The 60948-nt window shown below is 43.6% G+C and overlaps 1 protein-coding gene across 1 annotated transcript; it reads right to left on the bottom strand.

Moving 5' to 3' along the window:
• Positions 1 to 13801: 13801 nt before the first annotated feature.
• On the bottom strand, positions 13802 to 60676 carry TMEM233 (transmembrane protein 233). The gene is made up of 3 exons (XM_012097821.5): positions 60431 to 60676; positions 25663 to 25799; positions 13802 to 15807 (listed from the first exon to the last, which is right to left on the bottom strand). Exons 1-3 carry the CDS (start codon positions 60614 to 60616, stop codon positions 15801 to 15803), a joined length of 330 nt encoding a protein of 109 aa, XP_011953211.1. The 5' UTR covers positions 60617 to 60676; the 3' UTR covers positions 13802 to 15800.
• Between the last annotated feature and the right edge of the window lie 272 nt (positions 60677 to 60948).

Raw genomic sequence — 60948 nt, forward strand, 5'->3', positions numbered from 1 at the left:
AACCATGTGCTGCTGCTGCTGCTGCTGCTAAGTCGCTTCAGTCGTGTCCGACTCTGTGCGACCCCATAGACGGCAGCCCACCAGGCTCCTCCGTCCCTGGGATTCTCCAGGCAAGAACACTGGAGTGGGTTGCCATTCCCTTCGCCATTAAGCCATTTAAGTGGCATTAAATGCATTCACACTGTTGTGCAATCATCACAACCATCCATCTCCAGAACTCACAAACTCTGTACCTGTAAACTCCCTGTTCCCTCTTTCTTGAAGCCCCTGGCAACTACTATTCTACTTTCTGTCTGTATGAATTTGACTACTTAAGTACCTCCATGTGAGTGGAATCACAGTAGTTATCCTTTGTGACTGGCTTATTTCACTTAAACATAATGTCTTCAAGGTTCATCCATGTTGTAGCATGGGCCAGAATTTCCTTTCTTTTTGAGGCTGAATAGCATTCCATTAGGTGTATACTACATTTTGATTATCTGTTCATCCAGTGATGGATACTTGGGTTATTTCTATCTTTCGGCTATTATAAATAATGCTACAATGAACACTGGTTTACAAATACCTTTTTGGGACCCTGATTTCAACTCTTTTTGGCATATACCTGGAAGTGGGATTGCTGGGCCATACGGTAATCCCATTTTTACTTATTTCAGAGGGACTGCCGTACTGCTTTCTTAAGGGCTGCACCAGTTTCTGTTGCTATCACACTGCACTATAGTTCTGATTTCTCCACATTCTCCTATATTTTCTTCAAAACTTTTATTGTTTTAGGTTTTACATCTAGATTTAATCCATTTTTAGTAACCTTATATGTATGGTATGAGGCATGGGTTGAGGTTCATTCTTTGGCACAAGGGTATCTAATTGTTTTAACATTTTTGTTTTTCATCTTGGGCTTTCACAAATAAAATTGCTATCGTATTACAACTTGGGCTTTCCCAGTGGCTCATTGGTAAAGAATCCACCTGCAATTCAGGAGATGCAGGTTCGATCTCTGAGTCGGGAAGAGCCCCTGGAGGAGGGCATGGCAACCCACTCAAGTATTATTCTTGCCTGGATAATCCCATGGACAGAGGAGCCTGGTGGGCTACAGTCCATAGGGTCTCAAAGAGTTGGACACAACTGAAGCAATTATGTTTGGGATTACTTTATTGCAACCTCTTCAAAACTGAATATTATCAAGGCCTCCCTGGTGGCTCAGTGGCAAAGAATCCACCTGCAAATGTAGGAGACATGAGTTCGATTTCTGGGCCAGGAAGATCCCATATGCTGTGACAACTAAGCCTGTGCACCATAACTACGGAGCCTGTATTCAAGAGCTGGTGAGTGGCAACTACTGAGCCCGCGTGTCTTAGAGCCTGTGTTCCGCAACAAGAGAAGCCACCACAATGAGAGGGCTTCCCTTGTGGCTCAGCTGGTAAAGAATCCGGCTGCAATGCAGGAGACCTGGGTTCAATCCCTGAGTTGGGAAGATCTCTGGAGAAGGGAAAGACTACCCACTCCAGTATTCTAGCCTGGAGAATTCCATGGACTTATAGTCCATGGGGTCGCAAAGAGCTGGACATGACTGAGCGAACTTCACTTTCACCACAAGAAGAAGCATGCACACCACAGGTAGAGAGTAGCCCCTGCTCTCCACAACTGGAGAGAAGCCCGCACAGCAACCAAGACCCAGCACATCCAAAAATTAAAAGCAAACAAGCAAAAAACCCAAACTGAACATTATCACATTAAATTTTTTTCACGGTCTCATCAGTAAACATGGTATCTCATTGTTTTACTATATATTGTTGATCTGTGAATTAGGTAGAACAAGTTTTCATTAATGGTCACTCATACCTTGGGGCCTCCCTGGTGGCTCAGCTGTAAAGACTCCACCTGCCAATGCAGGAGATGTGGGTTCGATCCCTGGGTTGGGAAGATCCCCTGGAGAAGGGAATGGCAACCCACTCCAGTATTCTTGCCTGGGAAATCCCATGGACAGAGGAGCCTGGGAGGCTCTGGTCCATGGGGTGCAAAAGGTTGGACATGATTTAGTGACAACAACCACCTATACTTTACCTAGGTTAAAAAAACAACTCATTTATTAAAATAATAAAATTAATAAAAGCTAATGTTTACTGAACAACTCCAGAGGCAAGTCCTATAGATAATCCCTCCCCTCTTGCTAAAACATTTACCTCAGGGATGTGCTTGTAAGCCAGACCTGTGGTAACCGGATTCTCACATGACCCTATGACATGTTACTGTGAGAAAGAAGAGTCGGATATTTGTCTGCTGGTTTGGGTAGAGAGGCCTTCCTTCTCTCAGGACATTGATGAGGGACTTCTTAGTTCAAGATGCTCCTCTCATAACGGAAGTTTGAGGACAATGAATTATACACAAAAGAGAACAGAACTGAGAGAATCAAAGAGAATCAGAGCCTCAGTCTGCTGACTTCATTGATATTCTGAATCAGATTAACCTTGAAGTTTGTCGTCTGTCTGAACTTCTCCATTATGAGAACCAGTAACTTCTGCTGTTTAAGTCATTTGGATTTTCTGCTGCTTACAACCAAAAGGCATTCTAAAACATACACTCAAATTAGCTCCTGTTCTTTTTTCTGGGCCATGTCATGCAGGATCTTAGTTTCCCAACCAGGGATCAAAGCCGTGCTCCCTGTAGTGGAAAAGCAGAGTCTTAACCACTGGACCTAGTGGAGGTGATGGAATTCCAGTTGAGCTGTTTCAAATCCTGAAAGATGATGCTGTGAAAGTGCTGCACTCAATATGCCAGCAAATTTGGAAAACTCAGCAGTGGCCACAGGACTGGAAAAGGTCAGTTTTCATTCCAATACCAAAGAAATACAGTGCAAAAGAATGCTCAAACTACCACACAATTGCACTCATCTCATATGCTAGTAAAGTAATGCTCAAAATTCTCCAAGCCAGGCTTCAGCAATACGTGAACCGTGAACTCCCTGATGTTCAAGTTGGTTTTAGAAAAGGCAGAGGAACCAGAGATCAAATTGCCAACATCCTCTGGATCATGGAAAAAGCAAGAGAGTTCCAGAAAAAACATCTGTTTCTGCTTTCTTGACTATGCCAAAGCCTTTGACTGTGTGGATCACAATAAACTGTGGAAAATTCTGAAAGAGATGGGAATACCAGACCACCTGACCTGCCTCTTGAGAAATCTGTATGCAGGTCAGGAAGCAACAGTTAGAACTGGATATGGAACAACAGACTGGTTCCAAATAGGAAAAGGAGTACGTCAAGGTTGTATATTGTCACCCTGCTTATTTAACTTATATGCAGAACATCATGAGAAACGCTGGACTGGAAGAAACACAAGTTGGAATCAAGATTGCTGGGAGAAATATCAATCACCTCAGATATGCAGATGACACCACCCTTATGGCAGAAAGTGAAGAGGAGCTAAAAAGCCTCTTGATGAAAGTGAAAGAGGAGAGTAAAAAAGTTGGCTTAAAGCTCAACATTCAGAAAATGAAGATCATGGCATCCGGTCCCATCACTTCATGGGAAATAGATGGGGAAACAGTGGAAACAGTGTCAGACTTTATTTTGGGGGGCTCCAAAATCACTGCAGATGGTGACTGCAGCCAGGAAATTAAAAGACGCTTATTCCTTGGAAGAAAAGTTATGACCAACCTAGATAGTACATTGAAAAGTAGAGACATTACTTTGCCAACTAAGGTCCGTCTAGTCAAGGCTATGGTTTCTCCAGTGGTCATGTATGGATGTGAGAGTTGGACTGTGAAGAAGGCTAATCGCCGAAGAATTGATGCTTGTGAACTGTGGTGTTGGAGAAGACTCTTGAGAGTCCCTTGGACTGCAAGGAGATCCAACCAGTCCATTCAGAAGGAGATCAACCCTGGGATTTCTTTGGAAGGAATGATGCTAAAGCTGAAACTCCAGTACTTTGGCCACCTCACGTGAAGAGTTGACTCATTGGAAAAGACTCTGATGCTGGGACGGATTGAGGGCAGGAGGAGAAGGGGACGACCAAGGATGAGATGGGCTGGATAGCATCATGGACTCGATGGACATGAGTCTGAGTGAACTCTGGGAGATGGTGACGAACAGGGAGGCCTGGTGTGCTGCGATTCATGAGGTTGCAAAGAGTCAGACACGACTGAGCGACTGAACTGAACTGAACTGAACTGAACCACTGGACTGCCAGGGAAGTCCGTGTTCTTAATTGCAGCATGCACAATTTTCAGTCTTCACTGTAGCAGGCAGGATCTTTAGCTGCGGCACGTGGGATTTAATTCCCTGACCAGGGATCAAACCTGGGCCTTCTGCATTGGGAGCATGGAGTCTTAGATCATTAGGGAAGACCCTATTTTTAAACATTAGGAATGTAGTAGATTTTTCTTCTATGGATATCAATTTTTGAACACAGAAAATAAATTTTAGACATGAAAGTGAGACCTCAGAGCTTTCTAAATATTTTATAAGATCCCAGAGGAAAAAAACGTGTTGTAGTTACCACAAATCTGTTCTAAAAGTTCAGCCCACACAAATTTATGTCAAACTTGCAACTAATTAGAGAAAATGGGAAAGAGGTAATTAAGTCATTTCATTCTGTTATGTGTAATAAGTCACGTTGTTATTTTTTCTTAGTTATGAACTAAAAGATGAGAGTCGATGTATGATTTATGGGAGTTAGTTTAATGACACGATTAAGAACATGCATATCAGAATCAAACTGGCTGGGCTCAAATCCTAACACTTTGAAGTTGTGTGATCTTGAACAAGTTACTTAACTTCTCTGAGCCTCAGTTCCCACAAAGACAAAGAAGAATTGATAATAGTACTTATATTTACGGTTGTCAGTGGCATCTGAGTGAAAGTACATTTTAAGGGTTTAGCGCAATACTTGGCAGATCAGTTCAGTTCAGTCACTCAGTCGTGTCCGACTCTTTGCAACCCCATGGATGGCAGCACACCAGGCTTCCCTGTCCATCACCAACTCCCAGAGCTTGCTTAAACTCATGTCCGTTGAGTCTGTGATGCCATCCAACCATCTCATCCTCTGTTGTCCCCTTCTCCTCCAGCCTTCAATCCTTCCCAGCATCAGAGTCTTTTCCAATGAGTCAGTTCTTCGCATCAGGTGGCCAAAGTACTGGAGTTTCAGCTTCAGCATCAGTCCTTCCAGTGAATATTTAGGGTTGATTTCCTTTAGGATGGACTTGTTGGATCTCCTTGCAGCCCAAGGGACTCTCAAGAGTCTTCTCCAACACCACAGTTCAAAAGTATCAATTCTTCAGCACTCAGCTTTCTTTATAGTCCAACTCTCACATTCATACCTGACCACAGGAAAAATCACAGATTGACTAGACAGATCTTTGTTGGCAAAGTAATGTCTCTGCTTTTTAATATGCTGTCCAGGTTGGTCATAGCTTTTCTTCCAAGGAGTAAGCGTCTTTTAACTTTATGGCTGTGGTCACCATCTGCAGTGACTGTGGAGCCCAAGAAAATAAAGTCTGTCACTGTTTCCATTGTTTCCCCATCTACTTGCCATGAAGTGATGGGACCAGATGCCACGATCTTAGTTTTCTGAATGTTGAGCTTGAAGCCAGCTTTTTCACTCTCCTCTTTGACTTTCATCAAGAGGCTCTTTAGTTCTTCTTCACTTTCTGCCATAAAGGTGGTGTCATCTGCATAACTGAGGTGATTGATATTTCTCCCAGCAATCTTGATTCCAGCTTCATCCAGCCCAGCATTTTACATGATGTATTCTGCATATATGATAAATAAACAGGGTGACAGTATACAGCCTTGATGTACTCCTTTCCCAATTTGGAACCAGTCCATGTTCCATGTTCGGTTCTAACTGTTGCTTCTTGACTTGCATACAGATTTCTCAAGAGGCAGGGAAGCTGGTCTGGTATTCCCATCTCTTTCAGAATTTTCCAGTTTGTTGTGATCCACACAGTCAAAGGCTTTGATGTAGTCAATAAAGCAGAAGTAGATATTTTTCTGGAATTCTCTTGCTTTTTCTGTGATCCAGTGGATGTTGGCAATTTGATGTCTGGTTCCTCTGCCTTTCTAAATCCAGCTTGAATACCTAGAAGTTCTCAGTACACATACTGTTGAAGCCTCGCCTGGAGAATTTTGAGCATTACTTTGCTAGCATGTGAGATGAGGGCAATTGTGTGGTAGTTTGAACATTCTTTGGCATTGCTTTTCTTTGGGATTAGAATGAAAACTGACCTTTTCTAGTCCTATGGCCACTGCTGAGTTTTCCAAACTTGCTGGCATATTGAATGCAGCACTTTAACAGCATCATCTTTTCGGATTTGAAATAGCTCAACTGGAAGTCCATCACCTCCACTAGGTTTGTTCGAAGTGATGCTTCTTAAGGCCCACTTGACTTTGGACTCCAGGATGTCTGGCTCTAGGCATCTGACTTGGCAGAGAGTGAGCCATAATACTATTATTATTATACTATTATATTATTATTATATTATATTAATAATATATTATATTATTATACTCTATTTTTTCTTTTAATGGTTAAAGAACTTCTTTGGTGGCAAAAGAGCTGTTTTGAGAATTGAAGAATATGGAGAGACTGAAGAATAAATCCTATTTAGTCAGATGCTGTCTTTCTCAGTCACTGAGGTTTTAGTGTCTTCTCTGGGGGCTTCCCTGGTGGCTCAGAGGGTAAAGCATCTGCCTGCAATCTGGTGGCTCAGAGGGTAAAGCGTCTGCCTGCAATGCAGGAAACCCAGGTTCGATTCCTGGGTTGGGAAGATCCCCTGGAGAAGGAAATAGCAACCCATTCCAGTACTCTTGCCTGGAAAATCCCATGGATGGAGAAGCCTGGTAGGCTACAGTCCATGGGGTCACAAAGAGTTGGACACGACTAAGCATGCGTGCATACACACACACACACACACACACACACACACACACACACACACTTTTGCAGTCTCCAAGGAAAAGAGATGCTACACTGCTTTCGAGAACTTTGAGGCCAGAACTGAGTCCTGGTGTGAGTTATCTTGAAAATAACCCTGGAAATCAGCCAATAAGTCTGTTTAAAGGCAAGAGACTATAATTTAGTGCTTTGGACTAGTGGCAAGTAGTCATGTTGGGAGCTGGAGCTTTGGAACCAGACTAAAAGTGTGAAAAGTGGTAGTTGCTCAGTTGTGTCCAACTCTTTGCAGCTCCATGGACCATAGCCTACCAGGCTCCTCTGTCCATGGGATTCTTCAGGCAAGAATACTGGAGTGGGTTGCCATTCCCTTCTCCAGGGGAATCTTCCCAACCCAAGGATCAAACCTGTGTCTCCTGCATTAGCAGGCAGATTCTTCCTTACCACCTGAGGTACCAGGGAAGCCCCAACCATGCGAGTTCGAATCCTACCTCTACCACTTTCTCCTTATGGGTCCTTAGGCAAGTTACTTAACCTTCCCACACCTCAGTTTCCTTGTTGGTGGACAATAAATTCCTCAGTTGGCTCTTGTGACGAATATATGGCAAAGAGTGCTTAGAACAGTGTCTGGCATAATGTAAGCCCTTAAAAAGCACCCGCTCCATTTCTGTTTGGTTGAAAGGCAGTTATTCGAGAACCTGATGCTTCTTTTCTGTTGGAGCTGTGCAGTTTCCCTCCAACTTGTTTCTGGAGCCCATTACAGAGACACGTAGGGTTATAAAAGGCAATAGAAACATGCCACTCATTAAAGGTGAACAATAGAACCAGCCTTGTCCACTGTTTCCACGAGGGGGCAGTCGAGACTCAAAGGAAGCCTCAGGAGCCGCCCACACAAGGCGGGCTTCACTGGGTTCACAGCTTGGTGAAGAAACTTCTGGGTGTACATGGATTTCCATAACTTCTGTTTTCTAAACCAGCACAGGAAGTGATCAAGGAATTAGGGAGAATGTTTGAGGACAGGACTTTGAACCAATTCCGTGGTGAACCACATCTTCCTTCTGAAATCAGGTTTATGGGACTTCCCTCCTGGGCCAGTGGCTGAGACTCCGTGGTCCCAATGGAGGGGGTCTGGGGTTGATCCTTGGTCAGGGAACTAGACAGACCATATGCTACAACTAAGAGTTCGCATGCTGCAACGAAAGATCCCGTGTGCCACAACCAAGACCCCGCACAGCCAAATAAACATATAAACTTTTAAGAAACGCAACCCAAACCAAAGTTAAATCTTACAACAAAGTGAAAGACGATGGGGTAGCTTTTGGTTCTTTTCTCTTTCTCCCTTTCTCCCTCATTCATTATTTATTTATTCATTCTTGAAGTGAAGTGAAGTCGCTCAGTCATGTCCGACTCTTTGTGACCCCATGGACTGTAGCCTACTACACTCCTCCGTCCATGGGATTTTCCAGGCAAGAGTACTGGAGTGGGTTGCCATTTCCTTCTCCATTACAGACAACAAATAATTACAAAAAACCTTCCAAATGCCAGGCACCAAAAAGGCAGAGGTGAAAAAGATTAACACGGTTCCTGCTCTCTTAGGGGCAGACAGTCTGCTGGAAAAGACAATTAAAAAAAAAAAGATCACTACACAATTGATTATTGTATCTACCACCGTGATAAGACCTCAAAGTAAAATTGCAGCCTGCGTGAGCAGGCAAAGGGAGGCCCCAATGTTCTTGAAAAACTGGCATACGCGAGGCTTCCTTGAATACAAGAATCTACCCTGAGGCAAAGGAGTGGACATTAGTTAGAGGAAGGGGACATGGGAAGAAGAATGGTTTACTCATTCAACAATATTTGTAGGTTATCTGTTGTGGACTTCGTCTTTTTCTAGGTGTGGAGCAAATAAAAGAGTGGTATGCTAATGAGGGACTAGAAGTAGGTGGCTGCCTTTGACAGGGGTTAGCTCATCTGTTTCTGAGAAGCTGAGACCTGGAGGAAGAGGAAGAGCCAGTCTTATGAAAAGCTTGGAAACAGTATTATGGGCAGGCGAAATGGCACATATAAAGGCCCTGTAGCGGGAATGATCTTGGCACGTTTGGGGAATAGCCAGTTGGCCAGTGAGTGGCTATAGCAGAGGGAGGTAAGGGCAGTGGTAGGCGATGACATCTTCATGGATCACAGCCTTGTTTTAACTCAATGAAACTGGAGCTATGCCGTGTAGGGCCACCCAAGACAGATGGGTCATGGTTGAGAGTTCTGACAAAATGTGGTCCACTGGAGAAGGGAATGGCAAACCACTTCAGCATTCTTGCCTTGAGAACCCCTTAGAACTGTGGCATTGGAGAAGACTCTTGAGAGTCCCTTGGACAGCAAGGAGATCAAACCAGTCTATCCTAAAGGAGATCAACCTGGAATATTCATTGGAAGGACTGATGCTGAAGCTCCAATACTTTGGCCATCTGAAGTGAAGAGCTGACTCACTGAAAAAGACCCTGATACCGGGAAAAACCGAAGGCAGGAGGAGAAGGGGGATGACAGAGGCTGAGATGGTTGGATGGCATCACTCACTGGATGGATATGAGTTTGAGCAAACTCCAGGAGATGGTGAAGGACAGGGAAACCTGGTATGCTGCAGCCTGTGGGGTTGCAAAGAGTCGGACATGACTGAGCGACTGAACAACAAGGAGATGACATCTAAGCAGCAGCAGAGGTCTGATTTTGGAGGCCTTGGTAAAAGTTTGGGTTTTAATTGCACGGAAGGCCGTTGGGTGGATGGGTTGGGTTTCAGCAGAGGAATGTGGTCCCATTTAGGTTTTGAGATTGCTCTGATCTGAAGTGAGGTGCTGATGCTGGAGGAGGACGAAGGTGAAAGCAGGGCGTGGCAGGCAGAATAACGAACCCCCAAAGACATCCCAGTAACCCGTGTTAGGTTACACAGCAGAAAAGAAAGAAAGATTGCTAAATTGTGTCCAACTCTTGCGACCTATGGACTGTAGCCTGCCAGGCTCCTCTGTCCATGGGATTTTCCAAGCAAGAATACTGGAGTGGGTTGCCATTTCCTTCTCCAGGGGATCTTCCCGACCCAGGAATTGAACCGAGGTCTCCAGCATTGCAGGCAGGCTCTTGACCAACTGAGCTAAGCAGGAACACAACAAAGGAATTTAAGTGGCAGATGGGGTTAAAGTTGCTAACCAGCTGCCTTTAAGTTACAGAGATTATCCAGGATTATCTGGGTGGGTTCAATGTTATCATAAGGGTCCTTAGATGGGGAAGAGGAGGGCAAAGGAGTCAGAACCAGAGAGATGACTTGAGAAACATTCTAGTGACCTTTGCTGATTTTGAAAATGGGAGGCCAGGAAGCAAGAAATGAGGGTGGCCTACAGTGGGTGGAAAAGTCAAGCAAAGGGATTTTCCCTGAGAGCCTGCAGGAAGGAATGCCAGCCTGCCAGCAGCTTGATTTTCGCCCAGTGAGATCTGCTGCAGATGTTTAACCTCCAAAACAGTAAGATAAGAAACGTGGACTGTGGGACTTCCCTGGTGGCCCAAGACTCCACGCTCCCAATGCAGGGGGCCTGGGTTCCAGCCCTGGTCAGGGAACTAGATCTGACACGCTGCCACTAAGAGCCCACACGCTAGGACTTTCCTTGTGGTCCAGTGGTTAAGGATTCGCCCGCCAATGCAGGATTCGGTTAAGGTCTAATGCCAAAGGGCAACCAAGCTTGTGCACCACACACACTGAAGCCTGAGTGCCCTAGAGCCCAAGCTCGGCAACAAGAGAAGTCACTGCAGTGAGAAGACCGTGCACTGCGGCAGCGTAGCCGCTGCTCACCGCAGCCAGAGAAAGCCAGCAACGAAGCCTCGACGCAGCCGAAAATAAATAAGTCATCAATTAAATTAAGAAAGGGCCTGCGGGCTGCAACTGAAGATTCCATACGCCACAACTAAGACCCAGTGAACCAATGTGCGTGTGTGCTTAGTTGCTCAGTCGTGTCTGACTCTTTGCAACCCTATGGACTGGAGCCCACCAGGCTCCTCTGTCTGTGGAATTCTCCAGGCAAGAATACTGGAGTAGGTTGCCATTCCCTTCTCCAGGGAATCTTCCCAACCCAGGGACTGAACCTGGGTCTCCTGCATTACAGGCAGGTTCTTTAGCATCTGAGCCACCAGGGAAGCCAAATAAATAAAAATACATAAATAAGAAATAAATGTGGATTGTTTTTAGGTCACCAAGTTTGTATAGTCTTTGTTACAGCATCAATCAGAGATAAACACACAGGAAGACCTCTAAGAAGACCACTGTCATTGTTCAGACGAGCTTTGGTAATGGCTTAAGAAATATTTACCTTACCTACTAAATGCTGGGATCTGTCTTAGGTCCTCTTTCATGCTGGCCGTTAGGCCACCTATCACCTTTACAGAAGCAGGACTTGGCCACTCCTGAGTTCCTGTCAATATCCTCGCTCCAGAGCACAAGCAGTCCCCATACATGGGATTCCATGTCACCCAGTGGAATCAACACTTGGCGGTGGTGCCAGGAGCGGATGGCCTGGGAAAACTAAAGGGCAGGGCGCCTTGGTGAACCAGCGCACGGCTGTGACACTTTGGCTGGACCATCACAGATCTGACGTGACCACTCATCTGAGGTCTAGAACAGGTACACCAGATGAAACTCAGGTTTACCTGACACACACACAAAAGCACCGAGTCAACTTTGTACTTCCCTCTCCTGACCTTCAATAAATTAACCTCTGTCGGAATAAATAATCAATAAATCTGTTGGAAAGGGAATTCCTTCTTTCTGTGGCCTTCTCTAGGGATGGATGGGTGATACCTGGGTATCAAGCATCTTTGTATCTGTCAAATTGGAATTCAAAGTGTCTTGATCCAGGGACCTATTTTTAATAGGGTAACTCTCCAGGCTCAAACATTCAACATCCATGAATATTTTTTTTAAGGACTGGCAGCAACCAATGAATGTGGACACTATCTTAGAATGCTCTTTTTCTTTTTTAAATCAGCAACCCAAGACAGTCCCTTATATTTAGAAGCCTGGATCTAGGGTTACATATCAAGATACACGCACAACGCTCTTTTGCTGAACGCAGCTGTCATGCTGTGGGCCAGAGATAATTTGCTGATCCAGGAGCTGAGGCCAGCGATTTTACGTCTGCATCTGCTTCTGCTCGTAACTTGCGGGTAAAGACAGGGCCACTTCAAAGGCTGTAGCCATATCACGCTTGGCAAAGCACAGAGCAGCGGGTCAGGGACATTCCCTCCCTGAGGCTTCACCCGCGGAGCCAGTCACTGCTCCCTCCTGCAAAGGGGCTGCATGACACTGCTCCTTGCCTCTGCCTTGGCACCCTCACAGGTGCTTCTGTTTCTCTATGTGCCTGTTCCCCACTAGCCCGATAACTGTACTCAAGGGTCTCAGTCCTGTTGGAATCTCCAAGGTCTAGCACAGTTTCTATGGTTGAACAGGTGCTCTGTCAATAAAGAGCTGATGAGGAAATGGAGGCGAGGGACAGCACAATGGGGAAATCGTCCAGAAAGCTAGCAGATGACTTTCCCCCTGCTTGTGACAGGCATAGTAAGAAGCAGCCTACTTAAAGCAGACAGTGGTTGCTATTGGTTTTTTTCTGTTCAGCATCTGTCTCTCCTTTCTTCTGGTAAAAAGCACTTTGGTTTTCCTTTGGGAAACCACCCTTCCCACACTCTCAATCCGTAAAGTTTGGGTGGAGCTGACTTCACCCTCCATTTCGCCGGCTGAATCCTGACTCATTTCCTGCCAGAGAGGGCACCACACAGCCTTGGACACTGCGTCACTCTGCGTCGGAAAGGGTGGCCACACCTGTGCGTTAATGGCTAGTATTCATTCTAATGGGTTGGTTCCTGCTCTAAATCAATCCTGCATTACTTCAAATTGAAACTTTTTCTCCTTGTAGCTATTATGGCAGAGTTACTTTATTTCCATAGTTTTGTTCCTGCTCCAAATCAATCCTGCATTACCTCAAATTGAAACTTTTTCTCCTTGTAGCTATTATGGCAGAGTTACTTTATTTCCATAGACATTGCTTAGCTGGTAGGAAGAAATCTGAAGATGCTGGCAGACACTGTGCCTCTGTGAAACCAAAATGTGCTCAGGAAGTTGAGAAGTAGATAAGGGAGATGTTCTTAACAATACTGAACACCAAGATCCAGCCATACCTGAAGTTATCTCTGAAATTTTCATTTTCAGCTATATGAACAAGTAAACTCTTTGCTGCACACCTTTTTTTTTTGGTCCACTGGCTGCTGAAACAGTCCCCTGGCTCTTGGCCAATCCATTTTCTAACTGTGCTTTCTGGAGTGAAGCAGGCGTGATCTGAGCCCTGCAGGAGAAGACCATCACCTCACTCTGTCAATATCAAAACTCTCTGCCAGGACTTGGGGGCCTGGAAAAAAAAAATCAGTCCCTCATCTTGAGCCCAGAGCTCTCTGACTTTAGTGGGGCCAACACTTTCAGTGCCACCTAGAAGGGCACTTCAGGCCATAAGCTAGATATGAATTGATACCTTGCTAGCACAACCCTCGGACTTCCCTCGTGGCTCAGATAGTAAAGCGTCTGCCTACAATGCAGGAGACCTGAGTTCAATCCCTGGGTTGGGAAGATCTGGAGAAGGAAATGGCATCCCACTCCAGTATTCTTGCCTGGAAAATCCCATGGACGGAGGAACCTGGTAGGCTACAGTCCATGGGGTCACAAAGAGTCGGACACGACTGAGCAACTTCACTTTCACTTCTTTCTTTAGTCCAACCCTCAGCCTCTCTGTGGTCTTCGCTGAGGCTGGGATGAATGAGCCCGTTATGGTTATGGGAGTCTCAAGAAGGTTGGGAACCCCAAGGAAACACAATGTACGCACCATGGCAAACCAGCTTTCTTAAAACCATTTTTATTCTGCCTCTCAGCAACACATCATTTGATTTGGATAAAAGATCAGGAACTTGAATACAAACAAACAGAAAACAAGGTGTGTGGAACAGAAATCAAGATCCATATACTGGAATGATGCTGGGATCTCTGTGTGCTGAGAACTGGTATTCCTGGTTCATGTCCTCCTGGGACAAGTGCTGGCTCATGACGGACGTCTGGGTGAAATGACAAGTAGAATCTGGTGTCCACCCGTGTTTATTTTTTGTGAGGGTCCAGGGTTTTAAACAAATGCCTGGGATCCACAATAATCTAAGAACGATGCTTTGTATTTGTGTAACACTTAGAATTTTCCCTCTGGGGCAATCGTATCTATCATGGTGATTAATTATCATACTGACCATTCCGAGATAAGTAGGCAGGTGTTCTTATCTCCATTTTCCAGATGAAGAAATCTGAGGCACAGAAGGCTAAGAAACTTGCCTAAAACTGGCTTGCATAGATAAGATAGTGGCAAAGAAGGCATTGAAACTCAGGTGTTTTGATTTAGACACTTGTTCATTCACTTAGAATAAGCTGCCTTTTCTTTTGCTTAGGAAGGTTATTTTCATGATTTCTAGTACTAGTTTTTGAAGTTATTTTTAACATATACCCCCTTATCACCTTTTGTATTAATCACTTAATATTTTCGTTGAGTCTACTTCTTTTTGTAAGTAAATGCATTTGACAAGAAAATTATATTCCTAAGTGGAGACTCATAAATGGAAAGCAATAAAATACATAGACTGAAAATAAAACCCACTAAGTTATTAAATTTTGTCTAAACAGAAGACTTTGAACCTGAGGTCTGCTCTTTATTAAGAAGGGAAACAAACCAAAGAATCAGAAAGGTGTTGAGGACCCATGAGCACTAAACAGAGACTTTCTCTAAAATGTAATCAGGATTGAAAAAGAAAAATGCAAATGTTCTTTGTGATTTAGTGACACTTAATCTTGTGGCTGCAAATGACTTAAAAGTTATCGTTGTGTACCACCAGTGGTATATCTTGCACACGGGGTTAGCGTGTTCTGGCAGGCAGAATAATGGTGGCATTGTTAAACCAGTAGTCACACCTACAGGGTTTACATTTGACAGAAAAATAAATACAGTGGGTGGCATTTCCAGGTTGCATCCAGGAAAATCAAAGATCTTGCCTGAGACTTGCTAAAAAGAGAGAGAGATTGAAGTAAGTTCATTAAACACAGGCAGTATATTCTCAAAACTGGGATGGGAAGGATCCCCATGTACCTGTGACTGACCACTAAGTACATTCTCAGAGTCTGAGTCTCTCTGAGGTGACAAATGAGGGTGTGGTCAAGTTGAGCCATGGGGGATGCAAGCAAGGGGTTGGTGGGAGGGAGTCAGGCGAGACTAAGGCGAAAGACCAGAAAGCTCCTTCATCCCCATCTTTGATGATGGAATGCAGCTGATGGAGGAGGAGCTACTAAAGGCCAAAATGAAGCTACAACATGTAAAAATGAAAGCAAACAAGGCACAGAGTCAGCTCTATTCGATGACTTTAAACATGCTACAGATGCGCTCCACACTGCAAACCAGCATCCTTTACTCTCCCCAAAACTTCCCTCTCCTCCCGGATCTGGACTTCTTCCCTCATTAAAAGCAGTGAGATTTTCTGAGGCTCATCTCTAAAAAAGAGGAATGCACACATGGACACAACGGCTTTTGATATACTGAAACAGTGAGGCTTGATTTTCTTAAGAAAAAAAAAAATCAATGGCTTCAGCTCATCTGGCTTTGCTGCCTGGGTTTCCTAAATTTTGGACTTTTTTTGTTGTTGCCTGCTGTTCTTTCTGGTTTTAGTTCATTTGCCAGGGACCTGCCTCTGGAGAGTCCTGGAGGAAAAGATCCTCACAGTCTGAAGTCAAGGATCCATTCCTCAAAAACTCCTCTGGGGTGTGTGTGGATGAGGTCCATCCTCCATGCTCGTAGACGACTGCTGGGTGTTCAGGCTCTGTGTGTACAAGAGACAGAGTGAGTGAGAGAGACAGACAAACAGAAGGGGGGCGGGGACGGCGGGGGAGAGAGAGAAAGAAGAGAAAGAGAGAGAGAAGAGAGCGTAGAGCTTCTTCAGCAAGGGTTTCCCTCTTCAACGGCTAGTACTCCAATTCACCCAGTGCTGACATGGCCTAGCAGCTCTGCACACTTTTGAGTCTAAGCACTGGCTTCTTTTTGAAAAATGTATCTTATTTGGAAACATGTTTTACATGTTGCACATGCAAAACTCCAAATGATACAGATGTAGGCACAATCATGGCCCCTGAGGCTTTCTGAACCTTACTCTCCTCCTCAAGGGTTAGCAGCACTGTTAACATTTGGGGTGCACCCTCCAGGCATTTTCCTCTACATTTAAATCACAGCTGTAGTTAGATAGGAGCATCTCAAGGAGAGATGGGAACAAGCCATGCAAATATCAGGAGGAATACAATTCCAGGAAGAGGGACCAGCAAGTGCAAAGGCCCCGTGGCATGCTTGTGTTGCTCAAAGAGGAGGAATTCAGTGCAGCGGAGGAGGGAGGGAGCAAGGGCTGGGAGATGTGGATGGAGAAGCAACAACCAGATCCTTTGGGGCCTTATAAAGCCATAGTAAGGGAGGTATTTTTACATTTAAATTGCAGTATCGTATTCCATCCTATGAATGAACCAGTATGTATTTAACTGTTCTCCCACTCTTGGACATTTAGGCTGTTTCAAGGTTTCCCCTATTTTAAGTGGAGCTGCCTTGAGCATCATCTCACATCCTTGCTTCTCATCCCTGGGCTTCACATTTGAATCATCTGGAGGGCCCTAAAACCTACTGATGCTCTGCCCTATCACTGGAGATTCTATTTTAGCTGGTCCAGGGTGGGCCCTGGGCACTGGGGACTTTCATGTGTAGGGAGGAGAATTACTGTTTTAAATGCCTTTTTGTGACACTGAGAAGTAGATGCTGGGCAAGTGGGCACACAGATTTTAGAAAATGACCTTGTGAAAGACAGTCCCAGTGTACTGTTCCACACCAACAGCACGGTATCCCAGTTTTCACACGCTCACCAACCTTGATATTATCGTGTGTGTGTGTGTGTGTGTGTGTGTGTGTGTGTGTGTGTGTGTGTGTATGGACATCTAGTATTTCATTGTTACTTTGAGTTATCCGGCTACTGGAGAGATTGAACATCTTTTTTTTGTTTACTTTTTAAAAAACTTCTTTAGTCTTCCATCAAATTTTTTCTTTCTTTTTTTTGAACATTTGTTTCATGTTTATTCTTCATCAATATCCTTCTTCATTAATATCCCACCATCTTACATCCTTTTCAAAGCAAAATTCTTTCCATTGTTGATGACTTAGGTCGGACTTATCTTTATCGCAACTTATCTGAACCAACAAAGAAAGGCATTTTTGATCTGGAAACAGGTAATGTTTCCCATTTTTCATCATGGAATCACAAAAATTCTCTGAAGACCCATCTGTGCAAAACAACTGCCAGGAAGGAAACCTTACATCAGCCAATAATACAAAGAATAAGAGAGATTTGCTCTTATGCTTTTGTAAGAGCAGCTTCTTACTTCTTAGCCCTCATGATATTTATTCTTACTTCCCTTCTAATGCAAAGGGAGGATATGCTGAGGTCAGGAGAACTCTTTTCAGTCTCCTTATAATGTAGAAGCTTTAACAGTATAGAATGGATTCATATCTGCTAACTCTGAACCTGCTAATAGGAGACAGTCATGGGATCCTTAACCTTAGAAGTGAAGCTCTTCCTTAATGGAACTTTGGAACATGATGTCTCTTATTGCTAAGAATGACAAGCAAGCATTTTTAATACGTGGTGGGAGTGTGCTTGGCTGTTTAGGTACCTACAAGGCTACCTAGGGATGTAAAGTCAGTGAAAGTACAATGTATGTGTATTTAACTTACAGAAATAAGCTATTCATATTTTTCAAAGAGAAAAAAAGCAACTGTTGAAATGGAGATACTGGCCACTAGGCTGCTCGATGCTTATGAGTATGAATAGGTATAGGATTCCTGTTGAGCTCAGAATGTGGTTCCAGTGTTTGAACATACGACACGAGGCCTAAACAGCCAACAACCTCAGCTGGTGTTCGACCCAAGGGACACCATCCGTCCCCACACTGGAGGGAACACGGGCTATATTGGGCTGATCAGGAGATGCTGTGTGACTCTCAAGTAGGGCACCCTCCTATAGATACGTCCAAGATTAATTTTGATTATTCAAGGCTCACTTTATGCCCCGACATTATAACTTCACCTCTGAGTAAGAAGCAGCTCCACTGGCTGTCATTTATTGTATTTGTGGCAGACAACACTGGTCTCCCTCACACCCAGGTTTGGTCAACTGATTTTGTGCTAAAGGAGTTTCACTGAATTCAACCAAGCATCAGACATGTGACCACGAGCATGATCACAGGAGAGAAGAAAGAGGAGACTTGGGAGATGTGTAAGCTTCCTAGGAGGTAGGGCAGGGGAAGCAGCAATCACCGAAGCTTCTTTCAGGTGGCTCAGGAATGTGAAAAAGTCTTACTTTGCAGCCTACATCTACCTATTAATACATAAGACTGCTCTCCATTAGGGACTTTCCTGGTGGTCCAGTGGTTAAGACTCCATACTCCCAAGGCAGGGGGGTTTGATCCCTGGTCAGCGAACTAGATCCCACATGCTACAACTAAGAATTCGCATGCCACAACTAAAGGGCCCTGTTGCTGCAAAGAAGAAAAGATCCTAAGTGCCAGAACTAAGATCTGGCACAGTCAAATTAAAAAAAAAAAGAATGTTCTCCATTAGAGGCAAAGCTTTAGTATAGTGTTTGTACAACATTAGAATACTTAGAACTAGGTTTTGGGGGTTAGCAATGCTGTGACCTGCCTCTTGGGAAACCTGTATGCAGGTCAAGAAGCAACAGTTGGAACTGGACATGGAACAACAGACTGCTTCCAAATAGGAAAAGGAGCACGTCAAGGTTGTATATTGTCACCCTGCTTATTTAACTTCTATGCAGAGTACATCATGAGAAACGCTAGGCTGGAAAAAGCACAAGCTGGATTCAAGATTGCCGGGAGAAATATCAATAACCTCAGATATGCAGATGACACCACCCTTATGGCAGAAAGTGAAGAGGAGCTAAAAAGCCTCTTGATGAAAGTGAAAGAGGACAGTGAAAAAGTTGGCTTAAAGCTCAACATTCAGAAAACTAAGATCATGGCATCTGGTCCCACCAATTCATGGGAAATAGATGGGGAAACAGTGGAAACAGTGTCAGACTTTATCTTTTTGGGCTCCAAGATCACTGCAGATGGTGACTGCAGCCATGAAATTAAAAGACGCTTACTCCTTGGAAGAAAAGTTATGACCAACCTAGATAGCATATTCAAAAGCAGAGACATTACTTTGCCAACCAAGGTCCGTCTAGTCAAGGCTATGGTTTTTCCTGTGGTCCTGTATGGATGCAAGAGTTGGACTGTGAAGAAAGCTGAGTACCAAAGAATTGATGCTTTTGAACTGTGGTGTTGGAGAAGACTCTTAAGAGTCCCTTGGACTGCAAGGAGATCCAACCAGTCCATTCTGAAGGAGATCAGCCCTGGGATTTCTTTGGAAGGAATGATGCTAAAGCTGAAACTCCAGTACTTCGGCCACCTCATGCGAAGAGTTGACTCATTGGAAAAGACTCTGATGCTGGGAGGGATTGGGGGCAGGAGAAAAAGGGGACAACAGAGGATGAGATGGCTGGATGGCATCACCGACTTGATGGACGTGAGTTTGAGTGAACTCCAGGAGATGGTGATGGACAGGGAGGCCTGCTGTGCTACAAATCATGGGGTTGCAAAGAGTCGGACACAACTGAGCGACTGAACTGAACTGAATGCTGTGATAATGCATGTTTCAGGGCCATTCGGAGTTTTGATCACGGGTCTGGGAATCTGTATTTTCACAAGCATCCCCGCTGGATCTGTCACAGGTGAGACCTGTGCTTTGTGGAACATGACAAGAATAACCTAACCTTGCTTGAATCTTCAGACGCCAGCAGAAAGTAAAAGTCTGCAGACTTGTTGTTTTTGGCTGAGGATGTGAAAACTCAGGATCAATAAACAGATGGCTGCAGTATTTAAACATTTCACCTCTGTGATTCATTTCTCTACTTTCCCTAGCAACCTGTGAACAGGGAATTTGATAAATCCAAGAGACTGCAAGTTTCTGATTCCATATGAACAGAGCACTTCTCTCCTGCCAGCTCAGCATTCTATCCCAAACTGTTGAATAAATTTGAGCTCAGTAATTCCCAGTTCTAACAGATCTGATGTCATCAAACTCTTAGCTTTCTTTGCTCCAACCACTACATGACTTACAGAGATATCCTGTAAAATTAGGATAGGTGATACAAAAAGAGATCATATTTGTGGTTACTGGAGGCAGGTTCTGAGGGAAGGGATAACTGGACGGTGGGGGTCAAAAGCTACAAACTTTAGTTATAAGATAAGTACTAGGGATGTAATATATAATGCGATAAATATAATAAACGCTGTTGTGTGTTATATATGAAAGTGGTCTAAAAGAGCAAATTCTGAGAGTTGTCATCACAAGGAAAAAATTTCTGCTTCTTTCTGTGTCTATACGAGCTGACAGGTGTTCACTAAACTTCCTGTGATAATCACTTCATGGTGTATGTAAGCCAACTCATCGTGCTGCACACCTTAAACTTGTAAGTGCCGAATGTCAGTTAAATCTCGATACGGCTGGAAGGAAAAAAACTAGGATGAATGAGCCTTTCATACGAGCTTGGGTGAAGACTGTCATGACCTGAACCTGTTCCAAGAAAGTGAACTACCAGAGATTTCAATCATTTGAGAGAGAAGAGATTGGTTACAGTTTTCTTAATAAGGAATATATACACACACACACACACACATAGATATACACACATAAAGGCACGTGCGCTCAGTCATGTCCAACTCTTTGTGACCCCGTGGACTGTAGCCCACCAGGGTCCTCTGTCTATGGGATTATCCCAGCAGGAACACTGGAGTGGGTTGCTATTTCCTCTTCCAGGGGATCTCCCCGACCTAGGGATTGAACCCACATCTCTTGCATTGGCAGGCAGATTCTTTACCACTGAGCTACATGGGAAGCCCTTTTTTAAAAGGCAGGACTTAACAAGTTTTAAAAGATAGTAGGAGATTTCAGACAGTTTTTTTTTTTTTTTAATGAAATACAGAAAACTGACATACTCAAAGCTTTTGGTCTTGCCTCTAGGCTAGGCCTTCTCTAAAGTCAGATTTTCCCAGCCCCTCTTCAGAGGTCCTTGTTTTGACTGTTACAAAAGCGTCTCTCTGCGGTACGCCTCCTGGGTGGTAAAATGATTCCCGTCCTTGGCCTTGAGTTTGATATAACATGTTAGGATGACAAGTTTGCTGATGTAAATGAAAACTGACTACTCTGTTAATGGCTGGTGCTATTAGTGTGTTCTTCCTTTTCGATTTGGGAGGAAGGAAGTGTGTGTTCTAATCTGCAGGGTGTTCTAATCACCTGCAGCAGCGTCTTCGGGAGGGAGTGGGGAGCTTGAAAATGCAGATTCTTGGTCCTCGCTTATGACTCAGTGAGTTGGAATCCTCTGGGGTCGGGGTCAGATGTCTAACTCTTTTAAAACTCCCCAGTAAGTCTTCTGCAGCCCAAAGTTTGGGAAGCTCGACTTTAGTAATTCCACAATGTGATTCAAGTCCTCCAGTAAGCCAGGCTGGGAAATTTATTTCAAAGGATTACTGAGAAATCGGGTCTTGTTCTTGGTTTTAATGGAAAACAGAACTGACTTCATTCACTGAGGTCTAGTTTCTTACTCTCTCTTATACACATGCACACACACACATGACAAAGCTTTAAATTTTAGTTTCTCCGTGGAATTCTAACTCTGGAAAATATTTTTGCTTTTTTTGATCCCACAGAAGGAAAAGTAGCTAGAGGGAACCTGACCATACAGATGGGGAAACAATTCTATCCTCACTTTATAGAGAGGCAAATTGAGGCACTGGAAGCTTCCCAACTTGCCAGGGTGGGAGTTCCTGATGGTCGGGTGGCTAAGACTCTGCACTCCCAATGCAGGGGGCCTGGGTTCGACCCTGGCCAGGGAATTAGATTTCACATGCTACAACTACGAGTTCATATGCCACAACTAAAGACCCTGTGTGCCACAACTAGAAGATGCTGCTTGCCACAACTTAGAAAAAAAATCCTGCACACCACAACTAAATACCCCACACGCAGCAATGAAGCCTGAAGATCCTGTGTGCTGTGACAAAGACCTGGTGCAGCCAAACAGATAGGTAAGATAAAAGTAAATATTAAAAAAATGCCAGAGTGGCCTGGGTGGTAGAGCTAGGATTTGAGTCCCGGCAAAACGAGTGCTAAGCGCCAGGCTCTAACCACTGTGAAACACTTCCCATCAGGGAGAAGCAATGGAGAGGTGACCTCCTCTTCTAGTCTTCATTACTACTACTAATGAAACCTCAGTCACAAGGATACAAACATCAGTGCTTCACCTGCACACAGAAACGTTCTTATTGAGGAAGACTTCTGGGTCCCCAGTGAAACTTCTTGCCTGGAAGCTAATAGGCAAACTGAACTTTGAAAGCCAAATTGTCCACCAGAAACTCTATAAAGTAGATAATGTCCAGGTTGCCGGCGTGATTTTTGTATGTTTTTGTTTTGTTTGGGGCCCTCATCATGTGTTTAAACTGTGTGAATTGACTGTCAACATCTAAAAATCGGAGATTTTAAAATAAAGACCCAGCTTTCCAATGTTTTCTGGAAAATGGGCCCATGAGGTCTGCGTTCTAAGTGGTGACAACCAGCAGGAGCAGAGTGGTGGCTGCTCCCCTTCTCACCACAGTCCCCACTGTTCCCGACCAACCTGCTTCATGCATGCATAATATGTTCCCCGCCTCACTCCTGCAGCCCTTTGATCCTCTTACCCTTGGCCCGAACTCATCATGCTCTTCTGGCAGGTTGGAACCTCAAGGCACCAGCATTATAGAAATAATTCTAGGGTTAACCACAAGGTAAGAGCCATCTGCTGGCCTTTGTTAGTGCATGTACTAGAAAGGATGTGCTGGCTTAGAGGCTGTGAGGTGGTGTGGTTAACAACAGCTTCCAGGAACTTCTCTGGCAGTTCAGTGGCTGAGACTCCGTGCTCCCAATGCAGGAGGCCTGGGTTCAATACCTGGTCAGGAAACTAGATTTCTTATGCCACAACTAAAAGAAAATCTTGCATGCTGCAACAAAGATCAAAGACTCTGCGAGCCTCAGGTAAGACCAGGTGCAGCAAAACAAACAAACAAAAAAAACAGCAGCAAACATTTTCCAGAGCCAGGTTACCCTGGGCTTACCCTCCGTCTTTTCTACTAATTAATTGCGAGATATCAGGCAGGTCGCCTCATTTCTCTGAGCCTCTGTTTCTTCATCTGCAAAAAATGGGGATAATATCACCTACTTCCTGGGGTTGTTGTGAGGACTCAGTGAGATTTAATTCATGTAAGGGCATGGAACAGTACCTGGCATATGGTGAGTTCTAGGTCAGTGTCAGTTGCTATTATTATAACCACTTAGCTCAAACACTGATCTGGGCAGTATGTGTTTTCACAAGTCCCCAGGAGTTACACGAGGACTTGGCCTTATTTACCTGGAACACCGTCCTTCGAGTTTGGCTCATCTATTCAAAGCCTTGAACTCAGTTCAATAGCATCTTGAACTCTTTGAGGTCCTTCCTCCAGTCATGTTGATAATCATAGTAATATTTAACAAATGGTTTGTATTTCTTTATGCACTGAGAAGGAACAGATGCCAACCTACACACATTCTGTGCATCATCTTATTAACCTTCACAACAGGTTTATTAAATGGGTACAACTATAAACCCCAGTTTACAGAGGAAGAAACTGGAGTTGAGGGAGGCAAGCAGTTGGTGGAAGGTCTCACAGTAAGTAAGTGGTAAAGGGGGGTACTTGTGCCCAGGAAGTCTGGTCCCAAATCTGCACCATGTTACCCTCCACCCCATGGCCCTATGCTCACACATGCAAGCACATTATGCTTCTATTAAAAAGGAAAGTCGGGTGTGTTCTCATCTATCTTTCAACTGCCTTCTCCTTCATAGGCCAGCATCATCAGTTTGCCATCTTGTAGGCAAGACACTTTGAGGTGCTTTTGACATCTTAGTGCCTTTTTCTTCTCTCTTTTGGTCAAAACCATCAATTTTTTCCTTTATGACACTTCCCATTTTGATATCTCCTCCTCCATCCAACGGCCCCTGATTGCTCATGGATCTGGCTTGTCTGATAGGAAGTTGACCCACTGGGACATCCACTACCGTCTTGGTTGCCAAGGTGGGCTTGGCTGATCTAAAAGGTGCCCCCTTCCTCCCATACCCACCCAATGGGCCCCTTCCTGAAACCAAGTCAAAAAGAATGATCTTCCCAGATTGAGGGAAATGGTGTTGGAGGAACAGTGCTGCTATGAGAGAAGAGTGGAAGGATTTCTGAATTCTTATCTGTTTGGCCAGGAGTTACACAGTGAGACAGAGATGAATCTGGGCTTGTCATTCCCAGATCCTGGTTGTCCATCACACCACCTTGCCCTTTGGCAAAACTCTGATGGAAAGTATCACTGGTTCTAGCGGATGGAGCCCATCTCCGCTGGCTGGAGAAATCAGAATAAATTTCTTCGGATCCAGAGAGAAACATCATCTCTTTGTGAGATGAGAGCTCACTGAAAATACCAAGCTAAGGTAGAGACCCTTCTGTTCTTAAACTAAGAAGAGTCAGGCTAGTTGGATGCAGTGTCATGCAGGAAATCATTTAGCAGATTAGATGCTAAGGCAGAGCAAGTGATTACCTTCAAGTTTCACTTATTGTCATACATTTCCCACTCTCTAACAGTTAGGTGAAACTATGCGACTGGTGTTAGTCGATCAAATATGAGCCTAAGTGACAAGTATCGCTCCAGGGCTGAGGCAGTGAAAACCCATGTGGGATTCTCTGGCTTTTCCTCTCTCCTGTCTTAGCCTGAGAAGCCCTCATGTTCTAGATCAGAGGCTGGAAAACTATGGGCCATGGGCCAGCTCCCTGTTTTTATAAATAAAGCTTTATCACACACAGCCACATTAATGCATTTACAGATTGGATATGGCTGCTTCTATGCTAAAATGCAGAGTTAAGTAGTTGCAACTGAGATGCGAATAGTGGCCTAAAATATTTATCATCTGGCCCTTTACAGGAAAAGTTTGTTGACTCCTGTTTCAGACAGAGCAGCTACAAGATGGTATAGTCTGGACCCTGAGGGACTGTGTGGAGGAGAGAATTTCCACAAACCCATGTGGCCTATGGAATAGCAGTAAGGCAAAATGAAAACCCTTTTGTTTGAGACTGTTACTGGAGCACAATCTAACCTATCCTAGCAGTTTCCAGTGGGCTTTTCAAGAAAAGGCACCTTAGAGGACTTCCCTGGAGGTCCAGTGACAAAGACTCTGCACTCCCAATACAGGGAGCCTGAGTTTGATCCCTGGTCGGGTAACCAGATCCCACACGCCGCAACTGAAGATTCCACATGCCACAACTTGGAGTTTGCACACCACAACTAAAGGTCCCTCTTGCCACAACTAGATTCTGCATGCTGCAACTAAACATCCTGCATGCCACAACTAAGAGCTTGCATGCTGCAACTCAAGATCCTGCATTCTGCAACAAAGACAGATGCCATGTGCCCCAACTAAGACCTGGTGCAGCCAAACAAATAAAAGTAAATATTAAAAAAACCAGAAAAGCTTACCTACTTCCAAGTGAAGTGAACTGTACAAGAAATAGCAATGACGAGAAGGCCAATAACGATGGAGGCGACAGCCACCCACTTGGCATTCCTTCCAAGCCGCTTGGATCCTTCAATGTCTCCATCCTCATAGCTGTTCTGAGCCTGGGGGACACAAGGGAAGAGCTGGTGATGACAACCCACAAGGAAAAACATGGCTTCCCACGATGATCTGAGCCAGTGGCATGGTTACCACCTCCTCCAGGAAGTCTTCCCTGAACTCCCAGTCTGAGTTAACTTCCTCTTCTGTAGTTCCTGATTACTTTCATCTTAATATTTACCACAGCATATTGAAAAGAATGATTTGGCCTCTCCCATTAGAGTGTAAGTGCCATGCAAACAGGGACCACTATCTCCTTGTTTAGCACAGTATACCACTGTCCAATGCAATAACTGTCATGTAGATTATATGCAGTAAATATTTGTATGCTGAAAGGATGAATGGATACATCTGTCTCATCCATTAGAACAGGGGTCTGCAAGTTATGGCCCACAGGCCAAATGCAGCCTGTTATTTTTGTAAACAAAGTTTGTAGGGAACACAGTCACAATCATTTGTTTACTACTGTCTATAGCTGCTTTTATAACAATAGAAATGAGTAGCTGGGACAGACAGCATATTGCTTACAAATCCTAAAATATTATTTGGTCTATGACAGAAAAAGATTGTCTGCTCTTTATGCTAGAAGGTCAGGGACCCTGGCTGACCTGTTCACTCTTTTGCTGAAACGAAACTGTCATTCACCTGGCATCTACTCATACAGCTTCCCCAGCTGTTAGAATACTGGGAAACTTCTGTACTGATTGTTAAGTAGCAGCTGCCACTTCCCAATTTCCCAGCCATCCTGCTCTCTCCTCTGAGTTTCTCCAGACATCTCCATGGTGCAGGGTATCACTAGGCTCAAGACGGTATCCTTGTGCAGAGGCACAGAATCTTCTGTGCCTTTTGGAGAGATGTCTGGTCTATTGTAGGAACTCAAGAAATCTGTATTGGCTGAATGGGTGATGAACACATCAGTTTTCCTACAGAATACGAGTTCACTGATGGCATCCTGGAACCCCAGGCAAAGGAGAGGTGCTCAGAGAGTCCTTGCTGCTGAGCTGAAGGTCAGATGCTATCCTTCTCTCTTATTATAAGCCCTCTTTATCATAACTCCCACTGCTGAGACTTCCCCAAAAGCTGCGCTGAAGCCCAAAGAAGACTGGAAATCTGCATTTGTAAGTTAGGGACAGAATGATTCGATCCATGCCATGAATTGCAGGTTTCCGTGGGAACCTCTATTCTTGACTCTGAAAGCACAGCACTCCAGTAATAATCACTCTTCTTCATGGACTATGAAGGGGAATGAGGCTTATGCAGACAATTACAAGCCAGAGAAACTCCCAGTAAACCACAGAGCTTTCTGCTTCCGGAACCTTCCATTAATTCTTGGATCTGGGCCATCTTAGTCAGCAACGGGCTGGGAGACTTGTCTCCCCAGCGAGTCTTGCTATTTGGGCCTCTTGTGTGAATGGGAGACTGAGAGCTTGAAACGATGCCAGGGGCTGACAGCAGGGAGAACTCCAGAACCCTGCAATCTGAATTCCGGTGTTCTTAACCCTGTGTGCCCATCAGAAACACTTGGATAGTATTAAAAATCAACGCCAAAGGCTCGGCCCTTTTCTGGAGAGACTTCAATTTAACTGGTGTAGGAGCCAGACACCAGTTTTTTAAAGTAGAAATTGTGGTAAAATGTGCCTGACATGAAATTCACCACTGTTGAGTATACAATTCAATGGCACTAAGTACACTCACGTCGTGCAAATATCACCGTCATTAATCATCTCAAACTGAAACTCTGTTTTCATTAAACACTCACCCCTCATTATTCCCACCTCTCCTCCCCATCCCCAGCCCCGGGCAATCACCATTCTATGTCCTGCCCCTATGGATCTGACTGCTCTGGGGATTTCATGTGAGTTGGCTCACACAATGGTTGTCTTCTATGACTGGCTCCTCTCAGTGAGCATAGTGTCCTCGAGGTTCACCTATGTTGTAGCACGTGTCAGAGCTTCTTTCCTTTTTGAGGCTGAATAATATTTCATTTTATGGATAGGCCACATTTTGTTTACCCACTCATTCATTGATGGATACTTGGGTTGCTGCCAGAGTATTTTTTAAAAAACCTTCTCAAGGTCAAAAGCCTTTGGTCTAGACAACTATCTTTAACATCGTGCAAGGTCAAGACGTTCACCATCTTCAGATTTAACCCAAGAAAATGTGTCATGGAGCATGGGCTCTAAAATGCAGAGAGATCTGAGTTTAGATTTCATGTCTTATCAGTTGTGAGAATTACAGCAAGCTATCAAGCTTTCTGACTGTGGCTCAGATCATGAACTCCTTATTACCAAATTCAGACTCAAATTGAAGAAAATAGGGAAAACTTTAGGTATGACCTAAATCAAATCCCTTATGATTATACAGTGGAAGTGAGAAATAGATTTAAGGGACTAGATCTGATAGATAGAGTGCCTGATGAACTATGGAATGAGGTTCGTGACAATGTACAGGAGACAGGGATCAAGACCATCCCCATGGAAAAGGAATGCAAAAAAGCAAAATGGCTGTCTGGGGAGGCCTTACAAATAGCTGTGAAAAGAAGAGAGGCAAAAGCAAAGGAGAAAAGGAAAGATATAAGCATCTGAATGCAGAGTTCCAAAGAATAGCAAGAAGAGATAAGAAAGCCTTCTTCAGCAATCAATGCAAAGAAATAGAGGAAAACAACAGAATGGGAAAGACTAGAGATCTCTTCAAGAAAATTAGAGATACCAAGGGAACATTTTATGCAAAGACGGGCTCGAAAAAGGACAGAATTGGCCTGGACCTGAGAGAAGCAGGAGATATTAAGAAGAGGTGGCAAGAATACACAGAAGAACTATACGAAAAAGATCTTCACGACCCAGATAATCATGATGATGTGATCACTAATCTAGAGCCAGACATCCTGGAATGTGAAGTCAAGTGGGCCTTAGAAAGCATCACTACAAACAAAGCTAGTGCAGGTGATGGCATTCCAGTTGAGCTATTTCAAATCCTGAAAGATGATGCTGTGAAAGTGCTGCACTCAATATGCCAGCAAATTTGGAAAACTCAGCAGTGGCCACAGGACTGGAAAAGGTCAGTTTTCATTCCAATCCCAAAGAAAGGCAATGCAAAAGAATGCTCAAACTGCTGCACAATTGCACTCATCTCATATGCTAGTGAAGTAATGCTGAAAATTCTCCAAGCCAGACTTCAGCAATACGTGAACCGTGAACTCCCTGATGTTCAAGCCGGTTTTAGAAAAGGCAGAGGAACCAGAGATCAAATTGCCAACATCCACTGGATCATGGAAAAAGCAAGAGAGTTCCAGAAAAACATCTATTTCTGCTTTATTGACTATGCCAAAGCCTTTGACTGTGTGGATCACAAGAAACTGTGGAAAATTCTGAAAGAGATGGGAATACCAGACCACCTGACCTGCCTCTTGAGAAATCTGTATGCAGGTCAGGAAGTTAGAACTGGACATGGAACAACAGACTGGTTCCAAATAGGAAATGGAGTACGTCAAGGCTATATTGTCACCCTGCTTATTTAACTTATATGCAGAGTACATCATGAGAAACGCTGGACTGGAAGAAACACAAAATGGAATCAAGACTGCCGGGAGAAATATCAATCACCTCAGATATGCAGATGACACGACCCTTATGGCAGAAAGTGAAGAGGAACTCAAAAGCCTCTTGATGAAAGTGAAAGAGGAGAGTGAAAAAGTTGGCTTAAAGCTCAACATTCAGAAAATGAAGATCATGGCATCCGGTCCCATCACTTCATGGGAAATAGATGGGGAAACAGTGGGAACAGTGTCAGACTTTATTTTGGGGGGCTCCCAAATCACTGCGGATGGTGACTGCAGCCAGGAAATTAAAAGATGCTTACTCCTTGGAAGAAAAGTTATGACCAACCTAGATAGCATATTCTAAAGCAGAGACATTACTTTGCCGACTAAGGTCCGTCTAGTCAAGGCTATGGTTTTTCCTGTGGTCATGTATGGATGTGAGAGTTGGACTGTGAAGAAGGCTGAGCACCAAAGAATTGATGCTTTTGAACTGTGGTGTTGGAGAAGACTCTTGAGAGTCCCTTGGACTGCAAGGAGATCCAACCAGTCCATCCGGAAGGAGATCAACCCTGGGATTTCTTTGGAAGGAATGATGCTAAAGCTGAAGCTCCAGTACTTTGGCCGCCTCATGCAAAGAGTTGACTCATTGGAAAAGACTCTGATGCTGGGAGGGATTGGGGGTGGGAGGAGAAGGGGACGACCAAGGGTGAGATAGCTGGATGGCATCACGGACTCCATGGACATGAGTCTGAGTGAACTCCGGGAGATGGTGATGGACAGGGAGGCCTGGCGTGCTGCGATTCATGGGGTTGCAAAGAGTCGGACACGACTGAGCGACTGAACTGAACTGAAGCCTCAGATTCCTCATCTGTAAATTGGGGACAACAGTAATAACACCTCCTTCATATTGGAGGGGCCAATGAGTTGATGCATGCAAAGTGGTTAGCATTGGTCCAGAACATAATTTATGCTCAATAAATTAGCTTTTACTATGAATTGCCACTGCCTGTTTTATTCTTCTTCTAAAGCTGAGGTCCTTGGGGTGAAACAGAATCTTCTGGGCTACCTATGAGAATTATAGGCGATCAATCTCTACTCCTGGGGAGTAGAGAATTCCAAGTTTGGGAAACGTTGTTTTAGAGGCTTCACAAGTAACGTCACGGCATAGAATCCTAAAATCCTGAACTGTGAGTTCATAATCAGTTTGATTATATAGATTCAGACTCTCCTAAATTGATCATTATTCTATCATGCTACCTTCAAAAACCCAGTTCTGAGATTAGTCATGGCGATATACTTGCACTGCTGTAACCAGGAAAAATAAAACAAAGAAAACCATGAGACACTCCTTGCCAATCTCTCCCCAAACATTGTCAACCCCTGGCTGTCTGGATGAAAACGTGGTTTCGTCTTCTCAGCAGCAGCGACAACAGCAGCGGGAAGAGCAGCCAGTGTGTGCCAGGCTGAAGGGCTCATCTGCATCTGTGCATTGCCCATGAGCGCAGGGGAGATGGGGGCTACCCAGGCCCCTTGTCTGCTGCACATCAGCAGAGCCACGCTGGTGACCTGGCTGAGGGCCATGGGGGTGCAAGACATGGGCGAACCCTGTCCAACCTTCATCACCTGCTAGCAGTCTGGCATCTTGTATGTAACCCTTTTCTTTGCTATTCACCATCCCTCTGGAGCTCATAAAGGAGATGTTGAGTCATCCCAGGAATGGATCCAAGGTTAGCTTGAAAAACAGGTGAAAAGCCTCTTTCAATATTAGTTGTAGACTCTTTTCTTCTCAAGAGTCCTCTTATGAATCCCTTTCTTCCTCTGGTTCTTGGAGAAGGGGCTTCCCATGGGTAAATCTGCTGGGTAAACGTAAGGATATGGGGGAAGGGATGAAGGTGGGGTAATTTAGAACTCTCATATTTCACTTTAAAGGACTTCATTGGTGAGGGGCTCTGGCTTCAGGGTCATCATCCCACAATAGAGCAGGAAGGGATTAATCCCTCCCTCCTCAGTTCATTGGCTGGAGTTCTTTTCTCTCCCAACTGGTACTGCGTATTAATACAGGTCTGTTGGCAGATGCTACAGATTGAAGCGGTAGAAGTGGGTTTTAGAGAAAATGCATGGTTTATAAATCTTTCTCTGAAGGGCTTAAAAAGTAAACTATTCCATCTGCTGTGGAAGAACTATGAAGAAACAAGGGATGACTCTGATACTTAAATTTACACGATCGTCTTAGTCCTTTCACCGATTCTGAAAGCAATTCGTGAACATGTGTTTGAATGCTATAGAAACGTACACTGTAGGCAGAAAGCTCTTCTCATTTTTATTTCCCAAAGATAACAGGGTAGTACATTCGCTTCTAGATTTTTTTCCCCCATGAATAATATGAAAGGAAAACTGACACTTTCTCCTCGTTTCGTTATGACTAAGCACATCACGTACCACAGTTCATGAGAAATAGCAATTTGTATACTGAGATAAACCAGGAACAACAGGTTAGTCTGTTTAGCCTGCATCCTTCCAATATTGAAACCTTTGAGTATTTCCCATTAGGCTTTGCAAAAACAATTTCATCTTTGCCTTTTGTGACATGGATACCTAAACACAGGTCCCTTCCTCAGTGGATACGTAATCTTTTGAGAAGGATACTGTTTTGCTTTGTTGTTTTTTTTTTTTTTTTAATCAGGAACAGATTAACGGAAAACCTGGTAATCTTGGAAATTCTGTATTCATTTCCTTTAAATACTGTGGTTTGTATTTGGCTGGCTGGTCATTCTGAGGCTGCACTTCCTTGTATTTCAAGTAAAATTTTTTCTTTTCTAATTGTTTTGGCCTCTGAGTTTTTCTTTGATTAAAATCATAATGATAATAGATAAGATATACTGAGTATTTGTTATGGGCCAGACACTTGTCAAGGATTATTTCATCAGTCTTCATAACAGCCCTGTGAGGCAGATGCTTTGTTTCCATTTTGCTGATGGGAAAACTGAGTCACAGAGAAGTTAAAATAATTTGCCTGAAGATACATAGCTAGTTTGATTCTCTCTCTGAGGGCTTTTCTTTTCCTCTTAGTTAAAAATGTGAGTAGCAGCATACTATTTGTGTTCTGTAACTTGCTTTTTGCCACTTGTTATAGGGTGGGGGTGGCTTTCCAAGCTCATGCTTCTGGGTCTGTCTCACTGCTGTTTTCTTTCTCCACTCATGATTTAAAGTACGTTGATAAACTCCCTAATGTTGCACTGTCCTCGATTCTTGGGGAAAAACCTTAATTTGTCATGATTCACTTTTGGTAGGTAACTTTCTGTTTTCAAACAACTTCAAACTTACAGAAAAGTTCCAAGTATAGTTGTCTCACTCTTTTTAATGTCTTTGTACTAGTCACTTAAATGGTCACACCTCACTAACATTTCAGCTATTTAAAGTTTGTGGCAATTACATAATACACTGCAACAGACACCCTCATTCATATATTTTTGTACACATTTGAGTGTCTTCTTGGGATGGATTCCTAGGAATGGGATTACAGAGTCAAAAGGTATATTTATATTTGGAGATAGAGTAAAATTGCATTGCAGAAAAACTGTACAAAATTTACATTCCCACTAACAGTATTTATGTGTCCTTTCCTCCACAACCTTGCCAACATTGTATGTTATTAATCTATTTTTGCTGTTTTAACAGGTGAACAAGAATCTCAAAATCACATTTCTTTGTTAATGATGAAACTGAGTCATGTTCAGATTTCCACTCAAACATCACCTTCTGAGAGAGGCCTTCTCAGTTTATTTAAAACTTTCCCAAGTGACTAATACAGTGCCTGGAGATCAATAAATACATGTTGAATTAACCAACATATGTACGGACAAATGTCTGTCAAGGGTATTTCTTCTTTAATACCTTTATTTACGTATTTTGACTGTGCTGGGTCTTGCTGCTGCACGGGCTTTCCTCCAGCTGTGCTGCGCGCAGGCCACTCTTCGTTGCGGTGCATGGCTTCTCACTGTGAAGACTTCTCTTTTGGTGGAGCATGGGCTCCAGGGCACACAGGTTTCCGTAGTCGCAGTGTGTGGGCTCAGGAGTTGCAGCTCCTGGGATCTAGAGCACAGGCTCAACAGTTGTGGCACCCAAGCTCAGTCATTCTGTGGCATGTGACATCTTCCCAGATCAGGGATCGAACCCGTGTCTCCTGCACTGGCAGGTGGATTCTTTACCACTGAGCCACCAAGGAAGTCCCAAATATATTTCTTCTTAATGAGTTTTATACTTATATCTTTTTGTCTAGTTGTTTATTAATTTGTCTGATAATTATACATTTGCAGAAACTTTTTACATATTATAGGTCAGCACCATGCAACAGAAATATAATGGGGACCACATACCTAATTCAAAATTTTCTGGCCATCCCTGGTGGTGCACTGATAAAGAATCCACCTGTCAATGCAGGGGATATGGGTTCGACCCCTGATATGGGAAGATTCCACATGCTGCAAGGTAACTAAGGCCATGTACTGGAGTCTGTGAGCTGCAACTACAGGGTCCATGTGCTGCAAATGCTGAAGCCCAAGTGTTTTATAGCCCATGCTCTGCAACTGGAGTTGCCCCCACTCTCCACAACTGGAGAAAGCCTGCATTCAGCAACAAAGACCCAGTGCAGTAAAATAAGAATTTTTTTCTAGTACCCACATTAAAGAGGTAAAATTAACTTTAATAATATATGTTTTATTTAACCCAACATGTCCAAACTTTTATCATTAAAATCTGTGGTGCTATTTCCAATACTCAATAGTCACATGTGGCAACTCTAAGAATAGCACAGAAAATAATATACATTAATCTGTTATGTATGTTGCAAAATTCTCTCCCAGGTTCTCCTGGCTCATTGTCTTTTCCCCCTAAATTATAAATTTTATTTTGATATAGTTTACGGTTCACAAAAAGTTACAAACATAGTACTAAGAGTTCCCTTTTACCTTTCACCAAGCTTTGGCTAATGATGAGATCTTAAGTAACCACAGTACTTGGTCAAAACCAGGAAACTGACGTTGATTGATATTATTAACTCAGTTATAGACCTTATTCAGATTTTACCAGTTTTCACATGCACTCTTTTGTGTTGTTGTTGTTTTGTTTTTTGGGTATGTGTACAGCTCTATGAAATTTTGTCGCCTGCAGATTGGAGTGACTATTGCCACAAAGAAATTCTTTCATGGAGGGTATAGAGAAAAGGGAACCTTCCTACAGGCTGGTGGAAAGGTAAGTTGGTGGAGCCACTATGGAAAACAATATGGACGTTCCTCAGAAAACAAAAAATGGAATTGCCATACCATCTAGCAATCCCACTCCTGGGCATATATCTGGACAAAACTGCAATTGCAAAAAGATAGATGCACCCCTATGTTCATAGCAGCACTAGCTACAATCGCCAAGACATGGAAACAACCTGAATGTCCCTCAACAGATGAACGGATAAAGATGCAGCACATTTATATACAATGGAATACTACTCAGCCATAAAGAGAACAAACTAATGCCATCTGCAGTAACAAGAGTACAACTAGGACTATCATACTAAGTGCAGTAAGTCACAACAAGTAAACCACTTATACGTGGAATCTGAAATATGACACAAATGAACCTCTCCAGGAGCTGACTGTGGCTCAGATCATGAGCTCCTCATTGCCAAATTCAGACTTACATGGAAGAAAGTGGGGAAAACCACTAGACCATTCAGGTATGACCTAAATCAAATCTCTTATGATTATACAGTGGAAGCGAGAAATAGATTTAAGAGACTAGATCTGATAGATAGAGTGCCTGATGGACTGAGGTTCGTGACATTGTACAGGAGACAGGAATCAAGACCATCCCCATGGAAAAGAAATGCAAAAAAGCAAAATGGCTGTCTGGGGAGGCCTTGCAAATAGCTCTGAAAAGAAGAGAAGCAAAAAGCAAAGGAGAAAAGGAAAGATATAAGCATCTGAATGCAGAGTTCCAAAGAATACCAAGAAGAGATAAGAAAGCCTTCCTCAGCAATCAATGCAAAGAAACAGAGGAAGACAACAGAATGGGAAAGACTAGAGAGATCAGTTTGAGTGAACTCTGGGAGTTGGTGATGGACAGGGAGGCCTGGCGTGCTGTGATTTATGGGGTCGCAAAGAGTCGGCCAAGACTGAGTGACTGAACTGAACTGACTGATGAAACAAAGACTCACGGACAAAGAGAACAGGTTGCCAAGGAGGTGGTGATTGGGGGAGGGATGGGGTGGGAGTTTAGGGTTAGCACATGTAAACTTTTATATACAAAATGGATAAACAGCAAGGTCCTACTGCAAAGAGAACTATATTCAATATCCTATGATAAGCCATATGGAAAAGAATATTTTAAAAGAATGTACATATATATAAATATATATAACTGAGTCACTGTGCTGAACAGCAGAAATTAACATAACATTTTAAATCAACTATATTTCAATTTAAAAAAGATATTCTCTCATGTTACCCTTTGTAAGTCACACCCTTTCTCATGTCCAAGTCTTTTGTCCTTTAATTGAGATTTGTGGCATTTGGATATTGCCCAGAGTTCACTTCCAAGTTGTGACACTTCTTCATAATTTCATAAACCAAGTACCTTTACCTCAAGGTGCTAAATAGCAATTTGCTGTCTCCATTCACCATGCAAAGTAGGTTAAAAAGAAAGACCTTTAGATTCTTTCCAGCTCTTATCTTCCATTGTAAGTCAAATTAGTATTTGTCAGCATGTAGAAAAAATGGTTGTCCTCAAATATTTTATAAGGCCTCAAGAGTCCCCAGCGGTGGTTCTTCCCTTTTCTGTGAGGCTGGGCTTATGCTGGCAAATGTTAACAGTCATTACAAAACCTAAAAAGAGCTTTCAGGTCTTGGTCAGCTGCCTTGAACCAGCAAAGGTCACGCTTGGGAACAGAAAAGTGGCCAAGTTCCTTTCCCTTGTAGTAAATACTAGTGACGTCACGCTCACTGCATCTGGTAATTTCAAGCTTGTTTATATGTCCCTTCCCTGGATGGACACATGATATGCAAATACTCTGGCAGGAAAGCTGTTTGGGAGCCAGAAATGAGGATGATTGTCTCTATGTCCAACCACAAGAAGGCTGCAGCAGGGACCAGCATGACTATGCCGTGAAGGCATGCAGCCAAGCCTCCTGGCCATCTGTCAGAAGGCACAGGTACTTGCTGGAAGCCACATTTCCAAGAAGGAGACATCCAGAAAAATTCCGCAAATTTTAATAACTGGCATTGAACATCAATGGGTGCAATGTTCTGGGACTTTGTGACACTTTATATCAATGATAAAGTTGATCTCTTGTCCTGAGCCAGGAAAATATGGAGAGCACTTTGTCCATTCCCTCTGGTCTTTAGAGCCGAGCTCTTGTATCCCACACGATACTGGATGAGACAGCATCACCTATGGGGTGGCTGTCAGGTGAAGATCTGAGATGAAACTCTCTAAACGGACATGTTTAACATTCTTTACACTGGTGGCCATACCTTAGAATCACCTATGTCCCCAAAATGCCCATGAAAATTCCTGTGCCCAAGCCCCACCCCAGATCAAATGAATCAGGATCTCTGGGGATGAGACTCCAGCATCGGTATTTTTTGAAAAGCTTCTCAGGTCATTCTGAAAAAAGTTGAGAACCACTGTCCTGGATGGATGGCCATTCATTCATTCATCCAGCCATTCACTCACTCAAAACTAGTTATTAAGCATCAACTATGTGCCAGGCACTGTTTCCTGCCCACATGGAGCTTACATTTTGGTAAACACTGAAAGTAAAACACTTAAACATGTAATTTTCTTGGGCTCCAAAATCACTGTGGATGATGACTGCAGCCATGAAATTAAAAGATGCTTGTTCCTTGAAAGAAAAGCTCTGATAAACTTATAAAGTGTATTAAAAAGTAGAGAACTCATCCTGCCAACAAAGGTCTGTATAGTCTAAGTTACAGTTTTTCCAGTGGTCATGTATGGATGTGAGAGTTGGACCATAAAGAAGGCTGAGCACCAAAGAGCTGATGCTTTAGAACTGTGGTGCTGGCGAAGACTCTTGAGAGTCCCTTGGACAGCAAGGAGATCAAACCAGTTAATCCTAAAGGAAATCAATCCTGAATATTCATTGGAAGGACTGATGTGAAGCTCCAATACACTGGCTACCTGATGTGAAGAGCTGACACACTGGAAAAGACCCTGATGCTGGGAAAGATTGAGGGCAGGAGGAGAAGCGGGTGAAAGAGGATGAGATGGGTGGATGGCATCATCGACTCAATGGACATGAGTTTGAGCAAACTCTGGGAGATAACGAAGGACAGGGAAGCCTGGTGTGTGGCAATCCAGGGGTCACAGAGAGTCAGGCACGACTAAGTGACTGAACAGCAACAAAACATGCAAGTAAACAAGAATACAGAATATTACCAAGGCAAGAAAAATGGGACGGTGGGAGGAAGCTCCCCTCAAGTTGTGGCAGGTGTCAAGACCTGAAGACCTGAGGAGGAGCCAGATCTGCAAAAAGGGGGAAGAAGATGCCAGCAGAGAAAACAGCAAATGTGAGCGGGAAATAATTTTTCTGCTCAAGGTACTAAAGAAAATTCAATGTGACTGAAATGTAGGCATGAAAAGTGGAGGAGGGGAGAGAAGAAGGGGAATATGAGATAAGGTTGGAGGTGAAGCCACAGACTATGTTATAATAATAATATATAGTTATTTATATATTTATATTTTATAATTTATATATTTATAAAATAATATAGTTATTATAACTAACTATAGTTGTAAGAATGAACTATAATGCTAAAATAAATTAGTTAATATAAATAAAATAGTTAATTTTATTAAACTAAATAGCTAAAATAAAAGTTAATATTTATGGAATGCCTATACTATGCCAGGCCCTGACCTAATCACCTTCTGTGCACCATATAATTGCAACTTCACAATAAGTGGTCAAAGTTTAGATTCCATCCAGGCTGAGACATGCAGAAGTCACACTTCCTCAGTGGCTCCCCTGGCTTCATTTTCGAGAGCTTTCTTAGCAATACCAACTCCATTTTGATCATCCTTTTCTGCAGCGCTGAAGGAAACAGACCAGGGCTGAGTCAGAACCTAGGTCAGGGGACTTACTTAGGATGGGGTGACCTGAGAAGGCTGCCCTAAGGAAGTTGACATGTAAGCTGAGACAGGAAGAATGAGAAGTCACTGGCCACATGAGACGGACAGAGGAGAGGGTTCCAAGCAGAGGAAATGACCTAGACGAGGATGCGGGCCAGGAAAGGTGGCAGGGGGTAGGGTGGGGGGAGGTGAACAGGGAGGAGGGCTTTTGGAGAACCTTGTCCGGGGCCAGACCTTGAAGGCCAGGGAAGGCCACAAAGTCTATCCCTTGGAAGGCAAGGGGTGTCAATGATGGGTGGCGGGGCCCACTCAGGGGCTTCTGGTCCCATCCCCCACACATGATTTATGCCCTCTGATCACAGACCACTATCAGACATCAGGAGCTTTCCAGAAGAGCAACTTCCCACTAAGGCATCAGCGTGACAGCTAAGGCCCAGGTAACAGAAAGGTACCTTCTATGTCGTACCAAGGAAGAAGGGGACTTAACGGCAGCACTTTTGATTTTTACTGATGTCTTTTTTTTTCTTACTGCTGGGCAAAATCATGAAGGAGAAAAGTTGGGCAAGGGAATGGGAACCCTACCAAAGTGTATTTAATGGCTCGTTTTCTTCATCTCCCTGCTGTTCCAGAAACTCTAGATACTCATCAGGCCCTTATCCTAAAATAATTCATGTCAGTCCATCCTTTCTGGAAAAGATATTTCCTTCTCTGTGCCAGAATCAATCGTAACTCCTGCCAGACCACTTAACAACCTTGCTGCTTTTGCCTTTACAAGCCCCTGAGTCTTTCTCTTCCCTGGAACACTCTTCCGGTTTCGTCTGAATCTGTGTCTCCTGAATTGCAGTTCCTAACATCACAGTGAATTCTTTTCTTATTAGCACACCGTTCTCGGTGTGGCTCAGGGTTACTCACTCTGTTGCTTATGGACGTGTCGAGTATTTTTAACCGTGAGCTCCATGAGGGCAGACATCATGTCCTTCTTTACTCACCACTCCATTTCAAGTGCCTAATGGAGGACGCTTAGTACTCCTTTAATTCCCTTTGATGGGGTCAGAAAACCAAACAACTTCACCAGCAAAGCAAAACAGACACCAAAACAAAACATCGACCGGCATAATTTTCTGACCAACCAAGGCAACCTGTTATTTTGGTGCTGGCAGAACAAAGGGTAAACTGAGTCATCTCACTTTCCATGTCAGAGTTCTGAAGGGTGGGCTTCTGCCCTAGAATGGCAGACACAGGTTTGCTGTCTGAATGACCAGAAGAAGGAATTTTCAGCTTGAGGTCCACACCTGTGAAGGAATGTTAGTCCTCTAGCCTTTACTTTGTAAGTCAGAGTCACTGACAATTCTTCACTTAAATGGAACCCACCCTCCCAGTATTTGTGTGTATGTGAACTGTGCTCAGCCCGATTTTATTACAGATGTTATACAACAGATAGATGGATATTCAATATGGCAGTAAGTAAATGAGTAAAAGACTCCTTGGAAGGAAACTTATGACCAACCTAGACAGCATATTAAAAAGCAGAGACATTACTTTGCCAACAAAGGTCCGTCTAGACAAGGCTATGGTTTTTCCAGTAGTCATGTATGGATGTGAGAGTTGGACTATAAAGAAAGCTGAGTGCTGAAGAATTGATGCTTTTGAACTGTGGTGTTGGAGAAGACTCTTGAGAGTCCCTTGGACTGCAAGGAGATCCAACCAGTTCATCCTAAAGGAGGTCAGTCCTGAGTGTTCATTGGAAGGACTGATGTTGAAGCTGAAACTCCAATACTTTGGCCACCTGATGCAAAGAGCTGACTCATTTGAAAAGACCCTGATGCTGGGAAAGATTGAGGGCAGGAGAAGGGGATGACAGAGGATGAGATGGTTGGATGGCATCACCGACTCAACGGACATGAGTATGAGTAAACTCCAGGAGTTGGTGATGGACAGGGAGGCCTGTCGTGCTGCAGTTCATGGGGTTGCAGGGAGCTGGACACGACTGAGCGACTGAACTAAACTAAGTATGTGTTAGTCACTCAGTCTTGTTCGACTCTTTGTGATTCCATGGACCATAGCCCACCAAGCTCCTCTGTCCATGAAATTCTCTAGGCAAGAATACTGGAGTGGGATGCCATGAACCCAAAGTGAGAAAAAAGCTTTGGAGGGATGAATCTGAATCTGTTTTCCTCCTTTGTAAAATGGGGATGTTAGTACCTACAACCCAGGTTGCTGGTGGGGCTTTATTGAGATGAGTATAAAAGGACACAGTATTATCTCATGCAATTCTGAGAACAAGGTAGAGAGGTCTGCATTAACATCCCGGTTGGAGAGGTGGGGAAACCTAGGCCCAGAGAAGTTAGGTAAAGGAACGGAGCCAACATTAGAATCCAGGAGTTGAGTGCAGAGTCTGGACCTACTCAGCGCCTGCCTTTGAAACCCACTGCCAGCCTAGGGTTCAAATGGCAAACTAAAGGAAAGAGAGGCTACAAGCAAAAAAAACCCAAAGGGTTTTCCTAAAAACTTTGGAACACACAGTTAGTTCCTTGCAACAAGGTTCGCAAAGCAAGCGAAAGAAGCAAGGCCCAGACTACCCACCAAAGAGGAGAAAATATTTGCAAGTTAGAGATCTGATAAGGGACTCGTATGCAAAATACACCAAGAACTCTTACAACTCAGCAATAAAAAGACAATTAAAAATGGGCAAAGAATGTGAATAAACAGTTCTCCAAATAAGATATACTAACAGCCAATAAGCATAAGAAAAGACGCTCAGTCTCATTAGTCTTTAGGGAAATGAATCTGCAAATCTGAAATCACAACAAGATACCTACTAGGATGGCCAGAACGGTGAAGACAGGCAGTGGCAAGTATTACTGAGGATGCAGAGACACTGGAAACTTCAGACACTGCTGGTGGGAAAGGAAAGTGATGCCGTGGCTTTAGAAACAGGCTGGCAGATTCTTAAAAAGTCAAACAGAATTACTATACAACCCAGCAATTCCACTCTCAGGTATATGCCCAAGAAAATGGAAAGCATATGTTCACATAAAAGCTGCACATGCATATTCATAGCAGCATTATTCACAATAGCCTCAAAAACGGAATCAACCCAAATGTTCAACAACAAAGTGAATTAAAAGCCAAAATGTGGTATATTCATACAACAGAATATTATTCAGTATTAAAAAGAAGGAAGTGCTGACATAAGCTACAATGTGGATGAACCTTAAAAACATTGCACTAAGTGAAAGAAGCTGCTGGGGCCCAGGGCAGGTCACCCTAAAACATGCTTTAATGGCATAATGCTTATTTTTGAATTACAGTTACTAAAGAAATGCTCAATGCAAGAGGGACCCTTTAACCTTCCTGTCTGTCTCCCTGGAAGCAGGAAATAAATCTCTCACCTGAAAGGTGCAGGCTCTCCATTTGGAGGTAGAAAGACCCCTTATTGACAGATACAGGGAATTCAGGCTGAGAAGCTTGTATAAACAAACCTTGTTACTTTTAAAATTTACCACCCAGGCCAAAATCCTGTTCAGATTCTTCACTAACTAAGCACCCAAAACTACGGTTTCTTTGTCCTGTTGGGTTCTCACAAATTTACTGTTTGTCTGATATAAAAGCTGTCTGCTTTGGCCACTTCTTTGGTTCCCCTTCTAAAGACCTCTGTGCACACAAATTAAAAGTTGTTTGTCTCTTTTTAATTTGTGTCAATTTTATTACTAGGCGAGCCACAAGAACTCAAGCAGGATAGAGGGGGAGAATTTCCCCTCCCTGACAAAGCCAAACATGAAAGATCACCAATTGTATGATTCCATTTATGTGAAATAACCACAGTAACTCATCAGTTCAGTTGTTCAGCTGTGTCTGACTCTTTGCTACCCCATGGACTGCAGCACGACAGGCCTTCCTGTCCATCACCAACTCCCAGAGTTTACCCAAACTCATGTCCATTGAGTCGGTGACGCTATCAAACCATCTCATCCTCTGTCATCCCCTTCTCCTCCTGCCCTTAATCTTTCCCAGCATCAGGGTCTTTTCAAATGAGTCAGCTCTTTGCATCAGGTGGCCAAAGTATTGGAGTTTCAGCCTCAACATCAGACCTTCCAATGAACACTCAGGACTGATCTCCTTTAGGATGAACTGGTTGGATCTCCTTGCTGTCCAAGAGCCTCTCAAGAGTCTTCTCGAACACCGCAGTTCAAAAGCATCAATTCTTCAGCGCTCAGCTTTCTTTACAGTCCAACTCTCACATCCATACATGACTACTGGAAAAACCATAGCCTTGTCTAGACGGACCTTTGTTGGCAAAGTAATGTCTCTGCTTTTTAATATGCTGTCTAGGTTGGTCATAACTTTTCTTCCAAGGAGTAAGCGTCTTTTAATTTCATGGCTGCAGTCACCATCTGCAGTGATTTTTGAGCCCCCCAAAATAAAGTCTGACACTGTTTCTCCATCTATCTGCCATGAAGTGATAGGGCTGGATGCCATGATCTTAGTTTTCTGAATGTTGAGCTTTAAGCCAACTTCTTCACTCTCCTCTTTCACTTTCATCAAGAGGCTTTTAGCTCCTCTTCACTTTCTGCCATAAGGGTGGTGTCACCTGCATATCTGAGGTTATTGATATTTCTCCTGGCAAGCTTGATTCCAGCTTGTGCTTCATCCAGCCCGGCGTTTCTCATGATGTACTCTGCATATAAGTTAAATAAGCAGGGTGACTATACAGCCTTGACGTACTCCTTTTCCTATTTGGAACCAGTCTGTTGTTCTGTGTCTGGTTGTAACTGTTGCTCCCTGACCTGCACACAGATTTCTCAAGAGAAACTGACAGACTCTGAAAATAGATTAGCTGTTGCCAACAATAACTCATAGACTCAGAAAATAGATTAGTGGTTGCCAGGATCTGAGAGGAAAAGGGTTTGGCGAGTGACTGCTAATAGGTGTGTGATTTCTTCTAGGGGTGGTGAGAATTTATTGGAATTAAATAGTGGTGATGATTGTATAACCTTGTGAATATACTAAAAATCACTAAGTTGAACACTGCATTGTTTTTAAAGAAACAAGACCTAGTGACAGAGCTTTTGTGCATTGAGGGCTCTAGGGGATTGATGACAGGGCTTAGAGAAACTGGTGGGATCTGGCAAGAGATGGTGGTGGGGTTTAGAATCAGCATGGGGGTGCCTGGTAGTTATCCTAGAGTCCACTGGAAGCAGAAGCCAGGCTTGCACATGTTAACAGAAGATTAGACTTTCACGTGAGAAACATCTAAAAATAGAGAGAGGAATTCTGCGGAGTTGATTTAGCAGGGAGGGATAAAAAGCCAGAGAAACCTGGGCTACTGTACATTAATGTAAGCCCCATTTAAATGCACAGGTCATTTATGCCCAGGAAAACTGGGATCCAGACAAAAATAGATCTTAGTTCAGGGACAAAATTAGCTTTGAGTAACTGCTCTAGTTTGCAATGAGGGCTGAAGGAAGAGTAAACCAAGAATTGACGCTAAGTCCAGGAGTGGGGTGGCGTGAGAGCAAAGCAAAGCAATGGTCTGTTAAGAGCTCGCATGTGACATTCCACTGGCTAACAGAGCCTGACCTTTCTATTTTGTGGCCTATTCTGGGGTTCCTTCCCCGGGGGAGTTAAATCCATTTTAAGTGGATGACATATATATTATAGCATACATCCCTGGAACACACAAAGCTTATTCCACCCCAGGGCCTTTGCACTTCCTGGCTCTGTCCAGGTCTTTCTATGACTGGCTCGTTTTCATCCTTTTAGCCTTTGCCCATCCACCCTTCCTAAAGTAGATTCTCTTCACCACCTGCCCCCACTAATCCTCCTCTCTCATACTTCCCTATTTATTCTCTTCACAGGGTCTATCACTCCGAAATGACTTTATGTGCTAACTTGGTATGGGCTGTCTTCCCTGAATTATACGTTAAGTTGCCAGAGAGCTGAGACCTCAACCGCCTCATCTGATAAGCAAGGGACGGCTGTGGTTGTCCTGTGGTTCTCATGGAGAATGGATAACCTGTCCAATTTAGGGGCAGAGTAGACCCCTTTGACTGTGGATTTGAAGTGACATGCTCCAAACAACTTGTCTGTTTTCTGTGTCTTATTTCTTAACTGGTTCAGAATTCTCAAGGACAAGAACAGTGTTCGCTGAGAACCTATTAGCTCAGAGATGTCCAGAACGTCAGCTGTATAAAGCTAGCATGTATCTACCTGGTCACCACTGTGTCTGGCACATAGTAAGTTTACAAACACTGTTGAATGAACTGTGAGGATCCCTGCCCCCTGCGTTCTACCCTTGAGAAGCAGTGGCTGAAAATTTCCCAGGTCCTATGGCTCCTCCTCTGAGGGTGCCAAACATACTCAAGTGATGTTTCTTTGTGTTGACTTGAAGCTCTCCTCCCTCATCTTCTCCCAGCTTTTCTCTTTGAACTTCAGAGCTGACTGCCATGCATCTGGCTTCCTGCTGTGGAAGGCAGAGGTGAGGAACAGCCAGAATCAGAGGAGAAGGCTGGTGGCCCGGGCTGCCTCTGTCTTTGGCCGTGCAGATAATCTATTTGCCACATTCCTACCTCCTGTTTCCATTCTCATTGATAATGGATCTTAGACTTTGCCACAATCACACACAAATGTGGAAGAGATTTTGGGGGGCTTGTGGGATATCTGAGGGATGGAGCTGTCAGGGGAGTATAATCTCCTCGGTTCTGTCTCATCACAACAAAAATCTGAAGCGATGGACGTTAAAGCCCTCGGCCTGTCACAGCTCTCAGACAGACCATGTTAATAGTTCTCAGATAGATCAGTTTTATTTAGAAAAAAAAGGAAAATACATCCTCGAGGCTTGAGGGCATGCCGACCCAAAAGACATGGAGAGAGCGCGAGCGAGTGTGTGTGCGGGTGGGATAGAGAGAGACCCCTGGCTCTTTGGCTCCTCTTTTTATATGTTTTCTCCTCCCCCAGGCCTGCCCTATGTAAACTGGGCTGGCCAGGAGTGCTGTTTGTTCCTACTGAGGTCCTCACTCCGGTCCTTGGACCTTCCTTTGATCTATTTTCGCAGGCTTTTCCCTTCGTTGTCTTTTAGCCACCGCCATTCTGGACTCCTGTTTCCTATTCTAATGACCTAACAGAGCCATCCTCTCTGGTGTCTGCTATTTCCTTCTCTTGATAGATTCTTACTGAAGAGACAGTGTGGAAAAATATTACAGATCACATGTTCTTCAAAAGCATGAAAGACTCATCTCAGGAGCATCAGGTGCCCTCACTACATGGGTAAGAGAACAAACAGGTGGACTTAGCGATGGAAACCAGTATGGAGGTTCTCGAAAAAAATTAAAAACAGAACTACTACATGAGGGCTTTCCTGGTGGCTCAGTGGGGAAGAGTCCCCCTGCTCATGCAGGAGACATGGGCTCTATCCCTGGTCCGGGAAGGTCCCATATGCCTTGGAGCAACTAAGCCCGTGTGCCACAGCTACTGAGCCTATGCTCGAGAGCCGGGAAACTGCCACTGCTGAACCCGCGCGCCACAGCTGCTGAAGCCTGTGCGCCCTAGAGCCTGTGCTCCACAAGAGATGCTGCCACTGTGAAAGCCTGCACACTGCGACCAGACAGTAGCCTCCGCTTGCCGCAACGAGAAAAGCCCATGCAGCAATGGAAATCCAGCACACCTAAAAATGAATGAACAAAAGTATTTATCAAATAAATTAAAAAAATGTTATAACATTCTGTATCACCCTGGTAGCTCAGCTGGTAAAGAATTTGCCTACAATGCAGGAGACCCTGGTCCGACCCCTGGATTGGGAAGATCCCTTGGAGGAGGGCATGGCAACCCACTCCAGTGCTTTTGCCTGGAGAATCCCCATGGACAGCGGGGCCTGGTGGGCTACAGCCCATGGGGCAGCAGTCGGACACGACTGAGCAACTAAGCACAACACAGCACAGCATACTAGGAAAAAGAACTACTACCTGGTACAACAATCCCACTTGTGGGTATATATCCAAAGGGAATGAAAACAGGATCCTGAAGAGACATCTGCACTCTCATCTTTATAGCAGCGTTAGTCACAAAAGCTTCTCCAAAGGACTTCCCTGGTGGCTCAGACGGTAAAGCGTCTGTCTACAATGCGGGAGACCAGGGTTCAATCCCTGGGTTAGGAAGATCCCCTGGAGAAGGAAATGGCAATCCGCTCCAGTACTATTGCTTGGAAAATCCCATGGACCGAAGAGCCTGGTAGGCTACAGTCCAAAGAGTCGGACACCACTGAGCGACTTCACTTTCACTTTAGTCACAAAAGCCAAGATATGGAAGCAACCTAAGAGACCATCAATCGATGAATGGGTAAGGAAGCTGTGGTACATATACACACACAATGGAACAGTATTCGCCTGAGAAAGAAGGGGATCCTGCCATTTGCAACACTACAGATGGACCTTGAGGGCATTATGCTAAGTGAGATAAGCCAAGCAAAGAAAGACAAATACTTCGTGATATCACTTACATGTGGAATCTAAACAGGCAAAGTCGCAAAAACAGAGTGTAGAGTGGTGGTTACTAGGGGCTGGAGTTGGGGAATAGGAGAGACGTCAAGGGTACAGACTTGCAACTGGTAGACAGCCAAGTCCTGGGGACCTAATCACAGCATAGAGATTATAGACAACATTGTAGCGGAAACACCAGACTCTAAATATCTAAGATTTAAGAGACCAGATCTTCATTATTCCCACCATGAGAAAAGAAAATTATGTGACCTAATAGAGGTGTTGACTAATGCTACAATGGCATCATATTGCAATACAGAAATGTATCGTATCAGAGTAATGTACACTTTAAAGTTCCACAAAATTACACGCCAACTAGATCTCAAAAAAAATTTTTTTAAGTAGGCTTACATTAGTGGAGGCGAGCTTTTGCTTAGGTAAAAACCCAGTAAAACTCAGAACCAAAATAACTAAACTGCTGATATTTTCCAATCATTTCCTTTGGGCAGAAACTGTGCTAAGCTGTGGTTTCTCTATCCTTAGAGATTTTCAAGCCTAGAACATATCAGAATAAAAAAAATTTGTCTTACGTGAACAATGGAGTTGACAGTTTCAGCTTGATAAGAACAAATGATTTATAAGTAGAACCACCGTTCAAGGTGGAAAAGAATTCACTTATTTACTATCACACCTTCCCTCTTCTTGCTAAAGATTTGCAGTATCTTTAGGAAAATCCTTATTTCAGACTAGACATAAGATCTAAACATCATAGAAAAATTGGAAAAAGAGTAAAAACTTAGTATAGTAAAATCTGAAGTTATAATAGCCAAAGGTTACCAAGATTTACCAAGTATCCTGCAAATATTAGGGATTCCCTGGTGGCTCAAGATGGTCAAGACTCTGGGGAAGCGAGGTGGGAGGGGGTTCAGGATGGGGAACACATGTACACCTATGGCTCATTCATGTCAACGTATGGCAAAAACCACTACAATACTGTAAAGTAATTAGCCTCCAATTAAAATAAATAAAAATTAAAAAAAAAAAAAGATGGTCAAGAATCTGCAATGCGGGAGACCTGGGTTGGGAAGATCCCCTGGAGAAGAGATAGCAATCCATTCCAGTATTCCTGCCTGGAGAATCCCATGGACAGAAGGGCCTGGCAGGCTACAGTCCATGGGGTCGCAAAGAGTTGGATACAACTGAGTGACTAAGCACAGAGAACAGATAGGGATACACAATGTTGTGGTCGTTTCAGGTGAAGGGACACAGCCATACTGCACATGGAGATGTGTGAACACTTCTAATTGATAAAGAGAGCATAATCTTATTGTGCATACTACTTTATAGTCTCCCCCACTTCATCTTTGACTTTCAACATTCCCCTGTATCATAAAAATTCTTCACAAACATGATTCTAATAAAATGTTCTATGTTTTAAATGAATGTATTATAATTTAGTCACACTCCTCTGTTGGAATCACTATTTATCTCCATCTTCAATTTTTCACATTTAAACCACAACAGTGACAAATATTAATTAAGCAATTACTCTGAGCCAGGCACCATGATTCATGTTTATTAACTCGCCTTATAATTCATTTCATCACTAATGCTCAGATGAACATCTAATATATAATGTTATGCCTCTCCATTTAATTTTTTAAAATTTTAACCTCTTGGTGAAGCTTTCTTTGTATAGGTCTTGCTTATTTCCTATGTTTATTTCTGGTATTTAACATTTTATTTGCTATTTGTGACTATGCCAGTATTTTGATCTACTGAGTCACCGACACTGAAATCCTAATTTTAGAATGTGTTTTCTTTTCTTTAAAACATCTATTCCCTCTTTCAAAACCAGCCTCATCTTCACTATCCCTTTATCTCTGGTACATATTTGGCCAATGCTAAGTAAGTAAGTAAGTAAGGTTTTCTCCCTTTCAGTCTCTCTGCCTCTCTGTTCCTCCCTCCCTCTTCTCTTTCACACACACATACACACTCATACCTGTGCAAACTTAACATCAATGCCTAAACATAATCTGAGATACTTAAATGTCCAGGTGTAACAATTCACTTTACACAGATCAATATTGTCTTAGATTCCAGACTCCTAGATAGCAAGTTCCATCAAACCAGTTTGATGGATATGGGCATTCAGTAAACATTTTTAGTAATAATGCTTGAGTTTTCAGAGGGCTCTGGAATTTGTTTTGATTTTGCTTGTTCCTAAGTTTCTTTGCCTAAAGGTAGTGCTGGGGATTCAAAGACTAGACTTTCAGATCATAAGGCATGTTTCCTCATCATCACCATTCATCCATTCAAGATGGCCTGTCATCTTGGGCTTCTGGGCTGTTGCTCTTCACAAATATCTTCACGGACAAGGGAAGAATTGTCCTTTTGCCTATCACTAAAATGAAACTAGAGAGAAATTCTGCCAGGCTTGATTGAGAGTATTATACAAATGCTTCTTATATGGATGGGGCAAGTCTATTCAAAGAAAAAGCTCTCAGGACATCAAAGCTGTGTTCCTATCAAAGGGCACACCTAGCTATCTGATTTTAATGCTTCAAGAGGCCAGACTGTGAATTTTATGGTGGTGATGACCGTCATGTTTGACTTTTGTCCACTAGGGTCACCTTTGCAAGACTTGTTTCTTCATGGATAAGTGGAAATAACAGCTTTCTTGTATATCTCCCTGGAATTTTGAGAAACACGTACAATTGTATCTATGTGAAAATGCTTTGAGAAGTAAATACTTATGGACAAATGTAATAATAATAATAATGGCAATACCACAGTGTCAAAATTATCTAGAACAAAGAACAAATGAAATTATCAGAAGAGGGAGGTAACTATAGGGGGTGTCCTTTAGTTCAGGGAATAGAAGGCATGAGATAAGGGATAAAAGAAACAAGAGAGTCAAGTTTCTGAATTCCATATGTAGGAAAAAAGATAATGAGGGAGGAAGACCATCAGCAAAAGTCTGGTTAGTGAGATCCATTACAAAAATGTGTTGAGCACAATATAAAAAAAATCAAAAAATGAAAACATCTAAATAGATATTTCTTTCATACAAATGGCCAACAGGCACATGAAAGGTTGCTCAGCATTGCTAATTACTGTAGAAATGCAAATCAAAACTACAATGAGGTATAATCTCATACCACTCAGAATGGCCATCATCAAAAGGTCTACAAATAATAAATGCTGGAGAGTGTGGAGAGAAGGGAATGCTCTTACACTGCTGGTGGGAACGTGAACTGGTGCAACCACTATGGAGAAGAGTATGGAGGTTCCTTAAAAAATTAGAACTAGAACTACCATATGATCCAGCAAGCACACTCCCGGGCATATATCTGGGAAAGATGAAAACTCTAATTCAAAAAGATACATGCATCTCAATGTTCATAGCAGCACAACTTACAATAGCCAAGACATGGAAGAAACCTAAATGTCCATCAACAGATGAATGGGTAAAGATGTGGTGTGCGCACACACACACACACAGAAGTATAGATATCATGGAATAAAATATTACTGAGCCATAAAAAAGAATGAAATAATGCCATCTACAGCAGTATGGATGGACCTAGAGATGATCATACTGGTATCTGAAGTCAGAGAAAGACTGTTTATCACTTATGTGTGGGAGTTTTTAAAAATGATACAAGCGAACTTACATACAAAGTAGAAAGAGACTCACAGACAGAAAACAAACTTACAGCTACGAAAGGGGAAAAAGAGGAAAATTGGGAATCTGGGTTTAGCAGATGCACACTACGATATACAATACACAGAAGAACTATACAAAAAAGATCTTCACGATGATAACCATGATGGTGTGACCACTCACCTAGAGCCAGACATCCTGAAATGCGAAGTTAAGTTAGCCTTAGGAAGCATCACTACAAAGCTAGTGGAGGTGATAGAATTTCAGTTGAGCTATTACAAATCATAAAAGATGATGCTGTGAAAGTGCTGCACTCAATATGCTAGCAAATTTGGAAAACTCAGCAGTGGCCACAGGACTAGAAAATGTTAGGTTTCATTCCAATCCCAAAGAAAGGCAATGCCAAAGAATGTTCAAATTCACACAGTTGTACTCATCTCATACACTAGCAAAGTAATGCTCCAAGCCAGACTTCAACAGTACGTGAACCATGAACTTTCAGATGTTCAAGGTGGATTTAGAAATGGCAGAGGAACCAGAGATCAAATTGCCAACATCCACTGGATCATCAAAAAAGCAAGAGTGTTTCAGAAAAACATCTATTTCTGCTTTACTGACTAAGCCAAAGCCTTTGACTGTGTGGATCACAACAAACTGTGGAAAACTCTGAAAGAGAAGGGAATACCAGACCACCTGACCTGCCTCGTGAGAAACCTGTACGCAGGTCAGGCAGCAACAGTTAGAACTGGACATGGAACAACAGACTGCTTCCAAATCGGTAAAAGAGTACGTCAAGGCTGTATATTGTCACCCTGCTTATTTAACTTACATGCAGAGTACATCACACGAAATGCCATGCAGGAAGAAGTACAAGCTGGAATCAAGACTGCCAGGAGAAATATCAATAACCTCAGATACACAGATGACACCACCCCTATGGCAGAAAGTAAAGAAGAACTAAAGAGCCTCTTGACGAAAGTGAAAGAGAGTGAAAAAGTTGGTTTAAAACACAACATTCAGAAAACTAAGATCGTGGCATCTGGTCCCATCAATTCATGGCAAATAGATGGGGAAACAATGGAAACAGTGAGAGACATTATTTTCTTGGGCTCCAAAATAACTGCAGATGGTGACTGCAGCCATGAAATTAAAAGACTTGGTTGCTCCTTGCAAGAAAAGCTATGACCAACCTGGACAGCATATTAAAAGGCAGAGATATTACTTTGCCAACAAAGGTCCATCTAGTCCAGGCTATGGTTTCTCCAGTAGTGTATGGATGTGAGAGTTGGACTATAAAGAAAGCTGAGTGCCAAAGAATTGATGCTTTTCAACTGTGGTGTTGGAGAAGACTCTTGAGAGTTCCTTGGACTGCAAGGAGATCAAACCAGTCTATCCTAAAGGAGATCAACCCTGAACATTCATTGGAAGGACTGATGCTGAAGCTGAAACTCCAATACTTTGGCCACTTGATGCGAAGAACTGACTCACTGGAAAAGACCCTGATGCTGGGAAAGACTGAAGGCAGGAGGAGAAGGGGACAACAGAGGATGAGATGGTTGGATGGCATCACCAACTCGATGGTCAGGAGTTTGAGTAACCTCCGGGAGCTGGTGATGGACAGAGAGGCCTGGTGTGCTGCCGTCCATGGGGTCGTAAAGAGTCGGACACGACTGAGCAACTGAAGTGAACTATATATAAACAAGATAAACAAAGACCTATTATATTGTACAAGGAACTATATTCAACGTCTTGTAACAACCTATAATGGAAAAAAGTCTGAGAAAGAATATATACATATATACACAAACAGATATACACATATATATACACAAACATAAAACTGAATCACTTTGCTGTATACCTGAAACTTTATAAATCAATTATACCTCAATAAAAAAAATAAAAGGACAAGATCTGATCGGGAAAAACCCCCCAATTTTGCTGGGAAAAAGGTGGAGAGGTGGGTCTCTAGACAAGAACGTTAGTGAGGGAACACTATTCTTGTTCTATCAATAGTGAGTCAACTCATTAAAAGGAGAACCAGTGTATCACTAAGAACAGTATTTTTGTGTTCTGTGAACACAAAACATGTGTCCTTAAAATCAAAAGATGCTTGGCAACATGCTTAGTAAATGCACCATGCTACATTTTTCTGACCAAGAGCCACAAGAAACAGTGGTTGGTCAAAGGTTTCAGGAGACTCCCAAGGAAAGGAAACAGTACATTTTCGCTTAACTTAGTACCTGTGTTCTCAATCCACCCCTCCCACATTCCTTACTCCTTTTAAAAAAATAAACTTGTTAATATTGGGCAGAACTGATTGTTTGAGAAGCATGGTTTTAGAAAATCTGGTTTAATTCTTGAACTTGCAAAAATGGAAACTTCAGGTATATTCAGGTTCCTGCACTGAAAGCATCATATTTCTGGAAAAACAGCTTTGAATGGAAGAAAAGCAGTCGAGAGCAGAAACCAGTTTCCAAAGGTGGATCCACTGGCCTGTGGTCTGGGGATGTTGGTGGGTGCCAGATGAGCCAGGAAAACTCTCCTTGGGAAGCAAGCCTTGGCTAACTTCTCAGCAACCCTTGGCATTAGCCTGACTTTCCTGGATGTTTTTCAAAAAGTTTTGGCGGAAATGCAGAACACAGAGGGGAAGGGAAGGCAATCCTCAGAGATAAAGGTAGGAACACATTTAGGCCTCTGGGGCCATTCATTCATTCATTCATCCATCCGTTAATCAAACATACGTTACTTACTAACCACGTGCTCAGCATTGTGCTAAGTGCTGCAGCCAACAGTGCAGCTTCAAGAGGCTCACGGACACAAACTGGTGCAAAGAAGGAAAAGTACCCTGAGAGAAATCTATTCAAAGTGTAGGTTGAGGGGACACAACTTAGGGTGAGGGCAAGAGGGCAATCAAGAAGGACTTTACAAAGGAGGCAGTTTTCCAGCTAAACTTTGAAAGAGGAGTGAAACCTGCATTTTAATAAGCACCTCAAGTGGTTAAATTTTGAAAAGCACTGTTCTAGGATATGAGATGGAGAAGGCGATGGCACCCCACTCCAGTCCTCTTGCCTGGAAAATCCTATGGACGGAGGAGCCTGGTAGGCTGCAGTCCATGGGGTAGCGAAGAGTCAGACACGACTGAGCGACTTCACTTTCACGCATTGGAGAAGGAAATGGCAACCTACTCCAGTGTTCTTGCCTGGAGAATCCCAGGGATGGGAAAGCCTGGTGGGCTGCCGTCTATGGGGTCACAGAGTCGGACATGACTGAAGCGACTTAGCAGCAGCAGCAGCAGCAGGATATGAGACCTCCTACCTGGCCTTCTCTTGAGGACTATTTAAAGGTGCCCTCCAAAGTCACCATTAAAATTCATTATAAATCAGATGCGGTTTGCTTATAAATTCATGACAAACTGCACCTCAGCCATGGCATGTTTTGCCAACTTATTTAACAGCTGCTGTTTTGTTTAACAACTCTAGGAGGGACTTTTCTTTTTTATATTTTTAACAACAACAACAAAAAACACCTTTACTATGTAAATTTTCAAGCATATTAAAAATCAACAGAACAATACAACAAACCTCCATGTTCCCATAACCCAGCTTCAACAACCATCCATTAGTGGCCAATCTTGTTTTTAAATCTCCCATATTATGTTATGAGAAAGTGATTATAAAATTTTACCAGTAAATTAAAATGACATTCAAACTGTGTTTTCTTTTCTAGGAACACACAGGTTAACATCTTGTACCTCTAATAATCTAGGACTTATTAGATTGAAAGGATCTATTGAAAGGACCCCAATAGCAGTTTAAAATCTATATTCCCAAATTCCAAATGTCAGTGGCCACCCTCTGCCACATACTGGGGAAACATGAAAGCAGCCATCAAGGCAGGGGTTGCCTGGGCCATGTGCATATCTAAAATCTATGGGTATCTATAACAAAGCTGTCCAACAATGCTAACACGCTTCAGGCAAGGTCTTTGTCATCTGAAACCATCTTAACACTCTTCAGAGCTTCAAGTGGAGGAATTCATAAGGAATAAGTCACAGGTGTCCACAATATTGATATTCTATTTCTTAGCTGACAATAATGTAGAAAGAGCCACAGAAAGAAGAAATCAACTGAGGACCCAATGAACTATAATACTTAGTTTCAACTTATAAGCGATGGCAAGCATCCTGGGTAAGCTACCTGAACCAGGATCTGTTATTTCCAAACTCTGCCTTGATTACTGAAAACAAACAAACAAAACCCCCAAATCCCACACAAGTAATAGCTCTCCTCTGAACCTATGAAAATCCAGTTGAAACCCAGTTTCGATGGACAAGCCCTGGTGGAGCCTGGGTCAGATGGAAAGAATATCCAGTTTGGTCTTTCATTCTGTGGATATTTACTTTCTTTTTGACCACAGACTTTGTCTTCTAGAGCAGGGGTGGTCAGGTTCTTGGCAGGGCTGTGGCTTACTGTGTCAGCCCATGACCAGACAATGGATTTTGACGGTGGCTTCGGATTGACCATCCACTATCAACTGCATCTCCTGCTGGTTTATGAAGCCTGCTGCCTTGTTTCGAGGATTTCTCTTTGCCTTTTTTTGCTGTGTTGGAGCTGTTTTCTGGATCTGTTGTCTTTATGTTCCCTAATTTACTTCCTTGTATTAGGGGAGCACACCCTCCCATAGCTTTATAAGAAAAGGTATATGTCAGATTTCTTTCTGAGATCTTGAATGGCTGTAATTAATGTTTACCATTAGATCACAGCAGTTATTTATTCCAGTGACACATCTGTCAATACTTGTCATTGCTTTTATTTTTTAATCAAATTCACTAGTCTCAATAAAAATAGAAAAAGCTACTGGAAAAGGTAATGGCTTGTATCCCTGAAATATATGCACACATCATCTTTAATACTAAATTCTAGCTGTGTTTTAGCTAATGCCATTAAATCATTTAAATTTTACTATTTAATTTCCACAACAGTGCCTGACTTGGTGCCCTTGCAACCCTTGTTTTACAGGATTAAGAAATCAAGCCTCAGAAGGACTGAAACAGTTGCATGAGGTTACAGATGTAGCAAAAAGCACAAAAGGCTTTGAACCTCACTGTTTGGTACCTGGACAGATTCTGTGGGTGTGAGGAAGAAATTCTATTGAAAGAAGGTTTATAATTCACCTAATTAAAATTCACTGGCTATTATATATTCATACTTAGAGTGACCAAATTGGCTCACCTATGCAAAAGACTGTATTATATCATAAAAATGGAGACTTGGCATGGACTTGCTTTCAGTCTCTTGAACCAGATAGCAAATTCCAGCTACAAAACTAGTATTAATAGATGGAGATCTCAACTGAAATTTGCCAACACTTTTGCAAGTTTTTTCTTGCAGATCCAGGAGGGCAGAGACCTTGCTGATCTTATTTATCACTTGATAAAGGTAAAGGAGTATACCAATGCCTGGAGTGTTAGTCACTCAGTTGTGTCCCACTCTTTGCAACCCCATGGACTGTAGCCTGCCAGGGTCCTCTGTCCTTGGAATTCTGAATTCTCTAGTTAAGAATACTGGAGTGAGTAGCCATTCCTTTTCCAGGGGCTCTTCCTGACCCAGGGATTGAACCCACATCTCCTACATTGCAGGCAGGTTCTTTACTTTCTGAGAAACCAGGAAAGCCCAGGGAAGTGTGGAAGAGCCTGGCATTTAGTAACAGTGCTCAATATATATTTGTTGAATGAACCACCAATCTTTCTCCAGGGTAAAAGTCATATGGACAGTCTCCACATTCCATCTTTCATATGGAATAAAAGGATAGCCTGGAATGGGCGGGAGTACAACGAATGAGACCTTAAAACCACTCTGGGCTCTACTTCCCAAGTCGTGTACCCCATCTATGGAGGAGGGGTGCTCTTTTCAAATTCACATGTGTAATATGGGCTAGCAGTGACCCAGCCTGCAGGAAATTCACGAGATATGTGTCCCTGAAACTGAGCATAGGTTAAGTGTACTTTTTTTTACTTTTTTTTTTTTGATGTGGACCATTTTTAAAGTCTTTATTGAATTTGCTACAACATTGCTTCTGTTTCATGTTTTGATTTTTTTTGGCTCTGAGGCTCCTTGACCAGGGATGGAACCTGCACCCCCTACAGTGGAAGGTGAAGCCACTGGGACAGGGAAGTCCCTAAGTGCACTTTCAACAAATAGACTTTTAATACTTGGGGAAGCAAAGATTTCCATGTCCCTGCCTTTGGCAATGCTTGACCCACCAATATTCTGACACGACAAGCCATACCATACCAATTCTCTTCAGTGGTGAACTCCTCACAACCCCCAGGACTCCCTTAGTTCTGCCCGGGATGGTGGAAAGACCGCAGGTGCCAACAGCTTGAAGAACACTCTTCTCAAATGTGTATTTTTCAAAGAGGCTTTATGATTCCCTAGCACCTACTTCAACTCTGTAATTTGATAGAAGGCTTTTCAGACTTGATTTAATAAATAAAGATATTGATTGTTTTGAGATTCCTGGCTCTTTTTACAGTTCTGGGAATGAATTATATTGAGCCTTGTCAATATTTATGTCAGTTTGCATTATCTCCCTGTGTTTCTTGACTGGAGTGCTATTGATGTTTGGGGTGGGTCAGTTCTTCATTGGGAGGACAGTCTCCAGCATTGTAGGATATTAATATTCTTAGCCCTTCCCCCCCAAATGCATGTAGTGCCCCAAATCACTGATATACACAGATATTTCCCACATAGTTTCAAGCACCTCCCGGGGAACGGCACCACTATCTAGTGCCCCAACTGATCACAAATTACAGATGACTGAGATATGAAAATAGCCAGGACTAAACATCACCAGATTCCCCAGGGAAAGCATACACCTGGCAGTTGGTCAGCCATTCTCCTCCTATGCACCCGTCTGCTTCCTCTTTATCCTTTAGAGTCTTTATTATGAAACCTGTCAAAATGAATTCTACACTGTTTCAAAGGGAAAATGCTTCCAGTACCTTGGAGGGAGCACAATTTGGAGGGTGTAGGAAGCTTAGTTTGACGTTCTATTTGTTTTCATACATGACATATGATGTTTCCAGGCTCCAAATCTATCCATCTGTCTGACAGTTATTGCCTGTACTGAGTGCAACACTGGTAGCTTAACACACTTTTACTCTCTTTTATCCTTACAACATTTTTGCCACCTCTTAAAATGCTTTTTACATTCCCATATTCTAGATGAAGCAGCCAACACTTTAAAAGGGTATACATAAAGCTGATCCACTTCATTGTACGGTAGAAACTAATGTAACACTATAAAGCAATTATACTTCAGCAAAAAAAAAAAAAAAAAAAAGGTATGAAATTCGGCCAGTCAACTTTCTGATTCCAATATCTATTTTCTGACAACAGGATGGTCTCTTGCTGTAAATCTAGTGAAAAATAGTCTTGCGGGAGGGAATGGAGATAGGAGGACCAGAAAAAGGTTTCTATTCAAAGCACATAGAAGTCTAATCCCCCAGGACACACCAAGCGGCATCATTAGCATCCAACCTGTCACCACCAGCTGGAGTTCCAGCTCATCTCAGATGAATGTGGGATGGGCTTGGGGGGGGGGGGGGCGAGCCTCTGCAGGCACTTTTCTACTTGGCACTGGGAAAGGAGTAAATTGGCTGTTGATTCATTAATAAACCAGGATAGAGTGTGGGCACCGATACCAGTCAATCCTCTGCTACCGCCTAGAGAATTTGGCTGCTACAATCTCCCCTTCCTGCTTTGCTGCAAAGAACCATCCAGGACTGGATATCTCAGAAGAGGAAGGAAGAGAGGAAACTGACTGGTTGGTCCTAAGGAAACTGATATGGTGGTTCCGGGGTTCCAGCATGGGATAAAGCAGCAGGAGGAGAACAGACACTGTGACCCCTTAACACCATTCATATATTCATTCATTCATTCATTCATTCACTTCGTAATATTTACTGGGCATCTACCACCAGCCAGATTTTCTTCTAGATGAAGCTACACCAACAAAAAAACAAATCACAAACAAATACCCCTGCCCTCACTGAGCTTATATTCTAATGAGGGGACACAGACAATAAGCATATTAATACATGGAATAACATATTACACAGAAACAAATACTCTGAGCAAAAAATTACAGGGAGGGGAGAACAGAGCTTGTGAGTGTGTGTGGGGGTAGGGAGGTTGATTTTAAAACGGTGATCAGAGAAGCTCTCAGCCAGTGACATATGAATAAAGATCTAAAAGCACCACCATGCTGGGCCCTGTTCCAAGAGGTTCCCACTTTATCTCATTAATACAACAACCCTGAGAAATATGGCTATGATTATCCCCACTTCACAGACAAAGAGTCTGAGGTGAAGAGAAATGCAGTGATTTCTGGAGATCATTAGGATTTGAACTCAGGCAGTCTGAAGTTCAGCGCCTGAACGCTTGAATGTTGGTGCAGACAGCCTACAAACGCGGTATGAGAGAGGGCAAGCTGTGACTGCAAATGAGGCCTCTGTGTGCACCCAGGAAGCCAGTACAGTGCCACACATGGGCAACTGTGGGTAGACTTGCAGGGGGGAAGCGGGTAGAGGCTCTTGATCTTTACGGAGTTTACTGGGACTCTCTGGGTCTGCGGCTGGGGAGCTGGGTCTGGCGAGGCGGGTGGGTGGGGGAGGGAGCTATCTGCAGGGTTGTCCTGGGCCAGCTGCCCCAGTCAGTAAGGTTAGGACCTCGCCAGAGCTCCTCGCCCTCCTGGGTTCTCACAGAGCTCCCACCTGGGCAGCTGAAGGCGGTAGTGGAAGTGAGCTCAGGAAGTAGCACCAGCTGCTTCTACTACAGAGACAGCCACAGAGTTGGCAGAGGTCAGCACAAAGGGCGAGCTGCACGGAGTGCAGGAGCTCCCCAGTGCATTCCCAGGTCTCGAGGGGAGCCTGGGAGTCTTTGGGGGGTGGCAGGAGAGGCTCAGAGAGTCGCAAAGAGTCTGACGCGACTGAACTAAAGAGAGGCGCAGATAGGGTCGCTGTGCAGCAAGTGAGAGATGAACAACTACGTGCTGGGGTAAGAGAGGACAGAGCGACACAGGGTGCACAGAAGAAATGCCTGGAGAGGGAGCAAGCTCACTGGAATAAAGGGACCAAGAGGTGCCGGAAGGGAGTGAAGAAGGGTCAGCTGGCGGAGGAAGAAGCGCAAAGGAACTGCTGTCCCAGAGAGGGCGTGCTCAAACGTGGGACCAGGGGTCTAGAACACATTGGGAAGCGCTTAGGGACCCTCAGAGAGTGGCCCAGGTGGTGCCCCAGGCACAGCAAAGGCAAGACTCTGTGCTAAAAAATAGAGACGGTGCTGCCTCTTGAGACCCGGGACAAGGGATAAGCAAGGAGGGCGCAGAGTCTGCACGCTCAGAGAACGGGGAGCGCTGTTGCTGTTAGAGTGGTGCACTTTGAGGCTCCAGAAAAAAAGGTTGAGAAGTGGATGGGTGCCCAAGAATGTCGGAGGCGGCGGGAGGGAAAACGGAAAGTCCAAGGAAGAACTTGCTTGGTTAGGAGAGAAGGTACAGCGCTGCTCGAAGTGGAAAGCCGCCCGGGGGAGGCTTGGTCAGGGTTCTGAGCGCCACCGGGAGCACAAAGGAGGCGCTGATGGCTGGAGGGAGAGTGCGGAGAGTCTGAGAAAGGTGAGCAGAGGGTAGAAAAGCCCCGGTGCCCCGGGCAGTGAGGAAGGGAGCGGTGAAAAGCGGAGAGTGTGAGGAGTCCCCACGAGGGGGGTCTTGCCGCTAGGGTCTTCTGTGCCTGGCTGCTGCGGGTCCTAATTTACTTACCATGATGGAGAAGACTAAAGCCACGATGTTGATGGGGTACGCGGGGCAAAAACAGGCGACGATGGCAAGCCACAAGTAGTTTTGGGGCTTGGGCACGTCCTCCTCGGTCTTGTCATCGTCGGTGTTGGCCTCGGGACTGCTGTCCAAAGCCCTCTTGAAGTCCGAGCTGGGAGCGTACTGAGACATGGGCGAGGTCGGCGGTGCGGGGAGGCGCAAGAGCGCACAGTCCGTGTGGCCTGGGGCTTTGGCCGCAGGCTCCCGGCGAGTCGCTGAAAAGCCAGTGGCGCAGGACTCCAGGGAAACGTAATCTCACCCCTTCTGCGCCTTCCACTTGCACCTGCCTGGGCTCAGGGACCCGAGCCAAGAGCCTCCGGCACTGGAGGGAGGGAGCGAGTGAGGGCTTCGGGGAGGCACCGGGGGGAGGAGAGAGGGAGCTAGCCTGAGAAACAGGGGAAAGGCACCCCTTGAGGATACACCCGGGGGCCAACAAGCAGACACAAAGACTTACAGGTTAAGAG

The sequence above is a fragment of the Ovis aries genome, chromosome 17 (assembly GCF_016772045.2).
Source record: "Ovis aries strain OAR_USU_Benz2616 breed Rambouillet chromosome 17, ARS-UI_Ramb_v3.0, whole genome shotgun sequence".
Taxonomy (NCBI): Eukaryota; Metazoa; Chordata; class Mammalia; order Artiodactyla; family Bovidae; genus Ovis; species Ovis aries.

Excerpts from the sequence above, each read along its gene's own strand:
- TMEM233 (XM_012097821.5), bottom strand. The coding sequence starts at position 60,616 with ATGTCTCAGTACGCTCCCAGCTCGGACTTCAAGAGGGCTTTGGACAGC. Across the intron at positions 25,800-60,430 it reads CTTTAGTCTTCTCCATCATG|GCTCAGAACAGCTATGAGGA; the intron begins GTAAGTAAATTA and ends TGTGTCCCCCAG.